Below are 72,089 nucleotides of genomic sequence, written 5' to 3'. Positions count from 1 at the left end.
TGGAGGATGTTGCAGGCAGCAGAACGTTCTCCACGGCGTCTCCAGACTGTCACGTCTGTCACATGTGCTCAGTGTGAACCTGCTTTCATCTGTGAAGAGCACAGGGTGCCAGTGGCGAATTTGCCAATCTTGGTGTTCTCTGGCAAATGCCAAACGTCCTGCACGGTGTTGGGCTGTAAGCACAACCCCCACCTGTGGATGTCGGGCCCTCATACCACCCTCATGGAGTCTGTTTCTGACCATTTGAGCAGACAGATGCACATTTGTGGCCTGCTGGAGGTCATTTTGCAGGGCTCTGGCAGTGCTCCTCCTGCTCCTCCTTGCACAAAGGCGGAGTAGCGGTCCTGCTGCTGGGTTGTTGCCCTCCTACGGCCTCCTCCACGTCTCCTGGTGTACTGGCCTGTCTCCTGGTAGCGCCTCCATACTCTGGACACTACGCTGACAGACACAGCAAACCTTCTTGCCACAGCTCGCATTGATGTGCCATCCTGGATGAGCTGCACTACCTGAGCCACTTGTGTGGGTTGTAGACTCCGTCTCATGCTACCACTAGAGTGAAAGCACCGCCAGCATTCAAAAGTGACCAAAACATCAGCCAGGAAGCATAGGAACTGAGAAGTGGTCTGTGGTCACCACCTGCAGAACCACTCCTTTATTGGGGGTGTCTTGCTAATTGCCTATAATTTCCACCTGTTGTCTATTCCATTTGTACAACAGCATGTGACATTTATTGTCAATCAGTGTTGCTTCCTAAGTGGACAGTTTGATTTCACAGAAGTGTGATTGACTTGGAGTTACATTGTGTTGTTTAAGTGTTCCCTTTATTTTTTTGAGCAGTATATATATCTGTGTCTCCATATATATCTCTGCCTCTATCTCCCTCCCTATCTCTTTCTCTCTGCCTCTCTCTCTCTCTCTCTCCGCCTCCCTTTATTTCTCTCTCTGCCTCCCTGTATTTCTCTCTCCACCTCTCTCTATACCTCCCTATCTTTCTCTCTCTCTCTCTCTGCCTCCCTTTCTCTCTCTCCCTATCTCTCTCTCACTCTCTTTGCTTCCCTCTCTCTCTGCCTCTCCCGTCTCTCTCTCCCTCTCTCTCTCTGCCTCCCTCTCTCTCTCACCCTCTCTGCCTCCCTCTCAATCTGCCTCCGTCTCTCTCTCTCTCTCTCTCTCTCTCTCTCTCTCTCTCTCTCTCTCTCTTCTCTTTCTCTCTCTCGCAGTTCAATTCAAAGGGGCTTTATTGGCATGAGAAATGTGTTTATATTGCCAAAGCAAGTAAACATACAAAAGTGAGAAGACACAAAATACCATCAACAAAAAAACAAACATGAAACATTGCACTTACAAAGGTTTCGAAAAGATAATTTGAGTGTTATATTATCAGATATGTACAGTGTTTGAGCAATCTGCAAAATAGTAGTATGAATAGTAAGGGTAAATAGATACAGATAAATATTGTTGGTATTTACAATGTTGTTTGTGCTGCACTGGTTGCCCTCTTCTCATGACTCCGGTATTTGATTTGTTTTCAAATTCTTTTAATCCGTGTCCGTGTGATCTGTGGGAAACATGTATCTCTAATGTGGTCATACATTTGGCAGGAGGTTAGGAAGTGCAGCTCAGTTTCCACCTCATTTTGTGGGCAGTGTACATAGTCAAGGATTTTCTTAATTTTGGGTCAGTCACAGTGGTCAGGTTTTCTGGGCCTGATAGCATTTTGCTCCGTTTTTTTGTTAATTCTTTCCAGTGTGTCAAATAGTTGTCTTTTTGCTGTCTCATAATTTGGTTGGATCTATTTGTGTTGCTGTCCTGGGGCTGTGTAGGGTCTGTTTGTGTTTGTAACAGATTCCCAGTACCAGCTGGCTAAGGGGATTTTTCTCCACGTTCATCTCTCTGTGGGTGAGGGCTTTGAGGTGGAATGTGTGGGCATCTCTTCCTTTTAGCTGGTGGTAGAATTGAACAGCTCTTATCTGGATTCTGGTAACTAGTGATATTTAAAGGTATATACCTACAGTGGGGTCCAGAGTTATTGGACCCTTGATAAAGATAAGTTAGAGAAAGAGATTGTGTTTAATACGTTTTAAGAGGATAACTACACTGAGCCTTTTTGTAAAATGTTTTATGAGATTGGTGAACACATTGGGAGGGATCTTAGACCATTCCTCCATACAGAATCTTTCCAGATCCTTGATGACCTTCGTCTGCGCTTATGGATTGCCCTCTTCAATTCAAACCACAGGTTTTCAACGGGGTTTAAGTATAGAGACAGATGGCCATAACAAAAGGTGGATTTTGTGATCAATTAACCATTTATTTGTGGATTTTATGGAGTAAGTCTGCTTTATTCTTTTAGACTTCACCTGGGTTATTGTCTTGCTGGTAGATTCACTTGCGACCAAGTAAGTGGCAACCAGCTTTTTGGCTAAAATGTCCTGGTACTAGGTAAAGTTCATGATACCGTTGAACCTGTTAGGGCTAGGGGTCAGTATTGACACGGCTGGATAAAAAACATACCCGATTTAATCTGGTTACCACTCCTACCCAGTAACTAGAATATGCATATACTTATTACATATGGATAGAAAACACCCTAAATTTTCTAAAACTGTTTGAATGGTGTCTGTGAGTATAACAGAACTCAAATGGCAGGTCAAAACCTGAGAGATTCCTTTACAGGAAGTGGCCTGTCTGACCATTTCTTGAACTTCTTTTCCATCTCTATCATTTACTAAGGATCTCTGCTCTAACGTGACACTTCCCACGTCGTCCATAGGCGCTCAGAGCCCGGGAAAAAACAGAATGTCGTCATTCCAGCCCCAGGCTGAAACACATTATCGCCTTTCTCAAGTGGCCGATCAAGGGACACTGGGCTTATGCGCGTGACCCCGACCGCCCCCGCCTTTGGGATTTTTTCCTCTGTTTGCCGAAAAGGAGATTCCCTGTCGGAATATTATCGCTTTTCTACGAGAAAAATGTCGTAAAAATTGATTTTAAACAGCGGTTGACATGCTTCGAAGTACGGTAATGGAATATTTAGAATTTTATTGTCACGAATTGCGCCATGCGCGCGACACTTCTTTACTATTTCGGATAGTGTCTGGAACGCACGAACAAAACGCCGCTATTCGGATATAACGATGGATTATTTTGGACCAAACCAACATTTGTTATTGAAGTAGCAGTCCTGGGTGTGCATTCTGACGGAGACAACAAAAGGTAATCAAACTTTTATAATAGTAAATATGATTATGGTGAGTGCTAAACTTGCCGGGTGTCTAAATAGCGAGCCCGTGATGCCTGGGCTATGTACTTAGAATATTGCAAAATGTGCTTTCACCAAAAAGCTATTTTAAAATCGGACATATCGAGTGCATAGAGGAGGTCTGTATCTATAATTCTTAAAATAATTGTTATGCTTTTTGTGAACGTTTATCGTGGTAATTTAGTAAAATGTTAGCGAATTCCCCGGAAGTTTGCGGGGGGTATGCTAGTTCTGAACGTCACATGCTAATGTAAAAAGCTGGTTTTTGATATAAATATGAACTTGATTGAACAAAACATGCATGTATTGTATAACATAATGTCCTAGGGTTGTCATCTGATGAAGATCATCAAAGGTGAGTGCTGCATTTAGCTGTCTTCTGGGTTTTGGTGACATTATATGCTGGCTTGAAAAATGGGTGTCTGATTATTTCTGGCTTGGTACTCTGCTGACATAATCTAATGTTTTGCTTTCGTTGTAAAGCCTTTTTGAAATCGGACAGTGTGGTTAGATTAACGAGAGTCTTGTCTTTAAATGGCTGTAAAATAGTCATATGTTTGAGAAATTGAAGTAATAGGATTTTTAAGGTTTTGAAAATCGCGCCACAGGCTGGCAGTGGCTGTTACGTAGGTGGGACGCAAGCGTCCCACCTAGCCCATAGAGGTTAACAAGGGCCCCAGGAACAGTGGAAGCAAAATAGCACCCTAACATCAAAGATCCACCACCATATTTTACATTTTCATGTCATCTGACCCTAGCACCGCCATGAGTTTGCTTAATGGCTTTGGCACTTCGATTGAAACCGGTGCTATGGTCATATGCCACAAAAATGGAAGTCTTTGGCCACACCACACTGGTAGTGGGTTTGGCCTTCGAAAGAACTATGCATATGTCAGTGATGTATCCGCTTTTTGCCCTAGCTAACCATGAGCACGATTCCTGTCCTCATTTCAAGCCCCACCTACCCAAACTTGTGATTAGTTGGGAAGAGGACCCTCTCGAGAACAATTTTCTTTCCCCTTTTGAAATGCCCAAGAAAATCCGACATCCTCCCAAGACCTTGTGTCGTTGCCTAGTTTACGTTGCTCCAAGGTCTGGATTTCCGATACTAGTGTGAAAGATAATCTGTGGGCCTGATAGGAAAAATACAAGGAAGGGGAATGGAGTCCTTTAAAGCAAAGACTTACAGAATATGATAAATGTGTATTTTGTGTGACAGCTACATTATGGAGTAAGTCTGCTTTATTATTTTAGATTTCACCTGTTCAGCCTGTTCACCAGAGACATTAAAGAACTGTGTTGTTCGATGTGCACTGAGAGTCAGGAAGCAAGTTCAGGGAGTGAGTGCTTTAATAAATAAACGCAACATAATAGAAAATAACAAACACGGACAACGCACAGACATGACACAGAAACAATAACGCCTGGGGAAGGAACCAAAGGGAGTGACATATATAGGGAAGGTAATCAGGGAAGTGATGGAGTCCAGGTGAGTCTGATGAAGCGCAGGTGCGCGTAACGATGGTGACAGGTGTGCACCATAACGAGCAGCCTGGTGACCTACAGGCTGGAGAGGGATGTGACAGGAACAAAGAACACTGCTCTTCAGCAGTGAACTTTAAATTGTATGATCAAAGGTGAAAAAATACATGGGTGCAAAAGAGAGTGTAATAATGTTTATCACCCATCATTATATAGAGTGCATTCAGAAAGTATTCAGACCCCTTCCCTTTTCCACATTTTGTTTGTTTGTTACAGCCTTATTATAAAATTGATTAAATCATTTCCCCCCTTATCAATCTACACACAATACGCCATAATGACAAAGCAAAAATAGGTTCATAGAAATGTTTGTAAATGTTTTTTTTTAAATATCACATATACATAAGTATTCATACCCAGAGTCTTCTTGGGTATGACGCTACAAGCTTGGCACACCTGTATTTGGGGAGTTTCAACCATTCTTCTCTGCAGATCCTCTCAAACTGGATGGGAGCGTTGCTGCACAGCTATTTTCAGGTCTCTCCAGAGATTTTCGATCAGGTTCAAGTCCAGGCTCTGGCTAGGCCACTCAAGGACATTCAGAGACTTGTCCACGAAGCCACTCCTGATTTGTCTTGGCTGTGTGCTTAGGGTCGTGGTCCTGTTGGAAGGTGAACCTTCGACCCAGTCTGAGGTCCTGAGCACTCTGGAGCAGGTTTTCTTCAAGGATCTCTCTGTACTTTGCTCCGTTCATCTTTGCCTCGATCCTGACTAGTCTCCTAGTCCCTGCCTAGGAAAACTTTCCCACAGTATGATGCTGCCACCACCATGCTTCATGGTAGGGATGGTGCCAGGTTTCCTCCAGACGTGATGCTTGGCAATCAGGCTAAAGAGTTCCATCTTGGTTTCATCAGACTAGAGAATCTTGTTTCTCATGGTCTGAGAGTCTTTAGGTGCCTTTTGGGAAACTCCAAGCGGGCTGTCATGTGCCTTTTACTGAGGAGCGACTTCCGTCTGACCACTCTACCATAAAGGCCTAATTGGTGTAGTGCTGCAGAAATGGTTGTCTTTCTGGAAGGTTCTTCCGTCTCCACAGAGGAACTCTAGAGCTCTGTCGGACTTACCATTAGGTTCTTGGTCAGCTCCCTGATCAAGGCCTTTCTCCCCCTGATTACTCAGTTTGGCCGGGCGGCCAGCTCTTGGAAAAGTCTTGGTGGTTCCAAACTTCTTCCATTTACAAATGATTGAGGCCACTGTGTTCTTGTGGACCTTTAATGCTTCATTCATTTTTTGGTAACCTTCCCCAAATCTGTACCGAGACACAATCCTGTCTCGGAGCTCTATGGACAATTCCTTCGACCTCATGGTTTGGTTTTTGCTCTGACATGCACTGTCAACTGTGGGACCTTATATATACAGGTGTGTGCCTTCCCAAATCATGTCCAATCAATTGAATTTATCCCAGGTGGACTTCAATCAAGTTGTAGAAACATCAATGGAAACAGGATGCACCTGGGCTCAATATCTGCTATTATAGCAAAGGATCTGAATACTTACAGTACCAGTCAAAAGCTTGGACACACCTACTCATTCAAGGGCTTTTATTTATTTTTACTATTTTCTACATTGTAGAATTATAGTGAAGAAATCACTACTGTGAAATAACACATTTGGTATCATGTAGTAACAAAAAAAGTGTTAAACAAATCAAAACATATTCTTCAAAGTAGCCACCCTTTGCCTTTATGACAGCTTTGCACACTCTTGGCATTCTCTCAACCAGCTTCACCTGGAATGCTTTTCCAACAGTCTTGAAGGAGTTCCCACATATGCTGAGCACTGGTTGGCTGCAATTCCTTCACTCTGCGGTCCAACTCATCCCAAACCATCTCAATTGGGTTGAGGTTGGGTGATTATGGAGGCCAGGTCATCTGATGCAGCAGTCCATCACTCTCCTTGGTCAAATAGCCCTTACACAGCCTGGAGGTGTGTTGGGTCATTGTCTTGTTGAAAAACAAATGATAGTCCCACTAACCACAAACCAGATGGGATGGAGTATCGCTGAAGAATGCTGTGGTAGCCGCGCTGGTTAAGTGTGCCTTGAATTCTAAATAAATCGCCAATAGTGTCACCAGCAAAGCATCCCAACACCATCACACCACCTCCTCCGTGCTTCATGGTTGGAACCACACATGCAGAGATCATCTGTTTGGCCCTGTCTGGGGGTATCGTCGGATGGGGCCACAGTGTCTCCTGACCCCTCCTGTCTCAGCCTCCAGTATTTATGCTACAGTAGTTTATGTGTCGGGGGGCGAGGGTCAGTCTGTTATATCTGGAGTATTTCTCCTGTCTTATGGTGTCCTGTGTGAATTTAAGTATGCTCTCTCTAATTCTTTCTCTCTTTCGGAGGACCTGAGCCCTAGGACCATGTCTCAAGACTACCTGGCCTGATGACTCCTTGCTGTCCCCAGTCCACCTGGCCGTGCTGCTGCTCCAGGTTCAACTGTTCTGCCTGCAACTATGGAACCCTAAACTGTTCACCGGACATGCTACCTGTCCCAGACCTGCTGTTTTCAACTCTCTAGAGACAGCAGGAGCGGTAGAGATACTCTGAATGATTGGCTATGAAAAGCCAACTGACTCCTGAAAAGCCAACTGACTTTAATCCTGAGGTGCTGTCCTGTTGCACTCTCGACATCCACTGTGATTATTATTATTTGACCCTGCTGGTAATCTATGAACATTTGAACATCTTGGCCATGTTCTGTTATAATCTCCAACCAACACACCCAGAAGAGGACTGGCCACCACTCATAGCCTGGTTCCTCTCTAGGTTTCTTCCTAGGTTCTGGCCTTTCTAGGGAGTTTTTCCTAGCCACTGTGCTTCTACACCTGCATTGCTTGCTGTTTGGGGTTTTAGGCTGGGTTTCTGTACAGCACTTTGAGATATCAGCTGATGTAAGAAGGGCTTTATAAATACATTTGACTTGATTTGATCTCTTCTTCTTATTGGTGTCCTTTAGTAGTGGTTTCTTTGCAGCAATTCGACCATGAAGGCCTGATTCACGCAGTCTCCTCTGAACAGTTGATGTTGAGATGTGTCTGTTACTTGAACCCTGTGAAGCATTTATTTGGGCTGCAATTTCTGAGGCTTATGCTTTAACTTGTGCTCTGCCGCAGAGGTTTTTATTTTATTTTTATTTTTATTTCACCTTCATTTAACCAGGTAGGCCAGTTTAGAACATGTTCTCATTTACAACTGTGTCCTGGCCAAGATAAAGCAAAGCAGTGTGTCACAAACAACAACACAGAGTTACACATGGAATAAAAACGTACAGTCAATAACACAATAGAAAAGTCTATGTACAGTGTGTGCAAATGGCATAAGGAGGTAAGGCAATAAATAGGCCATAGTAGTGAAGTAATTACAATTTAGCAAATTAACACTGGAGTGATAGATGTGCAGATGATGATGTGCAAGTAGAAACACTGGAAATACTGGTGTGCAAAAGAGCAAATATTTTTTTATTTAACTAGGCAAGTCAGTTAAGAACAAATTGTTATTTTCAATGACAGGCTAGGAACAGTGGGTTAAGTGCCTTGTTCAGGGGAAGAACAACATCTTTTTACCTTATCAGCTCGGGGATTTGATCTTGCAACCTTTCCGGTTGCATGTTCAATGCTCTAACCACTAGGCTACCTGCCGCCACAAGTAAAACAATATGGGGATGAGGTAGGTAGTTGGAAGGGCTATTTAGAGATGGTCTGTGCACAGCTGCAGTGATCGGTAAGCTGCACAGATAGCTAGGTAACTCGGGGTCTTCTTTTCCTGTGGCGGTCCTCATGAGAGCCAGTTTCATCACAGTGCTTGATGTTTTTTGCGACTGCACTTGAAGAAACTTTCAAAGTTCTTGAGATTTTCAGAATTGACTGACCTTCATGTCTTAAAGTAACAATGGGTCGTCGTTTCTCTTTGCTTATTTGTGCTGTTCTTGACATAATATGGACTTGGTCTTTTAACAAATAGGGCTATCTTCTGTATACCACTACCTTGTCGCAACACAACTGATTGGCTCAAATGCATTAAGAAGGAAAGAAATTCCACAAATACATTTTTAACAAGGCACACCTGTTAACTGAAATGCATTCCTGGTTACTACCTGATGATGCTGGTTGCGAGAATGCCAAGAGTGTGCAAAGCTGTCATCAAGGCGAAAGATGGCTAGTTAAGAGGTTGGGAGATGGGAACCTACACTATCTGGGCTAGCTAAAGCCAACATCATAAAATTGCTAGGTGGCTAGTGGTATTACAGAGTAACAACAACAAAACATTTTACAAAACAATTACAAATAAATGTTTAAACAAAAACATTTGCCCCTGTGCCCCCTATGTACATGACACCTCTGATTACAGTTTATTTATTTTCCACCAATCATCCTCACAGTTTAGCATTCTGTCTTCTACCCCATCCGTTCCCAGGGTGGTGCAGTAAGCTATGTCATGTCAGCATCTCTCCGGCTGCCAAAACCTGTCCGGTTTGAGCAACAATGGGATTCTAATGGGCCATTACTTGGCTGGCTGGAAGTTAGACTGTTGCTGCTATTCCACATTCCCATTGATGCAGAACGTGGACAGGTTTTCCAGGCCGAACAGAATTTGTCATGACAGCTCTCCTCCAATTTAGCTCTTAGTGGGGAGTGTAGTGCACTACAGTCTGCTATGACAAGTCCACTCCACACATTGGGGTTTCAGTTCAATCCCAGCTTTTTTCTTTCATGATATATATATATTTTTTCAAATAGATATGCTCTTAAAATGCTCTTCAGATGTTTTTGGTTAGAGTAGTCCCACTCAAAGTGCTGTTTGTGTGGAGGGTACAGGAGGGCACTGCCAGGAACACCAGTCAACTAATGACTGGGCAGGAGAGAGGTGGTGAGGGAGAGAAAGAGATAGATGAGATAGAGAGAGAGGGGGGCAGGGAGAGAGGGGTAGAGAAAGAGTAACAGAAGGAAAGGGAGGGAAGCGAAGTGTATGTAAGAGAGAGAGAAAGATGTTAACATAATGTACAAGTTTCCCAAAAATCAATCAATAAATAAAGCCAACTGAATTGAATTGAATTGAGGGAGAGAGAGAGAGAGAGATCATGAGCAGATAAGCTCCTGAATTCTTCAGCATGTTTTTACAAAAAGATAGATTTAGAGTTGGATAAACTTGGATTTCTTCACAAGGACATATACAGGATACTACCCTCCACAACATAACCTTCACTCCAAATCAAAACTCCAAACCTACAACTGGATTTTGGACAAGGATTCTGGAAGGATTCCTACTGCCCAAAGATTCTTATTCAAGGACCAGTAGGGTCACCCAGCCACATAATAAAACACACAGCCCCTAAGCAAGCTGGTCCTGGGGCTCTGTTCACAAACACAAACAGACCCCACAGAGCCACAGGACAGCAACAAAATTAGACCCAACTAAATCACGAGAAAGGCCCTTAACAGAGAGCAGAGAGTGTTAGAATACCTGACCAGTGCGACTAACACAAAATTAAGGAAAGCTTTGATTATGTACAGACTCAGTGAGCATAGCCTTGCTATTGAGATAGGCCGCCGTAGGCAGACTTGGCTCTCAAAAGACAGGCTATGTGTACACTGCCCACAAAATGAGGTGGAAACTGAGCTGCACTTCCTAACCTCCTGCCAAATGTATGACCATATTAGAGACACATATTTCCCTCAGATTACACAGACCCACAAAGAATTTGAAAACAAATCCAATTTTGATAAACTCCCTTATCTACTGGGTGAAATACCAAAGTGTGCCATCACAGCAGCAAGATTTGTGACCTGCTGCCACAAGAAACAGGCCACCAGTGAACAAACACTATTGTAAATACAACCCATATTGATGTTGATTTATTTTCCCTTTTCTACTGTAACTAATTGCACATTGTTACAACATTGTGTAAAGCCATTACATGACATATGAAATGTCTTTATTCTTTTGTAACTTTTTTGCGGGTGATGTTAACTGTTCATTTTATATTATTTATTTCACTTCTGTTTATCTATTTCACTTGCTTTGGCAATGTAAACATGTTTCCCATGCCAATAAAGCTGTCACGTTTCAGGTAAGACCTAAATGCAGACTGTGTTGAAGTAACATTGTTTATTACAGCAACAGGGGCAGGCAAATGACAGGTCAAGGCAGGCAGGGTTCGATAATCCAGAGTAGTGGCAAAGGCACAGGACGGCAGGCAGGCTCAGGATCAGGTCAGGTAGAGGTCGGTAATCAAGAGTAAGGGCAAAGGCACAGGACGGCAGGCAGGCTCAGGGGCATGCAGAGAGGTCAGCCAGGTGGGCTCAGAGTCAGGAAAGGCAATGGTCAAAACCAGGAGCGCGAGGAAAAGTGTGACTGGGGGAAAGCAGGAGCTGAGACTAACCGCTGGTTGACTAGACAAACAAGAAGAAATGTCACAGACAGACAGAAAACACAGGTATAAATACCCAGGGGATAAGTGGGGAAGATGGGTGGCACCTGGAGGGGGGTGGAGAGAAGCACAAGGACAGGTGAAACAGATCAGGGCGTGACAAAAGCCCTTTGAATTAAGACTTGAAAGTAACTTGAGTAAAGAGACAGTGTAGCATACTATGAGTACATGTTGTACCATCAAACTGCATGCTGTGCCAGCCCAGTTACATAATCACAATTCAATTCTCTTACCACTCTTTGAGAACAGACAAACAGAGCTCCGTGAGTTCTAAAACACATATGGTGGCTGGTGGTAGTGATACATTACCATGTTCTGATAAATGGGGAGAGTGAGAGAGATGATTTGCTCACTCCTCCACACCAAGCAGCTCACAGTGTTTTTAACGATGTCATACTGTAGCTAGGCCTACTGTTTACAGTCGCTGTATACCATAACATTTGACAACAAGCCATGGCATTTACAATTCATCTATTAATGCATCTTAAAGGAACCTGACCGCAACGCGTTACTTTTTACTTCTATATGTGCACTTTCACCCCTTTCATGTCAGGTTCATCCACCAAGGGATGATATTCATCCAATTCAAACAAGAGGTGTAAACTGAGCCATCCAATCACAATAAAGAGTAAAAAACAGAGCATTGACGAATAAACATTGATTTGATTAATGGATCCCATCCAATCACAAGGTGACGTTTCATTCCGAATTGGGTCCTGTGCAGTCTTACTGTCTTCTCTCTTTCTTATTTCACACATTCTCACACTCCAACACACATGCACACACACACACGTTATGTTCTTCTATCCTCGTGGGGACCTAAAATGTATTTCCATTTTTCCTAACCCCTAAACGTAACTATTACCCTAACCCTTACCATAACCCTAACCTTAAACCGTAACCCTAACCTAAACCCTAAACCTATGTCCTAACCACTAACCCTGTACCCTAACCCTAATTGTAACCCTAACCCTAAACATAACCTCTAAGTTTAAAATAGCCTTTGTCCTCACAGGGATGTGGGAAATGTTCTACGAGGGAGAATGTTTCTTATATAACTATCCTTGTAATGACATTGGGGGATTTAGGTCCACACAAGGATATACAGTTGAAGTCGGAAGTTTACATACACCATAGCCAAATACATTTAAACTCAGTTTTTCACAATTCCTGACATATAATCCTCGCAAAATTTCCCTGTCTTAGGTCAGCTAGGATCAACACTTTATTTTAAGAATGTGAAATGTCAGAATAATAGTAGAGAGAATTATTTGTTTCAGCTTCTATTTATTTCATCACTTTCCCAGTAGGTCAGAAGTTTACATACACTCAATTAGTATTTGGTAGCATTGCCTTTCATTTTTTTTAACTTGGGTCAAACATTTTGGGTAGCCTTCCACAAGCTTCCCACAATAAGTTGGGTGAATTTTGGCACATTCCTCCTGACAGACCTGGTGTAACTGAGTCAGGCTTGTAGGCCTCCTTGCTCGCACACACCTTTTCAGTTCTGCCCACAAATTATCTATAGGATTGAGGTCAAGGCTTTGTGATTGTCCTTAAGCCATTTTGCCACAACTTTGGAAGTATGCTTGGGGTCATTGTCCATTTGGAAGACCCATTTACGACCAAGCTTTAACTTCCTCTGATGTTTTGAGATGTTGCTTCAATATATCCACATAATTTTCCTACCTCATGATGCCATCTATTTTGTGAAGGGCACCAGTTCCTACTGCAGCAAAGCACCCCCACAACATGATGCTGCCACCCCCGTGCTTCATGGTTTGGATGGTGTTCTTCGGCTTGCAAGCGTCCCCCTTTTCCTCAAAACATAACGATGGTCATTATGGCCAAACAGTCCCATTTTTGTTTTATCAGACCAGAGGACATTTCTCCAAAAAGTACAATCTTTGTCCCCATGTGCAGTTGCAAACCGTAGTCTGGCTTTTTTATGGCTGTTTTGGAGCAGTGGCTTCTTCCTTGCTGAGCGGCCCTTCAGGCTATGTAGGACTATAGGACTCGTTTTACTGTGGATATAGATACTTTTGTACCCGTTTCCTCCAGTATCTTCACAAGGTCCTTTGCTGTTGTTCTGGGATTGATTCACACTTTTCACACCAAAGTACGTTCATCTCTAGGAGATGGAACATGTCTCCTTCCTGAGCGATATGACGGCTGCGTGGTCCCATTGTGTTTATACTTGCATGTCAATTAGCCTATCAGAAGCTTCTAAAACCATGACATCATTTTCTGGAATTTTCCAAGCTGTTTAAAGGCACAGTCAACTTAGTGTATGTAAACTTCTGACCCAGTAGAATTGTGATACAGTGAATTATAAGTGAAATAATCTGTCTGTAAACAATTGTTGGAAAAATTACTTGTGTCATGCACAAAGTAGATGTCCCAACCGACTTGCCAAAACTATAGTTTGTTAACAAGAAATTTGTGGAGTGGTTGAAAAATGAGTTTTAATGACTCCATCCTAAGTGTATGTAAACTTCCGACTTCAACTGTAAGCTCCAACACACACACACGCACACACACACACACACACACACACACACACACACACACACACACACACACACACACACACACACACACACACACACACACACACACACACACACACACACACACACACACACACACACACACACACACACACACACTTCATTTGCTCACATACACATTACACGTACACACATTCATACTGACTCTACAAACACACACTTACAATCATCATATACGATGCTGCTAGTCTGTTTATCATATATCCTGATGCCTATTCCCGTTACCCTTAGCCTGTTAGGGCTAGGGGGCAGTATTGACACGGCTGGATAAAAAACATACCCGATTTAATCTGGTTACCACTCCTACCCAGTAACTAGAATATGCATATACTTATTACATATGGATAGAAAACACCCTAAAGTTTCTAAAACTGTTTGAATGGTGTCTGTGAGTATAACAGAACTCAAATGGCAGGTCAAAACCTGAGAGATTCCTTTACAGGAAGTGGCCTGTCTGACCATTTCTTGAACTTCTTTTCCATCTCTATCTTTTACTAAGGATCTCTGCTCTAACGTGACACTTCCTACGTCGTCCATAGGCGCTCAGAGCCCGGGAAAAAACAGAATGTCGTCATTCCAGCCCCAGGCTGAAACACATTATCGCCTTTCTCAAGTGGCCGATCAAGGGACTCTGGGCTTAGGCGCGTGACCCGACCGCCCCCGCCTTTGTGATTTTTTCCTCTGTTTGCCGAAAAGGAGATTCCCTGTCGGAATATTATCGCTTTTCTACGAGAAAAATGGCGTAAAAATTGATTTTAAACAGCGGTTGACATGCTTCGAAGTACGGTAATGGAATATTTAGAATTTTTTTGTCACGAATTGCGCCATGCGCTCGACCCTTCTTTACCATTTCGGATAGTGTCTGGAACGCACGAACAAAACGCCGCTATTCGGATATAACGATGGATTATTTTGGACCAAACCAACATTTGTTATTGAAGTAGCAGTCCTGGGAGTGCATTCTGACGAAGACAACAAAAGGTAATCAAACTTTTATAATAGTAAATATGATTATGGTGAGTGCTAAACTTGCCGGGTGTCTAAATAGCTAGCCCGTGATGCCTGGGCTATGTACTTAGAATATTGCAAAATGTGCTTTCACCAAAAAGCTATTTTAAAATAGGACATATCGAGTGCATAGAGGAGGTCTGTATCTATAATTCTTAAAATAATTGTTATGCTTTTTGTGAACGTTTATCGTGAGTAATTTAGTAAAATGTTAGCGAATTCCCCGGAAGTTTGCGGGGGGTATGCTAGTTCTGAACGTCACATGCTAATGTAAAAAGCTGGTTTTTGATATAAATATGAACTTGATTGAACAAAACATGCATGTATTGTATAACATAATGTCCTAGGGTTGTCATCTGATGAAGATCATCAAAGGTGAGTGCTGCATTTAGCTGTCTTCTGGGTTTTGGTGACATTATATGCTAGCTTGAAAAATGGGTGTCTGATTATTTCTGGCTTGGTACTCTGCTGACATAATCTAACGTTTTGCTTTCGTTGTAAAGCCTTTTTGAAATCGGACAGTGTGGTTAGATTAACGAGAGTCTTGTCTTTAAATAGCTGTAAAATAGTCATATGTTTGAGAAATTGAAGTAATAGGATTTTTAAGGTTTTGAAAATCGCGCCACAGGCTTCAAGTGGCTGTTACGTAGGTGGGACGCAAGCGTCCCGCCTAGCCCATAGAGGCTATACTTATCTCACCCTTCTACTCCAGTATCCCTACACATTGTAAATATAGTATTGGAACAGACCCAGAAACTGCCTCTCTTTATTTATTTTGTATATTGCATCTGATGTTGATTAATGCACTGTTGGGAAAAAGCAAGAAAGGCAATTCACTGTACTTGTGCATGTGACAATAAAAAACATAACTACCAACAATCATGTTTTCCTTTTTCCATCGCTTTTTTTCAGACACTGCGTTCATGTCCATCCTCGCTCTGCGCATGGCCATGAGTGACAGCAGAAAGATTGTTCCAGTTAGAACATTGGTCCTCCATAAATTTGTTTAATTACCTCATGCCCGTGAATAATGAGATGAATTATGCAAATGCAGGAGAGGTGGAGCCCCATTCACCCTTTTCCTGATGAGGGTGTGAGGGAGCGGATTTCTGAGCATATGACATCCACACAAAACAAAAGATTTAAAGGAACCTTGTTAATTTTGTCACGGTCAGATTAAATTCCATGCAGCAGCCAAGCCCCTTGCAAATTTAAATAGTGCAGTACAAATCTAAAGACATGTATGTGACAGAGACAGATGATACTTAATGTTCAGTGTCTGATTTCCATGTCTGTGTGACAGAGACAAATGATACTTAATGTTCAGTGTCTGATGTCCATGAGATATATATATATATATATATATATATATATATATATATATATATATATATATATATATATATATATATATATATATATATATATATGGGTCTGCAGGACGGGTGCGGAGGCCCCTGTTCGGCGCCGAGGGCACAGAGATGGACGCCCGACACTGATTAGCACGTTTGAAGGTGCAGAGACCAGAACGTCAGCAGGCTGACGCCACCGGGACCTGCCAGGGGCACCGACAACATCATGTTATGAAACCACATAGGCATATACTGTACACACACACACTGAATTAAGCCCCTTCACATTGTGTGTTGATAAGTAGGCTATGTAAGCCATTTTTAAATGTACTGTACGTAGTTTTGTCCTTGAGCTGTTCTTGTCTATTCATGTTCTGTATTATGTCATGTTTTGTGTCGACTCCAGGAAGAGTAGCTTCTACTTTAGCAACAGCTAATGGGGAACCTAATAGAATACCGAAATATCTAAATAATTATGGACACACGCATGTACAAACGCACATGCATGCTGGTATGCATGCACACAGAGAGGCACACACAATACTTACGTAAATCTAGTATTTCAGTTGTTTTGGGGTTTTTTCATTTGCAAAATTTGATAAAAAACTGTTTTTGCTTCATCATTATAGGGTATAGTGTGTAGATTGCTGAGAATTTTTTTTATTTAATCAAGTTTAAGATAAGGCTGTAACTTAACGCAATGTGGAAAAAGTAATGTGGTCTGAATACTTTCAGAATGCATTGTATGTATGTATTTATGTATGTAGGGTTTTGGAGTGTGTGTGTGTGTGTGTGTGTGTGTGTGTGTGTGTGTGTGTGTGTGTGTGTGTGTGTGTGTGTGTGTGTGTGTGTGTGGGGGGGGGGGCGTGGCTCAGCCCCTTTTATACCTGGTTCTAACAAGTATCCTTGGTCATGATATTTTCCACATTTTTGATTGTGCCCAATTTTTTTTTAGACAGGTGTAGATTATTAAAATACATTGTAAACAGATCTTCCTGACTTCAGGAGGTAGTCAGACACTGTCACGACTTCCGCCCGAAGTCGGTCCCTCTCCCTGTTCGGGCGGCGTTCGGCGGTTGACGTCACCGGCCTTCTAGCCATCGCCGATCCACTCTTCATTTTCCATTTGTTTTGTCTTTGTCTTACACACCTGGTTTCAATCCCCCAACTACTTGTTCATTATTTAACCCTATGTTCCCCCATGTTTGTTTGTGAGTAATTGTTTGTCTTGTATACTGTCCGTTATTGTGGGCTCGGTATATTGTGTTGTATTTGTGATTACTTGAGTAAATACGTTGATTACTTATATCTGCTGTCCTGCGCCTGACTCTCTACACCAGCTACACACAGGCCGATTACAGAATTACTCACCTGTCAAATAGAGTCAGCAGGAGCAGACGCCCTCCCTGTGGCGGTAGGGGAGCGCGTCCAGCAGCACGCAACCATCTTGCAACGTCTGGGCACCGCCATGGATCGCGTGCTGCAGACGATGGATCGTTGGGAGAGAGGAGGAGGTCGTCCAGCGCCTCCACCACCCCCACTACAGCAGGTTCCACTGTCCACAGCTCCTTCACCCGGTCCCAGCGGGTTTCGACTCGCGCTCCCGAGGGAGTATGATGGGACGGCTGCCGGATGCCAGGGTTTCCTACTCCAGCTGGAACTCTACCTGGCGACCGTCCACCCGGCTCCTTCGGGATGTGAGAGCGTGTCCGCCCTCATCTCCTGCCTCTCAGGCAAAGCCCTGGAGTGGACCAACGCCGTATGGAGTGAAGGAGACGCGACGTTGGACCATTACGCAGAGTTCACCAGTTTTCGACCACCCGCCTGAGGTTCGAGCGGCAGGTGAACGTCTGTTCCACCTGAGACGAGACGAGGAGCGCGCAGGATTTCGCATTGGACTTCCGGACCCTGGCCGCCAGTGTGGGATGGAACGACAGGGCCCTGATCGATCACTACCGGTGCAGTGTGTGCGAGGACGTCCATCGGCAGTTGGCCTGCCGAGACACCACCCTCACGTTGGACCAGCTAGTGAACCTGTCCATCCGGCTGGACAACCTGCTGGCTACCCGCGGATGTCCGGATCGGGGCCTGTCAGTTCCATCCCCCAGCACCTCCGCTCCAACGCCCATAGAGCTGGGAGGTGCTGCGCTTAGGGCGACCAGAGGAGGGGCCATTCCCTGCACCATCTGTGGCCGCAGAGGGCACACTGCTGGTCGGTGCTGGCGGGGTTCCTCAGGGAGTCGAGGCAGCTGGCAGGGCACTATCATGTCACCCCAGGTGAGTCGGCACCAGGCTCACCCAGAGCCCCGTGGCTCACATGTATGTGTCTATTAAATTTCCTGAGTTTTCCCCGCATTCCCAGCATAAGGCGCTCGTAGATTCAGGCGCAGCTGGGAATTTTACTGACCGTTCATTTGCCCATAGTTTAGGGATCCCCCTTGTTCTTGTGGATATGCCCTTCTTTGTGCATGCCCTAGATAGTCGACCATTCGGGTCAGGGCTGATTAGGGAGGCCACCACTGCACTACACATGGTTATGCAGGAGGGTCACAAGGAGAGAATCAGTCTCTTCCTTATTGATTCTCCTGTGTTTCCCGTGGTGCTGGGCCTACCCTGGTTGGCCTGTCATGACCCCACTATTTCGTGGCAACAGAGGGCTCTCAAGGGGTGTTCACGAGAGTGCTCGGGGAGGTGTGTAGGAGTTTCCATCGGTGCGACTACGGTGGAAAGTCCAGACCAGGTCTCCACCATGCGCATCCCCTCAGAATATGCCGATTTGGCTCTCGTCTTCTGTAAGAAGAAGGCGACTCAATTACCACCCCATCGACGGGGGGATTGTGCGATAAATCTCCTGGTAGACGCAGCACTTCCCAGGAGTGACGTGTATCCCCTGTCACAGGAGGAGACGGTGGCTATGGAAACATATGTCTCCGAATCCTGGGGCAGGGATACATTCGGCCTTCCACTTTACCTGCCTCCTTGAGTTTCTTTTTTGTGAAGAAGAAGGATGGAGGTCTGCACCCGTGTATTGACTATCGGGGTATCAATCAGATCACTGTGAGGTACATATGTCCACCTGAAAGACCCTGGCCACCTGACAGACAGCTGATCATCTGACAGACACCTGGCCACCTGACAGACACCTGGCCACCTGACAGACCCTGGCCACTTGACAGACACCTGGCCACCTGACAGACCCTGGCCACTTGACAGACACCTGGCCACTTGACAGACAACTGGCCACTTGACAGACAACTGGCCACTTGACAGACACCTGGCCACCTGACAGATCTACTGGGCCATAACCCAATCAACTCCACCCTTCGCTGATATCTAGTTTATGTTAGGCTCTATTAAAACTTAAGCAATTCTCCATCAAACCCAAGAGCAACATCTATCCGTCCAGTTGAAACCAGTAGTCGCAATTGGTGGAAACCAACCATTACGTCACTTGAATTCAAACTACCGCATGGGTTCTCAAATCAAATCAATCAAAGTGTATTCATCAGTTTTAGTTTAATGGCCATGATTCTAGAGCAGAAGGTAATAGTTTATTGAAGCACTATTAATTTATTGAATACACCTGAGGTTATGGGTTATTGACATTATTGGCACAAGGTAATGTGTTGCTGTATGGCTACTAATTGTATGGAACGTTCGCTGGTTTATTCCAGTGAACTGATACAAACCTAGTTTTGCTAGATGCAAATGACTGAATAATGAATGGGTACTTTAAATGCAATTCGGGTGAGTTGGATCAAAACTCCTTTGGGTCCCCTGAAGTTAAAATGACAATATTAAACAGCCAAAACATAATACATAGACAAGATGCATTTGTATGAAAATAATCTATTTTATAGACACAAATGTTGCATTCAGAGCAATATATTTGCTATTTATAACTCCTGAGAAATACATTTTATAAGTAAATTCAGATGGGTAGCGGGCAGCGCATTAGTGTTGGTGTCTCTATCACTCCATTGCTTTTCACTTCCATCTTTCCTGCTGTCTTTTTCTCTCTCTCTGTTACACCCTGATCTGTTTCACCTGTCCTTGTGCTTGTCTCCACCCCCTCCAGGTGTCACCCATCTTCCCCATTATCCCCTGGGTATTTAAACCTGTGTTTTCTGTCTGTGCCTGTTTGTCTTGTATGTTCCAAGTCAACCAGTGTGTTTTTTCTGTGCTCCTGCCTTTTCTATTCTTTTTTGCTTGTCCTCCTGATTTTGACCCTTGCCTGTTTTCTGGACTCTGTACCCGCCTGCCTGACCAGTCTGCCTGCCCTGACCTCAAGCCTGCCTGCCACACTGTACCTTCTATACTCTGAACTGGTTTTGACCTTTCCCCTGTCCACGACTATTCTCTTGCCTACCCCCTTTTGGAACAAATAAATATCAAACACTCAAACCATCTGCTTCCCGTGTCTGCATCTGGGTCTCGCCTTGTGCCCTTATACTCTCATTCTCTTTCTCTCGTTCTCTCTCCCTCACAATTCTCTGTATTTCTCTCTCTCTGCATGCCTCTGAATACCTGAATGATTTCATTAACTTTATTTTACGTGTGACTTCCTTCACCATAGATCACAAAAAGGATGGCAGGCGTTTCGGCTCAGGCCAAAGTAATTACCCCTGTGGGTAGAATGGCATGCCAGGCTCCTCGGAACAGAGTGGGAGTGAATTTAATTACATTATCTAGTGGAGAAGAAAGGGTGGTCTGTTAGATCAGGTGATGAATGCATTGTGAGGTGTGACTGACAAGCTTTCTCGCTGACTCTAAAACACTGCCTGATTGTCAGGCATGTGAAGGGAGGCCAAGCTAAGGCAGAGCAAGGCATTTATATGATGCACCAAACTCAATTACATTCCCCTTTAGATGCAGAGGGCAGTGACATCAAAGTGATGCCTTGCCTGTAAAATAACCCACCAAGATACGAGAATGTTAATGCAAATTTCACACTCTTGGATTTCTGATGCAGACGCTTGAGTATTTACATACACACGTGCACACACACATGCAGCACTAACGCACAGGCACACAGATATATACGTGTGTGCACAGACACACACAAACAGCCAGGGAGCGACAGCAGCAACTCTCTGAGGTCTTCCGGTCAGAGCAGTAACTCCTGGCACTGTCATTCTCAGCCTTAAGCTGTCATCATCCACTCCCCCCAGCCCATAAACAAGTGACCACACTGGGACACTTTAGTTACTAAAGAAAGCTCTGACTGGTACAGTACCACGAATTACATCCGACTGGGCACAAACTGGTTGAATCAACACTGTTTCCACGTCATTTCAATGAAATGACATTGAACTAAAGTGGAATAGATGTTGAATTGCCGTCTGTGCCCAGTGGGATAGTCTCGTGAATCCCATACCCAGACAGCAGCATTAGATTCACTTGGACATTTTGAAAGGGGGACATTTTTTTGGGGGGGGGCAATTCTCCCAACAAATCACAAGTTTGGATAGGTGGGCCATGCCTAAAAACTCTTTCTGTAGCCTGTAGGCAGACATGCCAAAATAATGCGTTTCGAAACAAAACTTTGCAGGCGATTTTAGTGAAGGTAGAGGATGCAAACTAGGCACTTGCGAAATGCACTAATTTAAATGAACATCTGTGATCTCCGTCTTGTTAGGTAGCTACTACTTTGTGTTTACTGATGTCGGAACTTCTACAGACGTGTTTGCAGGAACATTGGTACATAGTGGGAGGCAACCCGTCTGTCTAGAGAGACTAACATTGGTACATAGTGGGAGGCAACCCGTCTGTCTAGAGAGACTAACATTGGTACATTGTGGGAAGCAACCCGTCTGTCTAGAGAGACTAACATTTGTACATAGTGGGAGGCAACCCGTCTGTCTAGAGAGACTAACATTGGTACATTGTGGGAAGCAACCCGTCTGTCTAGAGACTAACATTGGTACATTGTGGGAAGCAACCCGTCTGTCTAGAGAGACTAACATTGGTACATAGTGGGAGGCAACCCGTCTGTCTAGAGAGACTAACATTGGTACATTGTGGGAGGCAACCCGTCTGTCTAGAGAGACTAACATTGGTACATTGTGGGAAGCAACCCGTCTGTCTAGAGAGACTAACATTGGTACATAGTGGGAGGCAACCCGTCTGTCTAGAGAGACTAACATTGGTACATTGTGGGAGGCAACCCGTCTGTCTAGAGAGACTAACATTGGTACATTGTGGGAGGCAACCCGTCTGTCTAGAGAGACTAACATTGGTACATTGTGGGAAGCAACCTGTCTGTCTAGAGACTAACATTGATACACTGTGTCGGAAGCAACCCGTCTGTCTAGAGACCAACATTGGTACATTGTGGGAAGCAACCCGTCTGTCTAGAGACTAACATTGGTACATTGTGGGAGGCAACCCGTCTGTCTAGAGAGTAACATTGGTACATTGTGGGAAGCAACCCGTCTGTCTAGAGACTAACATTGGTACATTGTGGGAGGCAACCCGTCTGTCTAGAGAGTAACATTGGTACATTGTGGGAAGCAACCCGTCTGTCTAGAGACTAACATTGGTACATAGTGGGAGGCAACCCGTCTGTCTAGAGAGTAACATTGGTACATTGTGGGAAGCAACCCGTCTGTCTAGAGAGACTAACATTGGTACATTGTGGGAAGCAACCCGTCTGTCTAGAGACTAACATTGGTACATTGTGGGAAGCAACCCGTCTGTCTAGAGACTAACATTGGTACATTGTGGGAAGCAACCCGTCTGTCTAGAGACTAACATTGGTACATTGTGGGAGGCAACCCGTCTGTCTAGAGAGTAACATTGGTACATTGTGGGAAGCAACCCGTCTGTCTAGAGACTAACATTGGTACATTGTGGGAAGCAACCCGTCTGTTTAGAGAGTAACACTGGTACATTGTGGGAAGCAACCCGTCTGTCTAGAGACTAACATTGGTACATTGTGGGAAGCAACCCGTCTGTCTAGAGACTAACATTGGTATATTGTGGGAAGCAACCCGTCTGTCTAGAGAGACTAACATTGGTACATTGTGGGAGGCAACCCGTCTGTCTAGAGAGTAACATTGGTACATTGTGGGAAGCAACCCGTCTGTCTAGAGACTAACATTGGTACATTGTGGGAAGCAACCCGTCTGTTTAGAGAGTAACACTGGTACATTGTGGGAAGCAACCCGTCTGTCTAGAGACTAACATTGGTACATTGTGGGAAGCAACCCGTCTGTCTAGAGACTAACATTGGTACATTGTGGGAAGCAACCCGTCTGTCTAGAGAGACTAACATTGGTACATTGTGGGAGGCAACCCGTCTGTCTAGAGAGTGTTGTGTCTTTACTATGGATTAAATGATATGACATGCTATTTTATCAAATCAATTCTCTGTAATTAGTTTAATTAACTAATTGATTTGTTTAATCAATCGCCGTTGCAGTCCCCCTCTGGTGGTCGACCCGGGCAGGACTTCTGCAAATGAAGAAGTCCGCTCCAAGGCTGGGCAGCGGATGTCCGGATTGGGATTGTCGTTCCGGACCAGTTGTCTGGTCGTCCAGACTGGAAGATCTGGGCAGTAACTTAGGCAGATGTTAACAACACACACACACACACACTCATGAAATATATAATTACATTTCCTCCCAAATGAGCGGCGTTGATGCACTAACTAATGGTTGTATGGGGAAGTTGGTTATGGCTCTATCACTTTCTAAGTGTCAAAGAAAATGAAACAAAAGGAAAGCATAAGCAAAACTAAATATAGTTATGCCACCTTAATCATCTAAATTGGACTATTCTATATACATCCATGGTCTTGGCAAAATGACCCTATCATGGAATTGTCTAATGTCATATCTAGGGCTTTCCTAATTTACGGTTTGTTGCTTAGGGCTCTATCCTAAGTGGATAACTACATGATAAGTCTACAGCTGTAAGACACTAGTTTTGGGCAGTCTACAGGACTATGGACTTCTGGGAATAAAACTGCTGAGTACTGTAGCTGTAGAGTCAAAGGCCTCAAAGTAAATGTTAAACTTTACTAAGGCTGGTATTTTGCTCGGAACCCTTAAGTGATCCTAGCATAAATCCTAATTGGATGTTCCGTTGTACATGTGCGTTTATGCTTACACAAGCGCACATGTCAAGGGAAGAAAACCAAGTATACTGGTAGACTACAACTTTTTCAGAATGAGTCTGACTTAATTAGGTAATTTTCAGGTCAATGCCTGGAGGTCAGTCAGAATTTGTGTCGAGGGAGTCTGTAGTGGTTTTACTACAAGTCACTGTCTTCCACTACTGTAGTGGTTGTAGGTATGAAGAAGTCTATTTCATAGCTATGTTATCCAAGGAGGAGCTAACCTCATGACGGAAGTACTCTCTAAGCACTGTACCAGTCGTATGCGGTGTGATCATGGTTCATGACTTCTAATAACTTTCCTCCTGAATAGAGGGTTCTATTTATTAGTGGCATGTGTGTTGACCATCAGAAGAGTGTTCTGGAGATTCCCTTACACGTGTTGCACTCTGAGTGACTACTGACTCCTCTGTCGCTATTATCAATAGCAATTTGACTTGTGAGGTCTTTAATCCTCTTACTGATTGTTGCTGGGCTGACTGTGGTATTGGTACTGGTACTCAAGGGGACCAGTTGTCCTACCAATTAATTCTGAAATGTTATCCTACAGGAACACATGATTAGAGCATTTTGCTAGTTGTCTTGTAGTGGCTATTACACATGGCAAAGAATGATTATTGTTGCCATTTGTTTTGGAGGTGGAAAAGTCCACTGGACTTCCTTGACGACCAGTGTGGTACCCCTCAGTAATATCTTAGATGTGTTCTAAGATAACCCCCATCTAGGGGCCTGTCTGCTCGTCACAGTTCTCATAGGGGAGTTTACAACTAGATTTGTTTTATGCTCTGGCAACCTCGTACGGTGTTGCACGTAGTCTCGACCCCCACACCGGCCTCGATGAGGCTCATCGTGGGTCTGGGCTACAAGTCCCTCCCTTTGTGTCTCGGGACCCTCCCACCAGCGGGTGGTGTTGGTATCCGAGGCACAAACGAAAAGGTCAGACCCTATGTACGAGTTGTCAGTGGCCGCGTTGTTATGAGAATGGCTGTACCCTTTCAACCAAATCTCCTGGTGTTTGTGCTACACAACGGTCAGTGGCTGTCAAGGCCTGTCAGTCACCACAGTGTCCGCGTGTGGCAACCTCTTCAGTACCTGCGACCTGAGACGAGGATATCTGTCTGTGATATCAAAGTGTTTCACCAGTGGGAGTCATTGGGTCAGTTGCTGGACTGACACCGTTAGTGTCATTGTGACAGTCCCCCACAAAGCGGAAGATGTATCATCGGAAGCAGAGTATACTCTGCGCATCAATGTTTTTCTTGCTGAGATGGCCGCAGTGCTTGTGGAAGTGTTCGAAGGGCAAGAGAAGTTCATCTCAACTACCACATTGCACGACTGCAAGGAGGAGGGAAGGTGCTCATTCCCAGAGGCAGCTGATGGAATGCGTCGAGATATCGTAATATCTCCTCGGATCCGATTCTGTACCAAGAGGTTTCGAAACGTCTTTTTCCCAGGAGGTGCTTTCGACAGATACCCCTCATGGGTGACTGCATTGCAACTAGTGTTAGTGGAAGAGAATGTGGTCCGTGGAGATGGCACTGTGACCTGTGACCATACATGGTTGGTTTTCCAATCCATCAGTGTGAGTAACCGATCCATCAAGTCTGCTCCAAGTTGCAGGAGTTCAGATTCGATGCTGGTAACATACACAGGGTGAACGAGCGATACGTCCTGGAAGCGTAGTTTCAGCATGACTCAATGTGAGAGGCGAGGTAGTCTGAGTGAAACCTTGAAGTGTGTTGTGTCACATCGTCCCACTTTTAACCAACAATTAGTTGGCTTCAAAGCCCTTTTGAGTTCATTGAACAATGTTTGAGAGATGACAGATATTGTCGCACCCAAATCATTTAGCGAATGACAAGTTAAGCAGTCCTCAGGACTGTTTCCAAGTATGGCCGTTTAGAGTCGCGTTTAGTGGACATGTTCCCCACAAAGTGGAGTGGTTGTTCGCAACGACGTGATGTGCCATTTCTGTTCAAGGTGGAAGCAGATCGACTTTTCATATTTTTAGTGGGCTTGGCTTTAACGAAGCTTTTGACCTTTTTCTTTGCAACCTTTGCATCAGAGTCTATAGACAAAGCTTGTGGGCTTGTTTCTTGATCAAGCGGGCCCTGGATAGGGTCTCGAGTGAGAGCGGAAGAAATTAGATTTTTAACATCCTTGCTAAGGGTGTTAATTCCTGCAGACCTGGAGTCCGGCAGTTCCCCGTCTAGTCCTTGTCTAGTCCATCTTTTACCTTTTTCTCAAATTTTTCTCACTTTAGTTCTTCACGTAGTGGAACTTTTAGAGAACATTGGTCTACGTTTTGATCGTCCTTTAACCCTTTGTTACCCTTGTGCAGGGTGCAGGAACGTAGGGAACTGGTCGATTGTAGAGGTAGCTGTTTCGATGGCGACGTACTTTACAGTTATTTTGACCGCGGTGGTTATAGGATTCCTGGTTTCGTGGTAGAAACTGTTGTTGTGCGTCATCTCTCGACACTCCAATACCTGAAATTGCACCCTCTAACTGGAGTGAGTGATCCTGGTCAAACTTCAAAACCGTGTGGTCAGGGCTCTTAGCGTTGCGAGCTTTTGATGCCTCAAAAGCTGTGCTTGCAAGCTCTCTGAGTTGTAAGATAGGCAAGCCAATGTGGGCTTCAGGGCCCAAGTAGGTACTGAAGGTGGGATACATGTTCGACAGAAACATTTGTTTGAATGGTAACAACTCTTCCATTCCTGTTTCAGTGAGTAGAGCAAAGTAAGCAGAACGAAGCGTATGAGAGTGAGCTTAAGGGTGTTCGTTCCAAGCTTGTTTGACAGTGTTAGCCAGGGAGCTATCGTGTTTGCAAGTTGCAGAACCACTGAATTCTAATTTAAAAGCTGTGGCAAGCTTAGCGTAGTTATTTAGCACGTGTTGCTGTTGTAGATGAATGAACCTCGTCACGTGTCTATTCGACATTCGCTTCAACAGGTAAGCCCTGTCAGTACCCGTAGCGTTCGGGTAGCCATCCAATGCATCCTCTATGTCAGCTAGGAACGTCTCAGTATCGTTTGGCTGACCTGGAACAGGGTCAAAGGTGGGGAAATTCTTGACGAGTTTGTCAAGGTATACCGCGTCAAGCGGGTGGAGAGGGTTGGCTTCATTCATCCTGTGGGGAAGTTGGGGGCGAAGGGCCAAGAGGAGAAGCCAAGATTTAGCTTTGTTGGCGAAGAGGCGCCATATTACTCAGTGCCGAATGGCCAAAAGAAGACTGAGGGACACATGAGGGAGGCAAAGTCTGAAACCTATCGTCTTCACTCTTTTGAGTACCAGACTCCAGTTGCTTGGTTGGGTAGTCACGCTGTAGCGCATGACTGTTCTGGAATTCCACCAGATTGTACTTAACCTCTTATGGCTAGGGGGCAGTATTTTCACGGCTGGATAAAAAACGTACCCGATTTAATCTGGTTACTAATCCTACCCAGTAACTAGAATATGCATATACTTATTATATATGGATAGAAAACACCATAAAGTTTCTAAAACTGTTTGAATGGTGTCTGTGAGTATAACAGAACTCAAATGGCAGGTCAAAACCTGAGAGATTCCTTTACAGGAAGTGGCCTGTCTGACCATTTCTGGAACTTCTTTGCCATCTCTATCTTTTACAAAGGATCTCTGCTCTAACGTGACACTTCCTACGTCGTCCATGGGCGCTCAGAGCCCGGGAAAAACCTGAATGTCGTCATCCCAGCCCCAGGCTGAAACACATTATCGCCTTTCTCAAGTGGCCGATCAAGGGACTGTGGGCTTAGGCGCGTGACCTGGCCGCCCCCGTCTTTGTGATTTTTTCCCTCTGTTTGCCGAAAAGGAGATTCCCGGTCGGAATATTATCGCTTTTCTACGAGAAAAATTGCATAAAAATTGATTTTAAACAGCGGTTGACATGCTTCGAAGTACGGTAATGGAATATTTCGAATTTTTTTGTCACGAATTGCGCCATGCGCGTGATCCTTATTTACCATTTCGGATAGTGTCTGGGACGCACGAACAAAACGCCGCTATTCGGATATAACGATGGATTATTTTGGACCAAACCAACATTTGTTATTGAAGTGGCAGTCCTGGGAGTGCATTCTGACGAAGACAACAAAAGGTAATCAAACTTTTATAATAGTAAATCTGATATTGGTGAGTGCTAAACTTGCCGGGTGTCTAAATAGCTAGCCCGTGATGGCTGGGCTATGTACTTAGAATATTGCAAAATGTGCTTTCACCAAAAAGCTATTTTAAAATCGGACATATCGAGTGCATAGAGGAGTTCTGTATCTATAATTCTTAAAATAATTGTTATGCTTTTTGTGAACGTTTATCATGAGTAATTTAGAAAATTATTAGCAAATTCCTCCGGAAGTTTGCGGGGGGTATGCTAGTTCTGAACGTCACATGCTAATGTAAAAAGCTGTTTTTTGATATAAATATGAACTTGATTGAACAAAACATGCATGTATTGTATAACATAATGTCCTAGGTGTGTCATCTGATGAAGATCATCAAAGGTTAGTGCTGCATTTAGCTGTCTTCTGGGTTTTTGTGACATTATATGCTAGCTTGAAAAATGGGTGTCTGATTATTTCTGGCTTGGTACTCTGCTGACATAATCTAATGTTTTGCTTTCGCTGTAAAGCCTTTTTGAAATCGGACAGTGTGGTTAGATAAAGGAGAGTCTTGTCTTTAAAATGCTGTGAAATAGTCATATGTTTGAAAAATTGAAGTTTTTGTATTTTTGAGGAATTTGTAATTCGCGCCACGCCTATCATTGGATATTGGAGCAGGTGTTCCGCTAGCGGAACGTCTAGATGTAAGAGGCTAAGGGTGGCATTCTGCTGCATGGCAGAGTCCACTTGAGAGCTTAGAGTACTGATCTTGGACACGTGAGTGTCGCATTTGCTCCTTTCGGTCTCAGACTTATCTGTCATGGTTTGCAGATAGAGGTCTTGAGTACGGAGCGTGAGATTCAGTGATGAGATTTCCTCCGCTTGCTTAGCAATCAATTTTTCCATCTCCATCACCTGAGTTCTCCCATCATTCATTTGGTCAGCGACTTCAATGAGTTCTGCTGATTTGTCATCCAAATGAGTAATTGTGTTCATTAACTGATCATCTTTGGTCTGCAGAATTTGTAGTAGAACCGTGTTACTTTGAGTAACGTTCAACAAAACTGCCTGCATGTTATCAAATTGCGCGCTCCTGTTTGTAGATAACTCGACAGATTTATCTAGTTTGAGGTGTACTACATCATATTTAGTTTTGGCTAAATTGAGTTGTTCTTGGAGACAACGATTTTGTTGAAGAGTGTGCTCGTGCATCTTCATAAGTATTTACAATTACTTTTAATTGTTCAGATTTCAAACGCAGTTCCTCGGCTAGCAGAATGTTTTCATTTTCTGCTTTGTCAATAGTTGCTCAGATCTCTCCACCTGTCCCCTCATGTTAGCCATGTCTTGCACCTGCTTCAGCTGTGCACTGTGGTATTGGACCGATGCCAATCTTTGATGGTGATACATAAGGGCTAAAGTGGAGAGAACCGTCACAAAGCCTGTGTTCGATGGTTGATTTTGGAGAGCGTTGTTCGTATTTTCGCTAATGGCATATTTAGGGTTGGTATTGCTGCTGAGGTCAGAGATCAATCCTTTTATGGGTGGAGGTTCACTAATTAGCAGAGGAGTGGTGACCACCCCCTCTGAAATCTTGCACATTATTTGAAAAATTTTGAGGAATAATGTACTTTTTTTAAAGTTTGGGTTTGGAATTCGTTGGAAGCTGCAAAGACAAGTTTAATCTATTTATAGATGTTAACGAACCATCAGTACCTGGAGTTGAACGTGAATGAATTTGCAAAAGCAAATTTAATTAATTAATCGATGATAATGATTAATCATACTCAGATAGGCTATCTGGGAATTAAACTTTAATTAACCTGAGAAGTTGGTTCATCTAGGTTAATATGGGAAGTTTAAAAGTGTCTCATTTCATTGGAAGAACCTTGAGGTATGTTCAACAATCTAACTTAATTATTTGAATGAGACGATAATATCCAATCAATGGAGATTGTATGGATTGTATGGATTATCATAAGTGTAAACAGTAGTTCAAATGTTAGGGTACATTCACCACTAGGTTCACTTCTCCCTAAGGCCGAAGCCACATGGGATTCCTGCTGGAGGTGGGACTTCCTTCATTACTGGGTAGTTTGTACTGAGCTTTGCACAAGCAAATTGGACTGATTAATCAATATTAATGATAAATCAAACTTGTATAGGCTGTTTGGGAATTAAACTTTAAATTAACCTGAAAACCTTGTTGATCTAGGTTAATGTGGGAAAAGTTTACATTGTCTCATTGTAGAAAATTAATCAATTTGGATATTATTTAAAAGATCCACTTGAGAAGGTAAATCTGGCAATTTTAATATTAGTTAACCTCTCTTGGCTAGGGGGCAGTATTTTCACGGCCGGATAAAAAAACGTACCCGATTTAAACTGGTTACTACTCTTTTCCAGAAACGAGAATATGCATATATTGGATAGAAAACACTCTAAAGTTTATAAAACTGTTTGAATGGTGTCTGTGAGTATAACAGAACTCATATGGCAGGCCAAAACCTGAGAAGATTCCATACAGGAAGTGCCCTCTCTGATCATTTCTTGTGCTTCTGTGGCATCTCTGTCGAAAATACAGCATCTCTGCTGTAACGTGACAATTTCTAAGGCTCCCATAGGCTCTCTGAAGGCGCCAGAAAGTGGAATGAGATCTCTGCTGTCTCTGGGCTAGGTACAGGAGCGCTGTTTGTGAGTGGTTAGGCTGGTGGCTCAGAGACAGGAGATGCGCGGCCCCGAGAAGTGGCCATGTTTTTCTTTCAGCCTTTGAACGAAAACAACGTCGCCCGGTTGGAATATTATCGCTATTTTACGAGAAAAATAGCATAAAAATTGATTTTAACAGCGTTTGACATGCTTCTAAGAACAAAACGGAGGATATTTGGACATAACTATGGATTATTTTGAACCAAAACAACATTTGTGGTTGAAGTAGAAGTCCTGGGAGTGCATTCTGACGAAGAACAGCAAAGGTAATCCAATTTTTCTACTAGTAATTCTGAGTTTACTGAGCCTCGATGTTGGCGAGTGTCTGTTTAGCTAGCCTTGATGGCCGAGCTATCTACTCAGAATATTGCAAAATGTGCTTTTACCGAAAAGCTATTTTAAAATCTGACACCGCGATTGCATAAAGGAGTTCTGTATCTATAATTCTTCAAATAATTGTTATGTATTTTGTAAACGTTTATCAAGAGTAATTTAGTAAACTCACCGGAAGTTTTCTGAAGTTTTCTGAACGTCACATGCTAATGTAAAAAGCTGGTTTTTGATATAAATATGAACTTGATTGAACAAAACATGCATGTATTGTATAACATAATGTCCTAGGAGTGTCATCTGATGAAGATCATCAAAGGTTAGTGCTGCATTTAGCTGTGGTTTTGGTTTTTGTGACATATATGCTAGCTTTGAAAATGGCTGTGTGATTATTTCTGGCTGGGTACTCTCCTAACATAATCTAATGTTTTGCTTTCGCTGTAAAGCCTTTTTAAAATCGGACAATGTGGTTAGATTAACGAGAGTCTTGTCTTTAAAATGGTGTAAAATAGTCATATGTTTGAGAAATTGAAGTTATAGCATTTTTAAGGTTTTTGTGTTTCGCGCCACTCGATTCCACTGGCTGTTGACTAGGTGGGACGATTTCGTCCCACATACCCGAGAGAGGTTAAATTGAATGAGACATCGATATCCGTCTGAATATCATAAGTAACCACTTGGGTGTCACATGAATAATTATAATTGAAGGAATGTACTGGCCTTTCTTCAGAGGTCACTGATAGCACACACTGAAATCAAACGGAATACAAAGGGCGAAACTTCTGTCGTGCAACGAGGAGGAATTTCAACATGACACAGGAAAAACAAAATGGCTGTTTTCCCTTTGTTAGCTTAGCATCTCGTGCAAGCTAATCCTACTTTGTACACTTTCAGGCATAACATAGGATCCCCTTCAGCAAGGGAAAGGTTTTACTTATAACGTGTTATGTTCAACCCTTTTCTGCATTATTTTGATGATGTTTTAACCGGAATGCGCGGCAAACAACGAAATGTGGTCTACTCACGTGGAAATGCGCGAGAGAGAGATAATTATCACTGGTCAAGCTAATATCTGCTCAATTTCAATCGGCTGGCTCTTTGTCCTCGTTCGAGAAATTAATAATGACCGAGCCTACCTGCTCGGTCATTATTAGGTGACAAATAGCACTATGCTTGGCCAAACGCTCTATTTCTCAAATGTCTATAAGTAACTGGATTGTGTTCTAGTACTAGAAATGTATCGCTAACACTACCCACTGGCAACGTCAGAGAACAACACGGAGGGAGCCTCTGGAACACACACACACACACACACATGGCTCACCAACTCCTGTCTACAACTCCAGTAATGTGTATAATAAATTAGGTGTATTGTGTAATCTGCACTGCAATTTTATATAGGCTGAATCAAAATGAAAGCTTCATCCTATTTTAGATTCCTCACACCATTATGTCGTGTCTTTACTATGGATCAAATGATATGACATGCTATTTTATCAAATCAATTATCTGTAATTAATATTACCTGATTAAACGAATAATGTAAATGTAATTAACTAGGAAATCGGGGCACCACGAAATAATGTTTATAGAGCTGTTGTCTTCCGAATAAACTCTTAAAGACCTGGTAATCTTTTATATCAATAGCAGTCAATTATTAATCGTCACCTTATTCAGTCTCATCTGAACATCGTAAAATGTTTGGTTATCTTCACGAACCCTGGCTAACAAGTTGAATCAGCAATACAACATTTGGTTTAATTATTTATTTACTAAATGCCTAAATAATCACACAGAATTACATATACACAGGATTGATCATACATTGACTACTAATCATGTCATAAAAGAAAACGTCCCTTGTGGACGAAACCGATATGACGGCTGGTTACACAAAGAAAGGGAGTTGAGTTTGAATGAAAGCGCGGGAAGACTGAGGAACAAAAGGATTGAGTCTCTATCGGACCTTAAGAAGCTATGCCATTGAAAATACAGAATCTTATGCATCCTAATTAACCACCCATTCGGAAAAGGAAAGTGCAAGAAATATATTTATTCTGAGCTGCACTTCAATAGATTGGTTGAAGATGGAAGGCTGGGTTGCCCAGCAAAGATCTCCCTTGTCCTTTGAAGAATATTTCTGGGCGGATACATTGTAGTCTGTCATCGTGTGGTAGAATGGATACGTTGTAGTAACGTGTCGTTCTGAAGAGATTGTCCGTCCTTTCCGAGGCCACGCATGTTTACAGCTGCTGCTGATAACTCAACGTCTAGGATGTATCACTTCTTTAGTGAATAAGAGTTAAAAGTTCATACCAAGTTGCCATACTATAAGCTCATGCTATATCCTGGCTGGTGTAGTCACATTCATCCTTCTAGCATGGTGATCGTCACCTCCACGTTGAAATTCACCCTTTTAAACGTATGGACATCAGTCCTCACGTCATTGGGAACACAATGTTAATTTCGTTAGGTTGTAGTCGTTCAACCATTCGCAACAAGAGCTCACACTGAGGTTGGCTTAGTCCGCTGTGATTTGGGTCACAGGGGCTCTTACAGAAATGTAGAAAAGGTATTTGTTCATCATTTCCAACCAATGCCTATTCACGTGGGCGTGGCCATTGAGTGAGCATGCTTTACTTATGAAAACAATTCTCTCATTTTAAAAACTAAAATTACATTTAATCTTTTCACAAATAGTTTCATATTTAAACATTTAAATTGCACAGCAATTCCATGTGAATCTGATAACTACAATGTGTAGACTTTCTGAGATACATTTTATGTCCCAGACAACTGATCTGACATCATATTCTTTATTAAGTACCAACAGATACTTTCAACTGGTTGGATTACAGAAATATTGTTCTGTTCCCAACCTTTTGATGTTACCATTCTCTCTCTATGTTAACAAAGGGCTTTCCAAGAGCCCATTCTGTAGAGTAGAGAGAGAAAAGGGGGAAAGGTATTTATGGGGGTCATAAACCTCACCAACAGGGCAACGTCATGACAAGAGACTAACATTGTGGGAGGCAACCCGTCTGTCTAGAGAGACTAACATTGGTACATTGTGGGAAGCAACCCGTCTGTCTAGAGACTAACATTGGTACATTGTGGGAGGCAACCCGTCTGTCTAGAGAGACTAACATTGGTACATTGTGGGAGACAACCTGTCTGTCTAGAGACTAACATTGGTACATTGTGGGAGACAACCTGTCTGTCTAGAGAGACTATGCATCAGATGGAGGCCCTACTGTGTGTTTGGAGATCCATATACTTTCCTGCTTTCCCTGCTTTACAGGGGCATAACTAGAAAGCTGAAATAACAGGTTTCCCACATACAGCAACTGGCTGGAGGCTAGAAGGAGGGCTAGACAGACAGAGTAGTGGTACTGAGATGCCTCAGGGGGCTTTGCCACAGTGACAGGCGGATAGCAGGCTGCTTCAGCCTCCAAATGACTCTTTGTGATCACACCAGGCCTGCTCTGCACCGCGCCGTGCTCAGACAACTGGTGTCATTTCAATCAGGGCAATTATGTTCTCATTACCTGGAAGAAATTCTCAAAATAATGGTGGAAATTGCTTAATCCTCGTGGCATTTTTGTCGACGCTGGCAGGAACATAGAGGGCATATGAGAGGGACGTGAGAGAGGACGCCAGATTGTGAGTTCAATTCCTTATGTAAAATGTATGCACGCATGACTAAGTCGCTTTGAATGAAAGCGTCTGCTAAATTAAGGGGTTGGGTTCCACGTGTGGTTGAGTCTGAAGGTTGGGACTGACAGTTGTGGTGCTGCGTTGACCTTTTGGTGACCTTTGTATCAACACAGTCTGGGGCTTGTTAGACCTGATCAAGTGGTGATGATCGTTAGCAATACATGGCTTCATATCTTCACTCCATTGAGAATCTCCTGTTATCTATACTGTAAACTTTACTTCATGCAACACTGCATCCCCATGCTGGAGATGATTGACATTTTCATCATTACTTGCGAGACCAGATATTTGCTTCTTGTCTGATCTGTATATTTTAATATAACAGGCTCGGTTTACATGTTCATAAAGAAAAAACATTTTCCTCCTCTCAAGTTGCATTAACACACGCCACCTGCAGCCACGGAGATTGTTGTGTTCCCTGCCTGTCGGCCTGAACCTGGCAACCCTCACACCCCTTAAATCCTCCCTCCCCAGGTGTAATTTCCTGAGGGAGGGAGGGAGGGAGGGAGGGAGGGAGGGAGGGAGGGAGGGAGGGAGGGAGGGAGGGAGGGGGCAAAGTGCTTCTCATAACATTGTAGAAAAGAGGCTATGATGCAGGATTAGCAGGGGATCAAAAATAGGGCTCACACTCCTCTCACCTCTCCTTTAACCTCCTCCTCCCTTCTTCAATCAGAAGGAGCCGTGGGCGAGGCTTTGGCCTCTCTGTCCTACAGTCTCCTCTTCTCAGTCACCAGCAGGGAAGGTCTGGCCTCTTCAATCTGCCAAATACTTTCACCATATATTATTCATCCTCAAAATATATCATATCAAATATTATTACATCCAGACAGACTACACTTCCAGGCTAGCTGTTGGATCTTGGATTCCGCTCACTCACCTGTGGTCATCCAGACACAGAATTCTGGGAAATGTGTCCTGCGGTGAGCACTGATTGAATCTTGCTGTTTCCTGTAACTGCCATGGTGTCCATTCTACAGCCCTGCTATTACTCAAACAGTGGTTGGAGTGGCAACAAGAGCTGAAGGGCAGCGTATTTGGTCAACCAATGAGTTGTGTTTCAATCACACACAAAAAACATGAATGAGCTTTGCAACCATCTGTGACGGGTATGAGGATCAAATGACTCCTGTGGAGAGTAATCATTATGCAACCTCATTGAGAGAACGCAACACTGTGATGATGCTATATTGGTGGTTTCCAGCTGTTTGAAATGATAGACCACATTCCAACAGCTGTCTGAATACCCCCACAGCATTCCATATCCTATCTGAGGGCTAAATATTGATTTCCAGCTCAGTGTGGTGGGGGATCGGGTGGGAGGCAATTATGGCCTTTCGCCGTGACTTTGGTTAGATTTAATCTATGATTTCTGTTCATTCAGTCTCTATTATTCTAAATTCTTCTTCTTTTTGAAATGTTCTGTTTGTTTTATGTCAGGAAAGGATGACATTCTAGTGCGTGCCAAAGAGAGAAGGAAAAAATTGAGAGAGTGGACAGGGAAAAAATTGAGAGACTGAGAGAAGATAGAGGAAGATTAGAGAGAGAGAGAGAGAGTGGTAGAAAGTAATGGAGCGATGGAGCATTGGAGCAAAGAATAGGAAGAAGACAGACCATGCTAGAAATGGGATTTTCCACACAGGAACTTGTGGAGGGAAATGAGTATTTGGCATGACAGGCAGGCTGCCCTCATAATGCTCTGTGTGTCTCTTCCACTGTTTGTCATTATCCACAGCATCTCAACTGACTGATACACTGGGAGGGAGAGATATTAAAAAACATCATCCAAAAATGATATCATTTTTTGGGAGAGAGATACAGTAAGACATTTGCAACTCCATTTGAACATAACCTGACAAATACTGTAACATTCAGTACATTGGTAAAACATAGGTAAAATTCAATAAAGAACTTTTAAAATCTGAAGAGAAGTAAACGCAAAAGGAACAACAAAAAGCAGACAGTAGTAGTAGTAGTTTGATCTTGACCTTGGAGCTACAGACAGTAGTAGTAGTAGTTTCACCTTGACCTGGGAGCTACAGACAGTAGTAGTAGTAGTTTCACCTTGACCTGGGAGCTACACACAGTAGTAGTAGTAATTTCATCTTGACCTGGGAGCTACAGACAGTAGTAGTAGTTTCACCTTGACCTGGGAGCTACAAACAGTAGTAGTAGTAGTAGTTTCATCTTGACCTGGGAGCTACAGACAGTAGTAGTAGTAGTTTCACCTTGACCTGGGAACTACAGACAGTAGTAGTAGTAATTCCATCTTGACCTGGGAGCTACATAAAGTAGTAGTAGTAGTTTCATCTTGACCTGGGAGCTACAGACAGTAGTAGTAGTTTCATCTTGACCTGGGAGCTACAGACAGTAGTAGTAGTAGTTTCATCTTGACCTGGGAACTACAGACAGTAGTAGTAGTAGTTTCATCTTGACCTGGGAGCTACATAAAGTAGTAGTAGTAGTTTCATCTTGACCTGGGAGCTACAGACAGTAGTAGTAGTAGTTTCACCTTGACCTGGGAGCTACAGACAGTAGTAGTAGTAATTCCATCTTGACCTGGGAGCTACATAAAGTAGTAGTAGTAGTTTCACATTGACCTGGGAGCTACAAACAGTAGTAGTTGTAGTTTCACCTTGACCTGGGAGCAACATTAAGTAGTAGTAGTAGTTTCATCTTGACCTGGGAGCTACAGACAGTAGTACGAGTAGTTTCATCTTGACCTGGGAGCTACAGACAGTAATAGTAGTAGTTTCACCTTGACCTGGGAGCTACAGACAGTAGTAGTAGTAATTCCATCTTGACCTGGGAGCTACATAAAGTAGTAGTAGTAGTTTCATCTTGACCTGGGAACTACAGACAGTAGTAGTAGTAGTTTCATCTTGACCTGGGAGCTACATAAAGTAGTAGTAGTAGTTTCACCTTCACCTGACACTACAGACAGTAGTAGTAGTAATTCCATCTTGACCTGGGAGCTACATAAAGTAGTAGTAGTAGTTTCACCGTGACCTGGGAGCTACAAACAGTAGTAGATGTAGTTTCACCTTGACCTGGGAGCAACATTAAGTAGTAGTAGTAGTTTCATCTTGACCTGGGAGCTACAGACAGTAGTACGAGTAGTTTCATCTTGACCTGGGAGCTACAGACAGTAGTAAGAGTAGTTTCATCTTGACCTGGGAGCTACAGACAGTAATAGTAGTAGTTTCACCTTGACCGGGGGGCTACAGACAGTAGTAGTAGTAGTTTCACCTTGACCTGGGAGCTACAGACAGTAGTAGTAGTAGTAGTTTCACCTTGACCTGGGAGCTACAGACAGTAGTAGTAGTTGTAGTTTGATCTTGACCTGGGAACTACAGACAGTAGTAGTAGTGTTATCTTGACCTGGGAGGTACAGACAGTAGTAGTAGTAGTTTCATCTTGACCTGGGAGCTACAGACAGTAGTAGTAGTAGTTTCACCTTGACCTGGGAGCTACATAAAGTAGTAGTAGTAGTTTCATCTTGACCTGGGAGCTACAGACAGTAGTAGTAGTAATTTCATCTTGACCTGGGAGCTGCAGACAGTAGTAGTAGTTTCACCTTGACCTGGGAGTGTCACGTCCTGGCCAGTATAAAGGTTAATTAGTATTGTAGGTTGGTCAGGACGTGGCAGAGGGTATTTGTTTTATGTGGTTCAGGGTGGTGTGTTTTGTAAAAAGGGTGTTTGATTTAGTAATTCCGGGTTTTGGTTTATGTTTAGGTATTTCTATGTGGAGTCTAGTGAGTGTATGTCTATGTTTGATTAATTGGGGTTGGGACTCTCAGTTGAAGGCAGGTGTTGTCTATCAGCCTTTGATTGAGAGTCCCATATATTAGGGTGTGTTTGCGTTTGCTTTTGTGGGTGATTGTTCTGTGTTAGCCTTGTGCCTTGCAGACTGTCAGTGAATCGTTTGTTTTCTTGTTTGTTGTTTTTGTATTTGTTTTGAAGTGAATAAATGTTCAAAATGAACAATCACATACCTGCTGCGTATTGGTCTACCTTTTCCGACGATGATTTCGTTATATCGTCAGAAGACGAAGAAATCCCTGACAGGGAGCTACAAACAGTAGTAGTAGTAGTTTCATCTTGACCTGGGAGCTACAGACAGTAGTAGTAGTTTCATCTTGACCTGGGAGCTACAGACAGTAGTAGTAGTAGTTTCATCTTGACCTGGGAACTACAGACAGTAGTAGTAGTAGTTTCATCTTGACCTGGGAGCTACATAAAGTAGTAGTAGTAGTTTCACATTGACCTGGGAGCTACAAACAGTAGTAGTTGTAGTTTCACCTTGACCTGGGAGCAACATTAAGTAGTAGTAGTAGTTTCATCTAGACCTGGGAGCTACAGACAGTAGTACGAGTAGTTTCATCTTGACCTGGGAGCTACAGACAGTAATAGTAGTAGTTTCACCTTGACCTGGCAGCTACAGACAGTAGTAGTAGTAGTAGTTTCACCTTGACCTGGGAGCTACAGACAGTAGTAGTAGTAATTCCATCTTGACCTGGGAGCTACATAAAGTAGTAGTAGTAGTTTCATCTTGACCTGGGAGCTACAGACAGTAGTAGTAGTTTCATCTTGACCTGGGAGCTACATAAAGTAGTAGTAGTAGTTTCATCTTGACCTGGGAACTACAGACAGTAGTAGTAGTAGTTTCATCTTGACCTGGGAGCTACATAAAGTAGTAGTAGTAGTTTCACCTTGACCTGGGAGCTACAGACAGTAGTAGTAGTAATTCCATCTTGACCTGGGAGCTACATAAAGTAGTAGTAGTAGTTTCACCGTGACCTGGGAGCTACAAACAGTAGTAGATGTAGTTTCACCTTGACCTGGGAGCTACAGACAGTAGTAGTAGTTGTAGTTTGATCTTGACCTGGGAACTACAGACAGTAGTAGTAGTGTGATCTTGACCTGGGAGGTACAGACAGTAGTAGTAGTAGTTTCATCTAGACCTGGGAGCTACAGACAGTAGTAGTAGTAGTTGTTTCACCTTGACCTGGGAGCTACATAAAGTAGTAGTAGTAGTTTCATCTTGACCTGGGAGCTACAGACAGTAGTAGTAGTAATTTCATCTTGACCTGGGAGCTACAGACAGTAGTAGTAGTAGTTTCACCTTGACCTGGGAGATACAGACAGTAGTAGTAGTAGTTTCACCTTGACCTGGGAGCTACAGACAGTAGTAGTAGTAGTTTGATCTTGACCTGGGAGCTACAGACAGTAGTAGTAGTTTCATCTTGACCTGGGAGCTACAGACAGTAGTAGTAGTTTCATCTTGACCTGGGAGCTACAGACAGTAGTAGTAATTTCATCTTGACCTGGGAGCTACATAAAGTAGTAGTAGTAGTTTCACCTTGACCTGGGAGCTACAAACAGTAGTAGTAGTAGTTTCACCTTGACCTGGGAGCTACAAACAGTAGGAGTAGTAGTTTCATCTTGACCTGGGAGCTACAGACAGTAGTAGTAGTAGTTTCATCTTGACCTGGGAGCTACAGACAGTAGTAGTAGTAGTTTCATCTTGACCTGGGAGCTACAGAGAGTAGTAGTAGTAGTTTCACCTTGACCTGGGAGCTACAAACAGTAGTAGTAGTAGTTTCATCTTGACCTGTGAGCTACAGACAGTAGTAGTAGTAGTTTCACCTTGACCTGGGAGCTACAGACAGTAGTAGTAGTAGTTTCATCTTGACCTGGGAGCTACATAAAGTAGTAGTAGTAGTTAAACCTTGACCTGGGAGCTACAAACAGTAGTAGTAGTAGTTTCATCTTGACCTGGGAGCTACAGACAGTAGTAGTAGTAGTTTCACCTTGACCTGGGAGCTACAGACAGTAGTAGTAGTAGTTTCACCTTGACCTGGGAGCTACAGACAGTAGTAGTAATAGTTTGATCTTGACCTGGGAGCTACAGACAGTAGTAGTAGTAGTTTCACCTTGACCTGGGAGCTACAGACAGTAGTAGTAGTAGTTTCACCTTGACCTGGGAGCTACAGACAGTAGTAGTAGTAGTTTCATCTTGACCTGGGAGCTACATAAAGTAGTATTAGTAGTTTCACCTTGACCTGGGAGCTACAAACAGTAGTAGTAGTAGTTTCATCTTGACCTGGGAGCTACAGACAGTAGTAGTAGTAGTTTCACCTTGACCTGGGAGCTACAGACAGTAGTAGTTGTAGTTTCACCTTGACCTGGGAGCTACAGACAGTAGTAGTAGTAGTTTCATCTTGACCTGGGAGCTACATAAAGTAGTATTAGTAGTTTCACCTTGACCTGGGAGCTACAAACAGTAGTAGTAGTAGTTTCATCTTGACCTGGGAGCTACAGACAGTAGTAGTAGTAGTTTCACCTTGACCTGGGAGCTACAGACAGTAGTAGTTGTAGTTTCACCTTGACCTGGGAGCTACAGACAGTAGTAGTAGTTTCACCTTGACCTGGGAGCTAAAAACAGTAGTTGTAGTAGTTTCAGGAGCTACAGACAGACAGTAGTAGTAGTTTCACCTTGCCCTGGGAGCTACAGCCAGTAGTAGTAGTTTCATCTTGACCTGGGAGCTACAGACAGTAGTAGTAGTTTCATCTTGACCTGGGAGCTACAGACAGTAGTAGTAATTTCATCTTGACCTGGGAGCTACATAAAGTAGTAGTAGTAGTTTCACCTTGACCTGGGAGCTACAAACAGTAGGAGTAGTAGTTTCATCTTGACCTGGGAGCTACAGACAGTAGTAGTAGTAGTTTCATCTTGACCTGGGAGCTACAGACAGTAGTAGTAGTATTTTCACCTTGACCTGGGAGCTACAGACAGTAGTAGTAGTAGTTTCATCTTGACCTGGGAGCTACAGACAGTAGTAGTAGTAGTTTCACCTTGACCTGGGAGCTACAGACAGTAGTAGTAGTAGTAGTTTCATCTTGACCTGGGAGCTACATAAAGTAGTAGTAGTAGTTAAACCTTGACCTGGGAGCTACAAACAGTAGTAGTAGTAGTTTAATCTTGACCTGGGAGCTACAGACAGTAGTAGTAGTAGTTTCACCTTGACCTGGGAGCTACAGACAGTAGTAGTAGTAGTTTCACCTTGACCTGGGAGCTACAGACAGTAGTAGTAATAGTTTGATCTTGACCTTGGAGCTACAGACAGTAGTAGTAGTAGTTTCACCTTGACCTGGGAGCTACAGACAGTAGTAGTAGTAGTTTCACCTTGACCTGGGAGCTACAGACAGTAGTAGTAGTAGTTTCATCTTGACCTGGGAGCTACATAAAGTAGTATTAGTAGTTTCACCTTGACCTGGGAGCTACAAACAGTAGTAGTAGTAGTTTCATCTTGACCTGGGAGCTACAGACAGTAGTAGTAGTAGTTTCACCTTGACCTGGGAGCTACAGACAGTAGTAGTTGTAGTTTCACCTTGACCTGGGAGCTACAGACAGTAGTAGTAGTTTCACCTTGACCTGGGAGCTAAAAACAGTAGTTGTAGTAGTTTCAGGAGCTACAGACAGACAGTAGTAGTAGTTTCACCTTGCCCTGGGAGCTACAGCCAGTAGTTTAGAGGAGTTTCACCTTGCCCTGTGAAGTTGAGCACCAAACTTTCTCTGGCAAGAGAGGATAGGGAGGGTGACAGCCAACCACGACCCCAGGCCTATCCTCCCCAATGACTGCTTGACTGATGGGCATCCCTTATCTTCACTGAGACCCTAAGGCAGAAATTCACTCACAGATGCACACACACACGCACATACGCACACACACACACACACACACACACACACACACACACACACACACACACACACACACACACACACACACACACACACACACACACACACACACACACACACACCGTCTTTAAAACACACACAGTTTCCATCGTAAGACACTTACACACAAACATACTCACAGACGTATTTAGAACACAAACAGGCACTGTCCCAATTGACACACACACACACACACACACACACAAAGAATCTCACACACACAGAATCTCACACACACTGAGAGTCGTCTTTAGATCACAAAGACACACGTAAACATTCATAGACCACACTCAAAGGCAGAACACAAATGCAATCAGACATGTCCAGAATAACAGTCATCATCCTATCATATACACTGAGTATACCAAACATTAGGAACACCTTCCTAATATTGAATTGCACCTAGGGCTGTTGCGGTCAAGAGACAAGAAGGCAGTCAAATTCCACGTGACCGTTTAGTCATGGTAATTAAGCTTCTCCAAGCTGTGATGCTGCTGATGGTCATTAGTACCTACAAAACCTGCTAACTGCCTGATACTCAGCAGTCTATTGTCCCTCTAATCACTCTGACATAAAAGCAAATGTAATCAAAAAATCTAATCAAACACTTCATGAGAGTCCATGAGCTCATGTTGAGTGACATTTCAATAGGCTATACAATTGCATCTCCTCTACTAAAAAAAGGAGGATCAGATTTCTACAGGCTTGGCCTGCTATATTTAATTCTCAACTTTCCTAATATTATTAAGCACATTGCTTATATTTACAACAGGAGTATAGCCTACCTGGCTGGCATGAAAATAAACCACGGGGAAACACATTCTCCATTCGCTTTTTAAGTACATAGATGACATGTATTTTTTCCTGTTGCCCGTTTCGAATCAGGTGCATGATAATGGTTCATTCTATATCAAAACAAATTTTACACATATATTATTTTGTATACGTAGAGACAAGATTAAATCAAGAATAGTCTGATGGGTGACAATATTAGTCTGTCACACCCTGATCTGTTTCATCTGTCTTTGTGATTGTCTCCACCCCCCTCCAGGTGTCGCCCATCTTCCCCATTATCCCCTGTGTATTTATACATGTGTTCTCTGTTTGTCTGTTGCCAGTTGGTTTTGTTTCGGTGTTGACTTTTCTGCCTGCCTGTCGTTCTGTACCTTTGCCCCACCTATCTGGATTACCAACCTCTGCCTGCCCTTGACCTGCTTTTTGCCTGCCCCTGTTCAATTAATAAACTGTTACATCGACATTGTCTGCATCTGGGTCTTACCTGAAACGTTATACTATCACTTGTGAGTTATATATTATCACTTGTGAATGATGCCCAGCATAAGAAATAATGCCTTTTTTTGTGACTTTTTCTGATCATATTTGCACACTTCATGTAGCATAGCCCATAGGCCTATATGTTTTAATAAGTTTTGTAATCACAACTAAAATGGCCAAATAACTTCTTAAAATTAAGCACATTAATCTACTTTACAAGAGGTGTATAGCCTAACTGGCATACATAAGCAGTGTGTTATTTTCAAGTTGGTGGGAGATCATTTTCACCATAAAAATGCACCTTATAATAAAAGCATTACATACATAATTGTGTTTGCGGTCACTTTTGATAATGGTGTTTTCCGCTAATTGAACATTCGCGCTTATGGCCTACTACCATGTGTGCACTGCTGCGCTTGTAATGTAAAGAAATAGCAAAATAGTTTATCAACATTTTAAACTAAATGTTCTGATATGTTGCGTCAGCCACATTGCGTAATTTTTTTTTGGATGATAGTGGTTGTAGTAATTTGGGATCTATCGCATTCCACAACTTTCCCAGACTATGTTTGGAATATTTATTTCTCACACAGAATAGAATAGATCAACTTTTGTACTATGGGGGATAGTAGATTGACATAGGCTAGTGCTTTTGCTGTTTGTTAGGCCTACTCCTCTTGTTGGCCGACAAAAATAAAATGTGGACAGTTTTTCCAATATCCTCAATATGCACCTCGGAATTGGATAAGGACGTGGCAGTTGCGTCCCGATGTGTCTGTCTTCACTTGTAGCCTGTGAGAAAGAACTGTTCACATGGTGGGCGCACAGCATGCAGGGAGAAGGGCACAAAGGCCACTAACCGCAAAAGGCATGGATTTCTTCAGGGTGTGTTACGGCCACACAAAGGGGATGCTGCCGTGAAATTCTAGACATTATCAAGTGCTTGTCAAATTGTGAATGAGAGACTGATGAAGTATGTACAGCCTGCACAAAAACGAAAGCAGAGCTCATGCCTTTCAAGCGACTTTTTTCAAATGATCAGAGTCGCATCATGCAGCCTTACAATGTATTAAAATTCTAAACATATAGCCCAAGTTGTAAAATAACTAAAGTTACATTAACAACACAAAATTAAGAATAGCCGCATGTGGGCACTCCCTCAAATCGTTTTAATCATCTTTGTTCAATTGTATTCGTCATACCATAAAATAATGCCACAGAATTCTAAGCAAATCTTGTCTGCTAAATTAACTAGTTTAGGGCACAGCCATTTGGCATAGCCAGATCAGGACCTAACATTAGGACAACTCAGAGTATGCTATTCTGTTCTTCTGAAATAGACTGCATTTTCTTCATATCATGCTTCTTTAGACCTGTCTAAAATACATAATGGATTTATTGTGGAGGTGTAGGCCACATTAAATGGATTTACTAGACTTTTTAAAATGTAGATGTTCCAAAGGTCAGCATCAGTGGCTTGTAGGCTAAGTCTAGAAGCCAGGAGATGTTAAATGTGTTTATTTTAATTAACGGTTAATTACTGTGAGACAGACAGTTATTTTCTTGACAATCACCAGCTGAATAATTTTTGGGGACTGCCACAGCCCTAATTGCACCCAATGTTCCTTTTCCAGGACTGCAGCACAGAGGAGATGCCAATCACAGAGATGTTTGCCCCATTAGTTTGCACTATATAGATCAATGTTTTTTCTGTGATCGAATCAGCATTATATTATCCCCTTTTCAATGCAATAAATCAAACCAAATCTAACTTTGCAAGATTGAGTCCGGGATTTTGTTTAAGGCACAACAGAGTATAATTCTATTGGTGGGGGTAGCCCACTAACGGTCTTACAATCAATCACCTGTAAGTGAATTCGCGGTTCAGTTCAGGGGGTCAGAAGTTTACATACACTCAATTAGTATTTGGTAGCATTGCCTTTAAATGATTTAACTTGGATCAAACACTTCGGGAAGCCTTACACAAGCTTCCCACAATAAGTTGGGTGAATTTTGGCACATACCTCCTGACAGAGCTGGTGTGACTGAGTCATGTTTGCAGGCCTCCCTGTTCGCACACGCTTTTTCAGTTTTGCCCACAAATTTTCTATGGGATTGAGGTCAGGGCTTTGTGATGGCCACTCCAATACCTTGACTTTGTTGTCCTTAAGCCATTTTGCCACAACTTTGGAATTATGCTTGGGGTCATTGTTCATTTGCAAGACCCATTTGCGACCATGCTTTTTAACTTGCTTCAATATACCAACATCATTTTCCTACCTCATGATGCCATCCATTTTTTGAAGTGCACCAGTCCCTCCTGCAGCAAAGCACCCCCACAACATGATGCTGCCACCCCCGTGATTCACATTTGGGATGGTGTTCTTCGGCTTGCAAGCGTCCCTCTTTTTCCTTCAAACATAACGATGGTCATTATGGCCAAACAGTTCTATTTTTGTTTCATCAGACCAGAGGACATCTTTGTACGATCTTTGTCCCCATGTGCAGTTGCAAACCGTAGTCTGGCTTTTTTTATGGCGGTTTTGGAGCAGTGGCTTCTTCCTTGCTGAGCGGCCTTACTGTGGATATAAATACTTTTGTACCGGTTTCCTCCAGCATCTTCACAAGGTCCTTTGCTGTTTTTCTGTGATTGATTTGCGCTTTTCGCACCAAAGTACGTTCATCTCTAGGAGACAGAATGCGTTTCCTTCCTGAGCTGTGTGACGGCTGCGTGGTCCCATGGTGTTTATACTTGCGTACTATTGTTTGTACAGATGAACGTGGTACCTTCAGGTGTTTGGAAATTGCTCCCAAGGATGAACCAGACTTGTGGAGGTCTACAATTTCTTTCTGAGGTCTTGTCTGATTTCTTTTGATTTTTCCGATGATATCAAGCAAAGAGGCACTGAGTTTGAAGGTAGGCCTTGAAATACATCCACAGGTACACTCCAATTGACTCCACCTCCAAAAGTATAGGTCAGCAATGGGGAGTTACTGCTTCCTACAAGAGCAACAACATTTCAAGCTGTCTTTGAAAAGTAAGTCAGGTAAAAAGCTTACTGTATGTCTTAATTAAAGGGGCAGTGTTGTATTCTAAGACAGGCTTGAATATGCAAATAAGCCAATAAACAGAGCGGTAGCCTACGTTGTCTAATTCTCTGTAAGGTAATAATAAGACATTTTATTTTATAAAGTGGTTTCTTGCGTCATACAACACAATACAATTCAATTTACAGTCACCTATCTGGCCCATGGTGTTACAGACCAAGTAAAAAATTCATAATGTCAAAAATGTTTTTAAAAGTATCATGCAATGTAGGCCTGCATTGAACACCACATTTAAGTTACTGTAAGCTATATCATAGAAATCAAAAGCTATTTCCATGTGAAAATGTTATGGGATTTGTTGGTAGGCCTACTTTATGCTCAAATAGCCACAATAGCCTATTGGCTACTGTCTAAAACTGTAAGGGTACAGCCTCAGTGTTCACTGGAAACACGTGCCAGAAGTTGCACAAAATGTTCACATCGTTCAAGTTTCTACTCACAAGACCTAAAAGTTGAGGGAACATTGGTTCCCCCCAGAACGGCCTCAATTCGTTGGGGCATGGACTCGAAAGCATTCCACTGGGATGCTGGCCCATGTTGACTCCACTGCTTCCCACAGTTAGATGTCCTTTGAGCGGTGGACCATTCTTGAAACACAGAGGAAACTTTTGGGCATAAAAAACTGTTGAGAGTAAAAAACCCAGCAGCGTTCCAGTTCTTGACACAAACCGGTGCTCCTGGCACCATACCATACCCCGTTCAAAGGCACTTAAATATTTTGCTTTCCCATTTACCCTATGAATGGCACACTTACACAAACCATGTCTCAATTATCTTTTTGTTTAAAAATCCTTCTTCAACCTGTCTCCTCCTCTTCATCTACACAGACTGAAGTGGATTTAACAAGTGACATCAATAAGGGATCATAGCTTTCACCTGGATTCATCTGGTCAGTCTATGTCATGGAAAGAGCAGGTGTTCTTAATGTTTTATATACTCAGTGTACATACTGTATGTTCCGGTATGCTCATGGATAAAATCAGAAATGAATACATTCATACATACTCCAACATTTCTCAAAGAGCTAAAGTTAAAACGTATAAACATGGATCCCTTTTGATGTTAATTAAGTACAGGTATATGATATTGATTTAGATTAATCAGCAATGCACACTGGTAATTGTAAATGTGTTTGTATTTATTATGGATCCTCATTCATTCTCGCCAAGACTGCAGCTACTTTTCCTGGGGTACAGCAAAATTAAGGCAGTTATACAATTTTAATAACATTACAATTCACTTCACATCAAGTTAATTGTGTGCCGTCAGCCCACTATATTACCAAATTTCTACAACACAAAATTATTGTGTATGTGTGTGTATAGTGTTCGTATGCATGTGTCTGTGCCTCTTCACAGTCCCCGCTGTTCCATAAGGTGTATTTTTATCTGTTTTTTCAAATCTGATTTTACTGCTTGCATGAGTTATCTGATGTGGAATAGAGTTCCATGTAGTCATGGCTCTATGTAGTACTGTGCGCCTCCCATAGTCTGTTCTGGATTTGGGGACTGTGAAGAGACCTCTTGTGGCATGTCATGTGGGGTATGCATGGGTGTACGAGCTGTGTGCCTGTAGTTCAAACAGACAGTTTGGTGCATTCAACATGTCAATACCTCTCATAAATACAGTAACAGTTGGACATGTACAGTAGGCAAAATAAATCATTATGGGGCAGAGTGCAGACCAAGCAATAGCAGTTTGATCCCGACCCATCACGCAATCACATAGTTCCATGGTTAGTGCAGGCAATAGATGAGGCTATAGCCTATTATTGTACACTATACTTAATATAATTCGGTAACACCTTACTTAACACCCAACGTCATAACACATTATGACACGGTCATAACCATGACATAATATGTCATAACAGTTGACATAACTGTTATAATATGGTCATAACACTGTCATGACACATAAATTTAGACCTGTTGTGACATATATTGCGTTACTTTATGGCTGGTTATGACACCTACATAAGAGTGTCAAATCCCACAAAACCTACCAGGGTAGTTACTTTATGGTAAGTTATGACACCCAGAAAACCTTCCACGGTAGTTACTTATGACACCCACAAAATCTACCACACAAGGCAAAACATTCCATTACACCATAGCCTACTTGTCAACAGTATTTTTATGTTATATAACATTTTCTGAAATTTACCATATTAAATTATCATTGTAATTGTGCACACATTGTCAGACATGCACTTACTCCAATGATCTGTTGCTGATGACTGGGATGAATGCAGGAGCAGATTTCAGGAGCAGGACAAGACACCCTCTTTTTGACTGATTATTGACTTAACGGCATGTACGTGATAGGCCTATCTGTCTTTATTGGCTTATATGATTATGATGGTCATAATGCTTCATGACAGTGTCATAAAGTGTACTTTCTGCAAGTTACTTAAAATATGATTAAAAAAACATGACTGTAAGGAATTTATTACAACAACAAGGACTTGAGAAACAAACCTTCAAACAAAAGTAAACTTCTTGGTAGGGAAAAAACACATTTGAATAAATGTGGGTTTTGACACTCTGTCACGTCCTGACCAGTAATAGGGGTTATTTGTATTGTAGTTTGGTCAGGACGCGGCAGAGGGTACCGTCACCCACCGGAGGCGCCATATACGCGCCGATAAAGCAGGAGAGGCACCCCCAATAATATTTTTGGGGGGGCACACGGGTAGTTTGGCTGGGCCAGGCAGTAGACCTAAGCCAGCTCCCTGTACTTTTTATGGGAAACATATGGAGTGGAGGGCGCCAAGGTATGCGGAAGTGCGCACGATCTCGCCCATATGCACGCACAGTCCAGTGCGAGTGATCCCAGCCCCTCGCAAGTGCCGTGCTAGAGTGGGCATCCAGCCTGGTAGGAGGATGCCTGCGCAGCGCATCTGGTCACCGGTGCGCCTCCTAGGTCCAGGCTACCCTACGCCCGCTCTACGCACGGAAACCATCAGGCCCCTGCACAGCCCAGTTCGCCCTGTACCAGCACTCCGCTCATGCAGGGCTACTAGTTCCATCCAGCCAGGACGGGTTGTGCAGGAGGTGCGATCGAGATCGCCTGTGCGCCTCCACGGCCTGGTATATCCACAGCCAGCATCACGCACCAGGCCTCCAGTGCGTCAACCCAGTCCAACTCAGCCCATTCCTGCTCCCCGCACTAGCCCTGAGGTGCGTGTCCCCAAACTGGCACTTCCAGTACCAGCACCACACATCAGGCTTCCAGTGCGTAATCCCAGTCCAACTCAGCCCGTTCCTGCTCCCTGCACTAGCCCTGAAGTGCGTGTCCCCAAACTGGCACATCCAGTACCAGTACCATGCATCAGGCTTCCAGTGCGTCAGTCCAGTCTCGAGCTTCCGGCAACGGTGTCCAATCCAGAGTATCCGGCAACAGTGTCCAGTCCAGAGTATCCGGCAACAGTGTCCAGTCCAGAGTATCCGGCAACAGTGTCCAGTCCAGAGTATCCGGCAACAGTGTCCAGTCCAGAGTATCCGGCAACAGTGTCCAGTTCAGAGTATCCGGCGACAGTGTCCAGTCCAGAGTATCCGGCGACAGTGTCCAGTCCAGAGTGTCCGACGACAGTGCCCCGTCCAGAATATTCGGCAATAGTGCCCCGTCCAGAGTATCCGACAACACTACCCCGTCCAGAGTATCCGGTAAGAGTGTCTAGCCCGGAACCGAGTGAGACGGCCTACAGTTCGGAACCAAGGGAGACGGCCCACTGTTCAGAGCCGAGTGAGACGGCCCACAGTTCGGAGAGGAGTGAATGGGTCTACAGTCCGGAACCGAGCAAGACGGCCTACAGTCCGGAACCGAGTGAGTCTGCCTGCGGTCCGGAACCGAGTGAGTCTGCCTGCGGTCCGGAACCGAGTGAGTCTGCCTGCGGTCCGGAGCCGAGTGAGTCTGCCTGCGGTCCGGAGCCGAGTGAGTCTGCCTGCGGTCCGGAGCCGAGTGAGTCTGCCTGCGGTCCGGAGCCGAGTGAGTCTGCCTGCGGTCCGGAGCCGAGTGAGTCTGCCTGCGGTCCGGAGCCGAGTGAGTCTGCCTGCGGTGCGGAGCCGAGTGAGTCTGCCTGCGGTCCGGAACCTAGTGAGTCTGCCTACAGTCTGGAGCTAGAGTCGGCCTACAGTCCGGAGCCCCCAGAGACGCTCTGCAGCCCTGAGTATTCTGCAGGGGTGGACAGGTTGGGTGGGGGTAGTAGACCGGAACCTGAGCCACCTCCAGTATAGGTGGGTTGGGGAGGGGGGGTGTTGCACGAGTGCCGTCGGTGACGGCAGCCACCCTCCCTTCCCTCCCTTTAGTTTAGGGGGATTTGTTTGTGTTGGGGGTATTTGTTTATTTATGTGAGGTGCATCCAGGGTCTGCACCTTTGGGGCGGGGGGGTACTGTCACGTCCTGACCAGTAATAGGGGTTATTTGTATTGTAGTTTGGTCAGGACGTGGCAGAGGGTATTTGTTTTATGTGGTTCGGGGTGGTGGTTTGTTTAGAAGGGTGTTTGATTTATTATTTCCGGGTTTTGGGTTATGTTCTATGTTTTTTGTATTTCTATGTTCTCTCTAGTTTAGTACTTCTATGTCTAGGTAATTGGGTGTTGGACTCTCAATTGGAGGCAGGTGTTTTTAGTTGCCTCTGATTGAGAGTCCTATATATAGGTATGTGTTTTCTTTGTGTTTTGTGGGAGATTGTTTCTGTGTATAGCTTCAAGCCTTACAGGACTGTTATTCATCGTTGTTTCTTTTTTGTGTACGTGTTTATTTTTTGGTTCACCTTCTTTGCCAACTAAATAAAAAAAGAAGATGAGTGCACATTTCCCCGCTGCGTCTTGGTCCGCTTTATCCGACGACAACCGTTACACACTCATATAGGTGTCATAACCATACATATAATTATATGTACATTAATCTTCCAACATTACCATGGGTTGAAGAACTGAATGTGGCAATTTTTTTAATGAATCAAACCACTGTTTTCTTTCGTGTGTAAACTCTCCTAACCTTTTTTAAATGTATAAATACTTTGATAAACCTAAATAATCTACAAGATCAGAGTATTTTTAAATCTACTGTTTGGTGCTGAAACAGATTAGAATATGTATATATTTAGATGGCTTCCTTATCCCTAACATTCTGAACTCGTTCTCTCAATATATTCTAGTGAGTCTATCGACAAAATTCTAACTAAAAGGTGCACTGTATTTAAAGGGACAGCTTCAGATAAACGTACTGAAAACCCTGTTGAATGAAAATCTGTTGGCCAGCAAGGGGGAGGGTTTTCAGCTGTTGAATGAAATGTATTCAGAGCACGCAAGGTAGCCACGCCTGCAGAGCGGGTTATGCAACTGAATAAGGTAAGTCTGAATACCAAATGCTGATAAGTACGTAGGAAAGCATGCGTAGGAAAGGCTTAAATTCCCCTTAGTGAATATCAATATGTTCTTTGTGCTACTCTGCAGTTGGCCCCAGCTCTATTAAATACTGAATGAATATATCTGTTGTTGCTGCTGTCCCAGAAACATAGACTAGCTAGCTGCGGATCGTACATCAGATATTCTATTGAAGAGCATCCTCAAAGCAAAGGGAAGAGGGTACAATGAAGTCTAGACAAATCTCAATGGCACGAGGCACTACTGTAAACATACAGTGAAGATTTACCACATTCTCTGCTGCTCATAGTTTTAGTGTGTGTGTGTGGGTGTGTGGGTGTGTGTGCGTGTGTGTGTGTGTGTGTGTGTATATGTGTATGTCTGTGTGTGTCAGTTGAGGCACCTCAGAGGAGGAAGGAAAGCACCTTCCTCCTCAGTGAATTTTATAAAAATGTTAATTGTAAAACATAAAAAAAAGTTATCCTTTTTAGAGAAAACTATACTAAATATAATCACGTCACCAAATAATTGATTAAAACCCATTATTTTGCAAAGAAGGTCTACAGTAGACTCAACAGCACTCTGTAGGGTAGCACCATGGTGTAGCCGGAGTACAGCTAGCTTCCGCCCTCCTCTGGGTACATTGACATCTACATTCAGCTTATTCAAGTTGGTGTAGCAGTCAGACGTCTTTGTCCTTCGTCTTGTCGTGTCCCATGTATATATCTTTTTACATATTTTTCTTCGCATATCTTTTTTATATTTTTCTAAACCTCAACTTCAAAATACTCTCCTGCAACCCACCTCACCCAATGTGGTGTGGATCACTTTTTTCTAAAGTATTTTTATTTACCTCGGAACTGGAATCCCCCAACAGAAGCTAGCCAGCTCACTAGCTACTAGCTAGTAGTCAGCTAACCACTGCTAGCGGTCATCAGCTGACCTTTAGCTCGGAAAGCTGTCGCCAGTTTGTACAACACAACTCAAACCAGAGCATACCGGACCTATTTTCTCTCCATATCCCCAGATTCCTATCGCAAGCTCTGAACCTTTTCACCTGGATCATCGCAGCTAGCTATCTGCTATCCTAGTGACTACTCCTGGCTAACGTCTGTCCGAAGCAAGCACCAATTAGCCTGGAGCTAGCCCATGCTAGGCCCATTCTCCCAGCTAGCTGAAGAGGTCCATCAGCCACTCCTTGGCTACAATACCCGGACGCCTCCTACTGCTGGTACGGGGCACGGAACCCCGCCGATCCGTCACAACTGGACTACGACGTAATCTGCTCGAGGGGGTACTCAACTGGCCCCTACGTTGCGACATCCCCTGAATGCCCATCTGCTAGCCTGCTAGCCGCAGCCCACTTGCTGCTAGCCGCGGCCCGCTAGCTGCTTAGAGCATATTGGACTGTTATGTGAATACATCCATTGGCCAATTTCTTAGGCCGCTATACCTATTTTGCCAATTGAACTTGGACCCCTCTGCTACTCGGAACCCTACTAATCCAACACTACTGGTCTATCGATGTCACCGCATGCGGAGGCTAAAACAGACTTTCCTCTGTCGAGATGGCCTGCTAGCTGTCTGAATCGCTGTGTCTCCAGCCAGCCCAACCACTCACTGGACCCCTATGATCACCCGGCTACGCATGCCTCTACCTAATATATGCCTTGTCCATTACTAATATGCCTTATATGCCTTGTCCATTACTGTCCTGGTTAGTGATTATAGTCTTACTTCACTGTAGAGCCTCTAGCCCTGCTCAATATGCCTTAACCAACCCTTTAGTTCCACCTCCCACATATGCTGTAACATAACCTGGTTTAATCGTCTATAGAGACAATATCTCTCTCATCATTACTTCAATGCCTAGGTTTACCTCCAATGTACTCACATCCTACCATACATTTGTCTGTACATTATGCCTTGAATCTATTCTATCGCGCCCAGAAACCAGCTCCTTTTACTCTCTGTTCTGAACGAACTAGACAATCAATTCTGATAGCCTTTAGCCATACCCTTATCCTATTCCTCCTCTGTTCCTCTGGGGATGTAGAGGTTAATCCAGGCCCTGCAGTGCCTAGCTCAACTCAACTCCCCAGGTCCTGTCATTTGTTGACTTCTGTAACCGTAAAAGCATTGGTTTCATGCATGTTAACATTAGAAGCCTCCTCCCTAAGTTTGTTTTATTCACTGCTTTAGCACACTCTGCCAACCCGGATGTCCTAGCCGTGTCTGAATCCTGGCTTAGGAAGACCATCAAAAGCCCTGAAATTTCCATCCCTAACTATAACATGTTCCGACAAGATAGACCTGCCAAAGGGGGCGGTGTTGCAATCTACTGCAGAGATAGACTGCAGAGTTCTGTTTTACTATCCAGCTATGTACGCAAACAATTCGAGCTTCTACTCTAAAAATCCACCTTTCCAGAAACAAGTCTCTCAATGTTGCCGCTTGCTATAGACCACCCTCTGCCCCAGCTGTGTCCATATGTGAATTGATTTCCCCCCATCTATCTTCAGAGCTCGTGCTGCTAGGTGACCTAAATTGGGACATGCTTAACACCCCAGCCATCCTACAAACTAAGCTTGATGCCCTCAATCTCACACAAATTATCAATGAACCCACCAGGTACAACCCCAAATCCGTAAACACGGGCAACCTCATAGATATCACCCTAACCAACTTGCCCTCCAAATACACCTCTGTTGTTTTCAACCAAGATCTCAGCGATCACTGCCTCATTGCCAGCATCCATAATGGGTCTGCGGTCAAACGACCAACCCTCATCACTGTCAAACGCTCCCTAAAACATTTCAACGAGCAGGCCTTTCTAATCGACCTGTCCCGGGTATCCTGGAAGGATATAGACCTCATCCCGTCAGTAGAGGATGCCTGGTTATTCTTTAAAAGTGCCTTCCTCACCATCTTAAATAAGCATGCCCATTCCAAAAATGTAGAACCAGGAACAGATATAGACCTTGGTTCTCTCCAGACCTGACTGCTCTTGACCAGCACAAAAACATCCTGTGGCATTCTGCATTAGCATCGAATAGCCCCCGTGATATGCAACTTTTCAGGGAAGTTAGGAACCAATATACACAGGCAGTTAGGAAAGCTAAGTCTAGCTTTTCAAGCAGAAATTTGCATCCTGTAGCACAAACTCAAAAAGTTCTGGGACACTGTAAAGTCCATGGAGAATAAGAGCACCTCCTCCCAGCTGCCCACTGCACTGAGGCTAGGGTACACTGTCACCACCGATAAAACCACTATTATTTTGAATTTCAATAAGCATTTTTCTACGGCTGGCCATGCTTTCCACCTGGCTACCCCTACCCCGATCAACAGCCTTCCACCCCCCACAGCAACTCGCCCAAGCCTCCCCCATTTCCCCTTCACCCAAATCCTGATAGTTGATGTTCTGAAAGAGCTGCAAAATCTGGACCCCTACAAATCAGCCGGGCTAGACAATGTGGACCCTCTCTTTCTAAAATGATCTGGCGAAATTGTTGCAACCCCTATTACTAGCCTGTTCCTCTCTTTCGTATCGTCTGAGATTCCCAAAGATTGGAAAGCTGCCGCGGTCATCCCCCTCTTCAAAGAGGGAGACACTCTAGACCCAAACTGCTACAGACCTATATCTATCCTACCCTGCCTTTCTAAGGTCTTCGAAAGCCAAGTTAACAAACAGATTACCAAACATTTTGAATCCCACTGTACCTTCTCCGCTATGCAATCTGGTTTCAGAGCTGGTCATGGGTGCACCTCAGCCACGCTCAAGGTCCTAAACGATATCATAACCGCCATCGATAAGAGACATTACTGTGCAGCCGTATTCATCGACTCTGCTGTTTATCACCACATTCTTATCGGCAGACTCAACAGCCTTGGTTTCTCAAATGACTGCCTCGCCTGATTCACCAACTACTTCTCTGATGGAGTTCAGTGTCAAATCGGAGGGCCTGTTGTCCGGACCTCTGGCAGTCTCTATGGGGGTGCCACAGGGTTCAATTCTTGGGCCGACTTTCTTCTCTGTATACATCATTGATGTCGCTCTTGCTCCTGGTGATTCTCTGATCCACCTCTACGCAGACGACACCATTCTGTATATCTCTGGTCCTTCTTTGGACACTGTGTTAACTAACCTCCAAACGAGCTTCAATGCCATACAACTCTCCTTCCGTGGCCTCCAACTTCTCTTAAATGCAAGTAAAACTAAATGCATGCTCTTCAACCGATCGCTGCCCACACTTGCCCCCTCTGTCCAACATCACTACCCTGGACGGTTCTGACTTAGAATATGTGGACAACTACAAATACCTAGGTGTCTGGTTAGACTGTAAACTCTCCTTTCAGACTCACATTAAGCATCTCCAATCCAAAATGAAATCTAGAATCGGCTTCCTATTTCGCAACAAAGCATCCTTCACTCATGCTGCCTAACATACCCTCGTAAAACTGACCATCCTGCCGATCCTCGACTTCGGCGATGTCATTTACAAAATAGCCTCCAACACTCTACTCAACAAATTGGATGCAGTCTGTCACAGTGCCATCCGTTTTGTTAGCCAAGCCCCATATACTACCCACCACTACGACCTGTATGCTCTCGTTGGCTGGCCCTCGCTTCATACTCATCGCCAAACCCACTGGCTCCAGGTCATCTACAAGTCTCTGCTAGGTAAAGCCCCGCCTTATCTCAGCTCACTGGTCACCATAGCAGCACCCACCCGTAGCACGCGCTCCAGCAGGTGTATCTCACTGGTCACTCCCAAAGCCAATTCCTCCTTTGGCCGCCTTCCCTTCCAGTTTTCTGCTGCCAATGACTGGAACGAACTGCAAAAATCACTGAAGCTGGAGACTCATATCTCCCTCCCTAGCTTAAAGCACCAGCTGTCAGAGCAGCTCAGAGATCACTGTACCTGTACATAGCCCATCTGTAAATAGCCCATCCAACTACCTCATCCCCATACTGTATTTATTTATTTATCTTGCTCCTTTCCACCCCAGTATCTCTACTTGCACATTTGTCTTCTGCACATCTACCATTCCAGTGTTTAATTGGTATATTGTAGTTACTTTGCCACCATGGCATATTTATTGCCTTTACCTCCCTTATCCTACCTCATTTGTACATACTATATATAGACATTTTCTACTGTATTATTGACTGTATGTTTGTTTATTCCATGTGTAACTCTGTGTTGTTGTATGTGTCGAACTGCTTTGCTTTATCTTGGCCAGGTCGCAGTTGCAAATTAGAACTTATTCTCAACTAGCCTACCTGGGTAAATGAAGGTGAAAAAAAATTGACCTCTGGGTACATTGACCTCTGGGTACATTGACTTCTGGGTACATTGCAGGGGTGTGGACTCGAGTCATATCACTTGGACTCGAGTCAGTCTCGAGTCAACAATATGATGATTTTAGACTCGACTTGACAGCATCAAAAAATACTTGCAACTCGACTTTGACTTAACATCAATGACTCGTGACTTAACTTGGACTTGAGCCATTTGACTCGAACTGACTTGATACCCTCCCCAAGCCCAAATATTAAAAATGATGCTATTAAAAAAAGTGTGCAGTACATCAACTCTTCATTTAACGGATTACAGTTTGCATCGGACAGCAGCCAATGAAATTGTGCCAGCGGAGAAAAAGTTAGGTGAATTCAGACAGAGCCCTTGGAAAGATGATATCCCAAATTAAATTAGGATATACTGTAGGATACGCTGTAGTCATCAAAAAGCAGATTGCAACTTGCAAAACGTGGGCAGAAAATTACAGACGGAGGCGCAACAAATTCCAACTTTCTTCTACATTTGAAGTTGCACAAAGAACGTTGGGTCATGGCTAATATAGCCGACAGCTATATATAACTTGCTAGTGTGGCATGTAGGCTACACTAGCAAATGAAATCAATGAGCCTCCACACAGTCAGTCAGTGCGGGAACGTGATCATTGCACCCAAGATTGAGCTACAACTGGCTAGGTAGTTGGTATTCTTAATCCTGCCTGATGTTTTTTGCTGTTCCTATAACCATTGACATACATTAGCCTACTATAACCACACACAGAAAGAGTGTGTGTTTGTGTTAAGGTTGGGCCATTGTGTACAAGCCTACATTTTCCTTTTTGTTTCTGCTATGCTTTACATGTTTTGCCAGAACTGATTCTGCAAGATGGTGTAGGGACTGAGCAAGCTGTGCCTCTTGTTGATGAGTAAGAGCGAGAGGACCATGGTGTTGGACAAGAAGAAGGGCTGTTTGCATCATACTGTAAGAGGCAGAAGAAAGCTTTTGGGATCCCTCCAGCACTATAGCTAAGTCACTACCTTGACATATGCGATGCACAGAATGCCCTCTTGTTCTGGGCAATGAACATGAAGGCTCTTCCTTCACTGTCCCGAGTGGCCATCAGGGTCTTGGCAGTGCCTGCCTCCAGTGCTCCGGTGGAGCATGTCTTCAGCCATGGCGGCCTCATACTGCAGCCTGAAATGCTTAATTACAAGCCGTTAACCAACAGTGCAGTTCAAGAAGAAGAAAAGATTTACCAAGTAGACTAAAATAAAAAGTAATAATTTTACATTTACGTAATGTAGCAGACGCTCTTATCCAGAGCGACTTACAAATTGGTGCATTCACCTTATGATATCCAGTGGAACAACCACTTTACAATAGTACATCTATAACTTTTTCTTTGGGGGGGGGGGGGTTAGAAGGATTACTTAATCCTATCCCAGGTATTCCTTAAAGAGGTGGGGTTTCAGGTGTCTCCGGAAGGTGGTGATTGACTCCGCTGTCCTGGCGTCGTGAGGGAGCTTGTTCCACCATTGGGGTGCCAGAGTAGCGAACAGTTTTGACTGGGCTGAGTGGGAACTGTGCTTCCGCAGAGGTAGGGGGGCCAGCAGGCCAGAGGTAGATGAACGCAGTGCACTTGTTTGGGTGTAGGGCCTGATCAGAGCCTGAAGGTACGGAGGTGCCGTTCCCCTCACAGCTCCGTAGGCAAGCACCATGGTCTTGTAGCAGATGCGAGCTTCAACTGGAAGCCAGTGGAGTGTGCGGAGGAGCGGGGTGACGTGAGAGAACTTGGAACGGTTGAACACCAGATGGGCTGCGGCGTTCTGGATGAGTTGTAGGGGTTTAATGGCACAGGCAGGGAGCCCCGCCAACAGCGAGTTGCAGTAATCCAGACGGGAGATGACAAGTGCCTGGATTAGGACCTGCGCCGCTTCCTGTGTAAGGCAGGGTCGCACTCTGCGAATGTTGTAGAGCATGAACCTACAGGATCGGGTCACCGCCTTGATGTTAGCGGAGAACGACAAGGCTCTTAGCACTCTGGGAGGAGGACACAATGGAGTTGTCAACTGTGATGGCGAGATCATGGAACGGGCAGTCCTTCCCCGGGAGGAAGAGCAGCTCCGTCTTGCCGAGGTTCAGCTAGAGGTGGTGATCCGTCATCCACACTGATATGTCTGCCAGACATGCAGAGATGCGATTCGCCACCTGGTTATCAGAAGGGGGAAAGGAGAAGATTAATTGTGTGTTGTCTGCGTAGCAATGATAGGAGAGACCATGTGAGGATATGACAGAGCCAAGTGACTTGGTGTATAGCGAGAATAGGAGAGGGCCTAGAACTGAGCCCTGGGGGACACCAGTGGTGAGAGCACGTGGTGCGGAGACGGATTCGCGCCACGCCACCTGGTAGGAGCTACCTGTCAGGTAGGACACAATCCAAGAGTTAGCCGCGCCGGAGATGCCCAACTCGGAGAGGGTGGAGAGGAGGATCTGATGGTTCACAGTATCAAAGGCAGCAGATAAGTCTAGAAGGATGAGAGCAGAGGAGAGAGAGTTAGCTTTAGCAGTGCGGAGAGCCTCCGTGACACAGAGAAGAGCAGTCTCAGTTGAATGAAGTCTTGAAACCTGACTGATTTGGATCAAGAAGGTCATTCTGAGAGAGATAGCAAGAGAGCTGGCCAAGGACGGCACGCTCAAGAGTTTTGGAGAGAAAAGAAAGAAGGGATACTGGTCTGTAGTTGTTGACATCGGAGGATCGAGTGTAGGTTTTTTGAGAAGGGGTGCAACTCTCGCTCTCTTGAAGACGGAAGGGACGTAGCCAGCAGTCAGTGATGAGTTGATGAGCGAGGTGAGGTAAGGGTGAAGGTCTCCGGAAATGGTCTGGAGAAGAGAGGAGGGGATAGGGTCAAGCGGGCAGGTTGTTGGGTGGCCGGCTGTCACAAGTCGCAAGATTTCATCTGGAGAGAGAGGGGAGAAAGAGGTCAAAGCATAGGGTAGGGCAATGTGAGCAGGACCAGCGGTGTCGTTTGACTTAACAAACGAGGATCGGATGTCGTCAACCTTCTTTTCAAAATGGTTGACGAAGTCATCTGCTGAGAGGGAGGAGGGGGGAGGGGGAGGAGGATTCAGGAGGGAGCAGAAGGTGGCAGAGAGCTTCCTAGGGTTAGAGGCAGATGCTTGGAATTTAGAGTGGTAGAAAGTGGCTTTAGCAGCAGAAACAGAGGAAGGAAATGTAGAGAGCAGGGAGTGAAAAGATGCCAGGTCCGCAGGGAGGCTAGTTTTCCTCCATTTTCGCTCGGCTGCCCGGAGCCCTGTTCTGTGAGCTCGCAATGAGTCGTCAAGCCACGGAGCAGGAGGGGAGGACCGAGCCGGCCGGGAGGATAGGGGACATAGAGAGTCAAACGATGCAGAAAGGGAGGAGAGGAGGGTTGAGGAGGCAGAATCAGGAGATTGGTTGGAGAAGGATTGAGCAGAGGGAAGAGATGATAGGATGGAAGAGGAGAGAGTAGCAGGAGAGAGAGAGCGAAGGTTGCGACAGCACAATACCATCTGAGTAGGGGCAGAGTGAGTAGTGTTGGAGGAGAGCGAGAGGGAAAAGGATACAAGGTAGTGGTCGGAGACTTGGAGGGGAGTTGCAGTGAGATTAGTAGAAGAACAGCATCTAGCAAGAGTGAGGTCAAGCGTATTGCCTGCCTTGTGAATAGGGGGGGACGGTGAGAGGGTGAAGTCAAAAGAGGAGAGGAGTGGAAAGAAGGAGGCAGAGAGAAATGAGTCAAAAGTAGACGTAGGGAGGTTAAAGTCACCCAGAACCTGAGCCATCCTCAGGAAAGGAACATATCAAGGCGTCAAGCTCATTGATGAACTCTCCAAGGGAACCTGGGGGGCGATAAATGATAAGGATGTTAAGCTTGAATTCGGCTAGTGACTGTGACAGCATGGAAATAATAAAAAGTAAAAAATAATAAAAAGTAACACAATAAGAATAACAATAACAATAACGAGGCTATATACAGGGGCCACCGGTACCGAGTCAGTGTGCGGGGGAAAAGGCTAGTTCAGGTAATCTGTAGGTAACAAACAAACAGCGAGTAGCAGCAGTGTACAAAAGGGAGGTGGGTGTCAATGTAAATTGTCCGGTGGCCATTTTCTGAATTGTTCAGCAGTCTAATGGCTTGGAGGTAGAAGCTGTTGAGGAGCCTTTTGGTGCTAGTCTTGGCGCTTTTGGTCCTAGACTTGGCACTCCGATACTGCTTGCCGTGTGGTAGCAGAGAAAACAGTCTATAACTTGGGTGACTGGAGTCTCAAGACACCTCAATGCAATGCGTCATAGGGCCCTGAGATAAGAGAAAAAATGAAACACACACACACACACACACACACACACACACACACACACACACACACACACACACACACACACACACACACACACACACACACACACACTCCATGTCCAGGTTTTATCTCCCACCTTTGGGATTTGTATTTTTTTCTCAGACATTCAGGCCAGTGTTCAAATTGTAGGCCTACTTGAAGTTCAGTAGCAGTTGTTTTGACGTACCTTTTAATAAATGAGTAACTTTATAGCAAGATTGTTTTCGGTGTCTAGAGTATATCTGGAGAGAGAGAGCACTACAATATTTTGTTTTTGTTGTCATATTGATGTGCCTTTCTCATGGCTAACCATGTATTTCCATGGAAATAATAATGTTTATTTGGAAAGTTAAAAAAATATATATTTTTAAAAGCATTCATGATTTGCGTAAATGTAATATACTAACTATTACTCTTGTTAAAAATATGAAACGGTATTACATTTGGTGACGAGCACATTATGACTTGTTTAGGACCTGAAACTCAAAGTTTACGACTTGAGACTTGACTTGGGACTAGTCGGTCTTGACTTGAGACTTGACTCGGACTTGCCTGTGTCGTGTCTTTGGCTATGCCGGATTAAGTGATATGACATGCTAACTTATAAAATGATTTCTCTGTAATTAATATTACCTGATTAAGCTAATCATGTAAATGTAATTAACTAGAAAGTCGGGGCACCACGGAAGAACGTTTATAGAGCTGTTATCTTCCGAATAAACTCTTAAAATACTTTGTAATATTTTACATCGATAGCAGTCAATATTAACCCTTGTCTTATTTTCAGTCTCATAATGAAAGTTGTAAATTCTTGGCTATCTTCACGAACCCTGGCTAACAAGTTGAATCAGCAATACAAAATTGGGTTTAATTATTTATTTACTAAATACCTAACTAATCACACAGAATTACAAATACACAGAATACAATGATGTCATACAGAAAACGTCCCGGTAGACGGAACATATATGACGGCTGGTTACACAAAGGAAAGGGGGTTGGGCTTGAATGAAAGAGCGGGAAGATTTAGGAACACAGAAACAGCAACTATGCTATCGTAAATACATTATCTTATGCATTCTAAATTACCGCCCATCTGGAAAAGGAAAATGCAATAAATATTTACTCTGAGCTGCGCTTCGGTAGATTGGTCGTAGATGCTGGCCGGGTTGGCCAACAGATCTCCCTATTTTCGGAAGAATGTCAATGGTGGTCGATTGGATACGTGGTGGTATCTTCGTCTGGTTGTTAGACTGGATCCGTCGTCCGTCCTTTCCTAGCCCACGTAAGCAGCGGCCGCTGCTAACTCAACGGCTAGGAAGTAGCACTTCTGTAGTGAATAAGCTCAAAGTTCATACCATTCGCCACCAAAGCTCACGCCGAGGTTGGCTTGGTTCTGTTCTTGACATGTGTGTCCTTCTAACGTAGAGGCTGCAGACCTCCCGTACTGGAACCAACGTGGTTATCTTTTCGTCAAAGGATTATATAGTGGAGAGGGGGAGGGAGGTGTTTCATCGTTTATAACCCCTGTCTCTTCACAGGGTTGGGCCACTGATCGAGCAGGGCACTTTCCTTATGAAAACCCAAATCTCTCATTCGGAAGCTAAAATTACATTTCATCTCCTAACAAACATTTCAATTGCATAACAATTCCATGTGACTCTGATAACTAGAGGGCGTATACTTTCTCAGATACAGTTTATGTCGTCCTGTCATCAGTCATAATGTCTCAGATGACAACCCAACTGACATACATACTCATTACGTTCCCAAGCATATTTCCAACTGGTTTTATTAACCAAATATGTGGTACCTTTCCCCATTTGTTTGATGTTCCCAGACTCTCTATATTTAACACAGGCTATTCAAGTCCTTCAGTAGATTCAGAGAGGGGAAGGGAGAAAGGTATTTATGGGGGGGGGGTCATAAACCTTACCCACAGGCCAACGTCATGACACCTGTCTTGACTTTGGACTTGACTTGGGACTTGAGTGCTAACACTTGAGACTTACTTGTAACTTATAAAAAAATGACTTGGTCCCACCTCTGGTACATTGACTTCAATATAAAACCTAGGAGGCTTATGGTTCTCACCCCCTTCCATAGACTTACACAGAAATTATGAAAAAAAACAGAGGTTGTCCTCCAACCTATCAGAGCACTTGCAGCATGAACTGACATTTTGTCCACCCAATCAAAGGATCAGATAATTAATCTAGTACTGAAAACATAAACTACCGCTAGCTAGCACTGCAGCACAGTGCATAAAACGTGGTGAGTAGTTACATCAAAGAGAGGGAAAGACAATAGCTGAACTGTTTTCTTCCATAATGAAGGAGAAGCAAGAGAGAAAAAATGTGATTTCGTAATTTTTTTTAACTTTAACTTACTTAGCTAGAGAATGCAGCTAGCTCGTTTAGCCTACAGAAACACCCTGTTCAAACATAGGGATGCTATGTTAACTAGCTGGCTATGACTTTCCAACACAACACCGGAACTCTTCCAAGTCAAGGTGAGCTTTTGGTTTAACTAATTTATTGGCACCGGGCCTGCCGGTGGAACTGCTTACACTGTAATGTTACTGCATGATTGTAACGGGTTTACTAACACGTTAGTTCTATTAGCTGTGCTGTCTATGACATTACTTTAGCTAATATGATGACAACGATGTAGGCTATGAGTAGCGGTTTGGCTTGGAAAGGTTTTTTTGCCTGGTCACACACCTAATGTGTTGTGCATTGAAGTCCACAAGCGAAGGGAAGAGGTGAGAAGAGGAGAGCACATAGATGTGAGAAGGAATACAACGTGACTGCTATGAAGGTGAACTGTGTTTTTCCGCATGATCAGGAGTGTATTCATTCTGGCGATTCTCTTGAAAAATGTATCTTAAAAGGAAGCTAACGGAACAAAACGAGGATAAACATACCCGAATTTGTCCAATAGAAACTCTCGTTTGCAATTGTTGGACTAATGATTACACTGTCTGTCACCTCAAATTTGTCTCTCAACCTGTGTGCACCTACGTTGTAAATTTTCATTCACAGGCTAGGTTGTAGCAACCTCATAATGGCTATAGGGAGAATTTGAGTATCAAATCAAATCATGTTAGTTGTCACATGCGCCGAATACAAGTGTAGACCTTACCGTGAAATGCTTACTTACAAGCCATTAAGGATATGCCCCTTTCTTAAAAATATGCGCCTAAAATCTAACTGCCTGTAGCTCAGGCCCTGAAGCAAGGATATGCATATTCTTGGTACCATTTGAAAGGAAACACTTTGAACTTTGTGGAAATGTGAAAGGAATGTAGGAGACTATAACACATTAGATCTGGTAAAAGATAATACAACGAAAAACCAACCGTTCTTTTGTATTTTTTCTACCATCATCTTTGAAATGCAAGAGAAAGGCCATAATGTATTATTCCAGCCCAGGTGCAATTTAGATTTGTCCACTAGATGGCAGCAGTGCATGTGCAAAATTTTAGACTGATCCAATGAACCATTGCATTTCTGTACTAAAATGTTGTATCAAGACTGCCCAAATGTGCCTAATATCTTTATTAATAACTTTCATGTTCAAAATTATGCACTCTCCTCAAACAATAGCATCGTATTCTTTCACTGTAATAGCTACTGTAAATTGGCGAGTGCAGTTAGATTAACAAGAATTTAAGCTTTCTGCCAATATCAGATATGTCTATGTCCTGGGAAATTTTATTGTTACTTACAACCTCAAGCTAATCGCATTAGCCTACGTTAGCTCAACCGTCCCGTGGAAGGGACACCGATCCCAAAGAAGTTGTTTCACCAACAATGCAGTTCAACAAATAGAGTTAAGAAAATATTTACAAAATAAACAAAAGTAAAAAATAAAATAAAAAGCAACACAATAAAATATCAATAACGTGGCCGGGTACCGGTACCGAGTCAATGTGCGGGGGGACAGGTTAATCGAGATAATTTGTACATTAGGTAGGGGTAAAGTGACTATGCATAGATAATAAACAGCGAGTAGTGGCAGTGTAAAAACAAAGGTGGGGAGGGTCGTCGTTGTAAGAATGGTCGGACCAAGATGCAGCGTGGGGTAGGTTAATCATATTTATTAATGATAACCAGCAACAAAACAAGAAAGATAAACCAATAAAACGTACAGCCTTGTAGGGCTCAACAGCAACAATACAAAAAACAAGATGCCACAAAAAACAGGTGGGAAAAGGCTGCCTAAATATGATCCCCAATCAGAGACAACGATAGACAGCTGCCTCTGATTGGGAACCATACCAGGCCAACATAGAAATACAAAAAACTAGAGTACCCACCCTAGTCACACCCTGACCTAACCAAAATAGAGAATAAAAAGGCTCTCTAAGGTCAGGGCGTGACAGGGTCAATGTAAATAGTCCAGTTGGCCATTTGATTAATTGTTGAGCAGTCTTAGGGCTTGGTGGTAGAAGCTGTTAAGGAGCCTTTTGGACCTAGACTTGGCGCTCCGGTACCGCTTGCCATGCGGTAGCAGAGAGAACAGTCTATGACTTGAGTGACTGGAGTCTTTGACAATTTTTTGGGCCTTCCCCTGACACCGCCTAGTATGTAGATTCTAGACGGCAGGAAGCTTGGCCCCAGTAATTTACTGTGAGGTACGCACCACCCTCTGTAGCGCCTTGCGGTCGGATGCCGAGCAGTTGCCATACCAGGCGGTGATGCAACCGGTCAGGATGCTCTCGATGGTGCAGCTGCATAACTTTTTGAGGATCTGGGGACCCATGCCAAATCTTTTCAGTCACCTGAGGGGGAATAGACATTGTCGTGCCCTCTTTATGACTTTCTTGGCGTGTTTGGGCCATGATAGTTTGTTGGTGATGTGGACACCAAGGAACTTGAAACTCTCGATAGGTTTAGGCTATCATGTAGTAGCCTAAACCTATTGCTATTACATTGAAATTGGTGAATAGAATATGAATGAGAGTATTCCAATATGCTGTAATAGAAATAAGGTTATGCTCATGAAAAAAAAAGAATCCTCCCTAATCTTAAACGGCACTGACCGCCACTGGTGTGTGTGTGGCATTCGTGTCTGCCTGACCATGTTGGGTCTTAATTATGTGCTGGAAATGTACCAGAGTGCTGCAAACGTACTGTGCCTCTGCTAAAGAAACAGGGTGAAAACAGACAGCAAAGCCAAAGAAGCACCAGACAGAACAGTGCTAGCGGCTCAATTATTCATAACTGAACTGTGAGAGGAGGCATCACTGGGTCTGTACGCCCCAATTAGACTGGTTAGTGGCATAGAGAAAACAGTAAAGTCATAAGCCTGGTTCCCACCATAAGCCTAACCGATAGAGATGGAAAGAGGTATCAACTTTGCATTTGTGCCATTAAATTAGTAAAAATGTTTCATATTTTGTGTTTAAAAAAGTGTAAAGCTAAGTATTGGTGATTTACCTCCACCAGCAGTGGTGGAGTACAGAACCAAATCTTGAGTGTCATTCATTTATTGTGTCCACTAGATGGCGGTGATATAGCTTAAAGCCATTTACAAACCATATTACCCAATTTGAAGAAGAACCCTAATCCTAGCTTCATGTCCACAACCCGGTTCAACCCTAACCCTCAACCACAACCCTGAAACATAACCCTAGCTTCATGTCCACATCCTGGTTCAACCCTATTCCTAGCCTCAACAACAACCCTAATCATAGCTTCATGTCCACATCCCGGTTCAACCCTATTCCTAGCCTAAACCACAACCCTAACCCTTAACCACCACCTTAACCTAACCTTAACCACAATCCTTATCCTAATCCTAGCCCTGTGGCCCTCCAGGAAAAGAAGTGAAGAACACTGCTTTAGGGTAAAAAAAAAGAATGGTGAGTCTGAAAAAACATATACTGCAACATAATTGACCAGAAATGGGATTTTCTGGACCTGGGTGGTTTGTTTGAACTGCCCGAGGCAGCCCCATTCATACAGGGTGATATTCCAAAACGTTGCCATCGGAGAAAAAGGGTGGGTCCTAGTCAGACTCAGGCAACGAACAAACCATTCCAAGTATACTACTGGGTAACATTTAGTCCCTGGACAATAAAGTAGGCGAGCTCAGGTTAAGAATCTCCTTCCAGAGAGACATAAGTGATCGTAACATACTCTGTTTTACATTCATTGCGTGGACAGGAACAAAAAATAACTAATTTTGTTCTCCCGGTCTGGAGTACCTCACCATCAAATGCAGACCGCATAAAATGGCGCCACTCAGACGGCATCCCAAGCCGCGTCCTCAGAGCATGCGCAGACCAGCTGGCTGGAGTGTTTACGGACATATTCAATCTATCACTATCCCAGTCTGTTGTCCCCACTTGCTTCAGATATCCACCATCGTTCCTGTACCTAAGAAAGCGAAAGTAACTGAAATTAATGATTTTCGTCCATAGCACTCGCTTCTGTAATCATGAAGTGTTTTGAGAGGCTAGTTAACTTTTTAGTGACAGGGGGCAGTATTTGGAAATTCAGATGAATGACATGCCCAAATTAAACTGCCTGCTACTCGGGCCCAGAAGGTAGGATATGCATTTTAACTGACACCCTAGACACTCTACAATTTGCATAACGCCCCAATAGATCCAAGGACGATGCAAATTTCACTGCACACTGCCCTATCCCACCTGGACATGAGGAATACCTATGTATGTGTGAGGACAAACGCTGGGAGATGAGAAGCAAGTTCAGGGAGTGAATATTTAATGGTTGAACAGACATAAAACAAAAGAAGGACAGCGTCTGGACAAGGGAAACATAATGACATTAATGCTGACAAAACTGAGGAATAGACAGATATAGGGGAGGCAATCAATAAAGTGATTGAGTCCAGGTGAGTCCAATGAAGCGCTGATGCTCGTAACGATGGTGACAGGTGTGCGTAATGATGGGAAGCCTGGTGCCCTCGAGCGCCAGAGAGGGGGAGCAGGAGCAGGCTTGACAGTACCCCCCCCCCATGGGCGCCACGCGTCCTGCCAACTGGGTGAACCTGACGGGCCGGCTGAGGCGTGGGAGCCCGACGAGCCGGCTGAGGCGTGGGAGCCCGACGAGCCCGCTGAGCGACGTCACCAACCAGAACAAAAAACAAACCAAAAACTCCCTGATGCTTCCATTATTGATGCCAGCATTCTGTGAGGACAGACGCTGGGAGACGAGAAGCTCCTCGGCGTTCACATCGCTGAGGACCTGAAATGGCCCCATCATACAGACAGTGTGGTGAATAAGGCGCAAAAGTGCCTCTTCAACATCAGGAGGCTGAAGAAATTCAGCTTGGCCCCTAAGTCCCTCGCAAACCATTAGATGCACCTTTGAGAGCATTCTTTTGGGCTGTATCACCGCCTGGTTTGGCAATTGCAGGTCTCTCTAGAGGGTGGTGCGGTCAGCCCAACTCACCAACAGGGGCCTGCCTTCCAGGACATCTATAGCACCCGGTGTCACAGGAAGGCCAAGAAGATCATCAATAAATCAAAACGTATTTAGAAAGCCCTTTTTAAATCAGCAGTTGTCACAAAATGCTTATACAGAAACCGAGCCTAAAATCCCAGAGAGCAAGCAATGCATATGTAGAAGCCCGTTGGCTAGGAAAAACTTCCTATAAAGAATGGAATCTAGAAGAAACCTAGAGATGAACCAGGTTTTGAGGGGTGGCCAGTCCTCGTCTGAATGTGCCAGGTGGAGATTGTAGGAGTATATAGCCAATAAGGCCAGATGGTTCTTCAAGATGTTCAAACGTTCATAGATGACCAGCAGGGTCAAAGAATAATCACAGTGGTTATAGAGGGGGAAACAGGTCAGCACCACAGGAGTCAATGTCAGTTGGCTTTTAATAGCGGAGAATTCAGAGGTTGAGACAGCAGGTGAGGGATAGAGAAGGATAATCGAAACAGCAGGTGCGGGACAGAACAGAAAAAAGTGGATCAGCAGCACGACCAGGTGGACTGGTGACTGGGACAGCCTGGAGTCGTCGGGCCAGGTAATCCTGAGGCATGGTGCAAGGGCTCAGGTCCTCCGGGAGACACCAGATAAAACAGAATTACACCAGATATGCCAGACTGACCCTAGACTCCCGGCACATAGACTTTAGCAGATACTGGTGACTGGGACAGGGGGGTTTCCCCCAGACAGGGCCAACCATGCAGGATATGCATTGCATTTGGATAGTATTCAGACCCCTTGACTTTTTCCACATTTTGCTACGTTACAGCCTTATTCTGAAATTGATTAAATAAATTGTTTCCTTATTAATCTACACACAGTAACCAATAAAGACAAAGAAAAAAATAGTTATTTTTGCAAATTTCTTCACTTCTTAATTTCACAAGTATTCAGAGCCTTTGCTATGATACTCGAAATTGAGCTCAGGTGTATCCTGTTTCCATTGATCATCCTTGAGATGTTTCTACAACTTGATTGGAGCCCACCTGTGGTAAATTAAATTGATTAGACATGACTTGGAAAGGCACACACCGGTCTATTTATTAAGGTCCCACAGTTGACAGTGCATGTCAGAAGAAAAACAAAGCCATGAGGTCGAAGGAATTGTCCATAGAGCTCCAAGACAGTATTGTGTCGAGGCACAGATCTGGTGAAGGGTACCAAAAATGTTCTGCAGCATTGAAGGTCCCCAAGAACACATCCATTATTCTTAAATAGAAGAAGTTTGGAATCACCAAGACTCTTCCTAGAGCTAGCAGCCCGGCCAAACTCAGCAATCAGGGGAGAAGGGCCTTGGTCAGGGAGGTGACCAAGAACCTGATGGTCACTCTGACAGAGCTCCAGATTTCCTCTGTGGAGATGGGAGAATCAAATAAAATAAAATGTTATTGGTCACAAACACATGGTTAGCAGATGTTATTGCGAGTGTAGCGAAATGCTTCCAGATCCGACAGTGCAGCAGTATTTAACAGGTAATATCTAACAATTCCACCACAAAACCTAATACACACAATCTAGTAAAGGAATGGGATGAGAATATATAAGTATAAACATTTTATTTAACTAGACATGTCAGTTAAGAACAAATTCTTATTTACAATGACGGCCTAGGAACAGTGCCTTAGATTGCCTGAGATTTTGACCTTGTCAGTTCGGTGATTTGATTTAGCAACCTTTCGGTTACTGGCCCAATGCTCTAACCACTAGGCTACCTGCAGTCCCAAACAGTCAGGAATATATGGATGAAAAGTGACAGAGCGGCTAAGATGGAATAGATCGTAAATAATAGATAGTGAAGGATACAGTATACACATATGAGATGAGTAATGTGAAATATGTAAACATTCTTAAAGTGATATTATTAAAGTGACTAGTGTTCCATTTATTAAAGTGGCCAATGATATCAAGTCTTTAGGTAGGCAGCCGCCTCTCTGTGGTGGCTGTTGAACGATATTTTGTCCTTGAGATAGAAGCTGTTTTTCAATCTTTTTTTTACCTTTATTTAACTAGGCAAGTCAGTTAAGAACAAACTCTTATTTTCAATGACGACTTAGGAACAGTGGGTTAACTTCCTGTTCAGGAGCAGAATCAGCTTGGGGATTTGAACTTGCAACCTTTCGATTACTAGTCCAATACTCTAACTACTAGGCTACCCTGCAGCCCCTCTGTCCCAGCTTTGATGCACCTGAACTGACCTCGCCTTCTGGATGGAAGCGGGGTGAACAGCTAGTGGCTCGGGTGGTTATTGTCCTTGATGATCATTTTTGCCTTCCTGTGACATCGGGTG

This window comes from Salmo salar, chromosome 09, assembly GCF_965601325.2.
Source record: "Salmo salar chromosome 09, fSalSal1, whole genome shotgun sequence".
NCBI lineage: Eukaryota > Metazoa > Chordata > Actinopteri > Salmoniformes > Salmonidae > Salmo > Salmo salar.
The sequence above is the reverse complement of the archived record's forward strand: the minus strand, read 5'-3'. Positions refer to the sequence as shown.